The 60,948-nt window shown below is 34.6% G+C and overlaps 1 protein-coding gene and 1 non-coding gene across 5 annotated transcripts; both read left to right on the forward strand.

Moving 5' to 3' along the window:
• Positions 1 to 9,569: 9,569 nt before the first annotated feature.
• LOC121223859 (small nucleolar RNA R71) lies at positions 9,570 to 9,676 on the forward strand. Its single transcript, XR_005921325.1, has one exon. It is a non-coding gene; the product is annotated as a small nucleolar RNA R71 (small nucleolar RNA).
• A 41,683-nt stretch (positions 9,677 to 51,359) lies between these two features.
• On the forward strand, positions 51,360 to 55,290 carry LOC107913711 (probable serine/threonine-protein kinase WNK6). Of its 4 annotated transcripts, none has more exons than XM_016842383.2 (8): positions 51,360 to 51,619; positions 52,246 to 52,365; positions 52,728 to 52,765; positions 52,943 to 53,170; positions 53,267 to 53,487; positions 53,622 to 53,779; positions 53,856 to 54,270; positions 54,365 to 55,290. In XM_016842383.2, exons 2-8 carry the CDS (start codon positions 52,270 to 52,272, stop codon positions 55,138 to 55,140), a joined length of 1,932 nt encoding a protein of 643 aa, XP_016697872.2. In that variant the 5' UTR covers positions 51,360 to 51,619; positions 52,246 to 52,269; the 3' UTR covers positions 55,141 to 55,290. The 4 variants fall into 4 exon arrangements, with proteins under 4 accessions (XP_016697872.2, XP_040960014.1, XP_040960012.1 ...); XM_041104080.1 differs by having other exon boundaries at positions 53,856 to 54,173; XM_041104078.1 differs by having other exon boundaries at positions 51,374 to 51,619; positions 52,133 to 52,365.
• The last annotated feature ends 5,658 nt before the right edge of the window (positions 55,291 to 60,948 follow it).

Below are 60,948 nucleotides of genomic sequence, written 5' to 3' on the forward strand. Positions count from 1 at the left end.
CTAGCAGCCCATTTATTTCACATTTAAGCCCTTAAATTTTATTCTTTTCATAATTTAACCCAAAATACTCAAATTCATCAAAATTCCCAATACAAAATATATTTATCTAACATCAAGCTTTCATATTTCACCTTTTAACATCACAAAGCTTACAAAATCAGCAATGGAATAACTCAAATTCATCATCAAATTCTAAAATTTAGGTAGGGGCTAGCTAGTACTCAAAGCAACGATCTCAAAAACGTAAAAATTAGCAAAAACCAAACAAAATACATACCAATTTTTAGCTTCTAATGTGTCGAATACCTAAAACACCAAGATATCTCTTTTGTTCTTCAAGTTTTGGCAAAACCAAACCAAATGCATGTCATTTTGTGTTTTATTTTATTTAATATTGTGTTATTTACTTATTACAATTTTAACCTTAATTATAAAACATGATAATTAATTAATATATGTCCATAATGGTCCACACAAGCTATTAATGGTATAATAACATCATAAAGACCTCCCATTTAACAAACCATAATAATTAAGCACCTTTAACATATAGAATACCACTTTTACTTTTTATGCGATTTAATCCTTTTCCCAAATTAAGCACTCAAACGGATAAATGAAATCATGAAAATTTCACACATGTCAATTCATATACTATAAGCAAAAAAAATAATGTTAAAATATTTTTCTAACTCAGATTTGTGGTCTTGAAACCACTGTCCGACTAGGGTCTAAACCGGGTTGTTACAACTCTCCCCGCTTAGGAATTTTCGTCCCCGAAAATCTTACCTTTGAACATATTTGAATATTGCTGTCTCATAGCATTTTCGGGCTCCCACGTAGCCTCTTCAACACCGTGTCAATGCCACATTACTTTTACTAACGGATATGTCTTTCTTTATAAGTCATATCGGATTGAATTTCTATCTCTAACAGAGAAATTACATGTGAGGGATCTGATTTGTATCGTCGAAGCATCAATATGTGGAATACATTATGAATCTTTTCTAAGTCAAGTGGCAACAATAATCTGTAAGCAACCGGCTCGATACGCTCAATAATCTCATACGGCCTAATAAATTTCGGACTTAACTTGCCTTTACGACCAAATCGGAGTATTTTCTTCCAAAGAGATACTTTCAAAAACACTTTATCCTCGATTTGAAACTTAATATCTTTCCGTTTCAAGTTTGGTTACGATTTTTGATGATCTGATGCTGCTTTCAAATTTTCACGAATCACTTTTACTTTATGTTCCGTCTCTTTGATCAAATCAACCTCGTGTATCTTATTTTCACTGAGCTCAGTCCAATACAAAGGTGTTTGACATTTGCGACCATACAAAGCCTCGTAAGGTGCCATTGCAATACTCGACTGAAAGCTATTACTATACGCAAACTCAATTAGTGGCAAGTATCGTTCCAACATACATTCAAACTCAAGAATACAACATCTCAACATATCTTCAAGTATTTGAATAATTCGCTTGGATCAGATTGCACAGCCCCTTGAGTGGGAGCGGGTGCATTACTTTCTACATATCTACTACGACTCGATCGGGATCCATAACTATACGAAAACACATTCTCAAATGTCAAAAATCACCACACTATCACAGTATAAGATTATGGCATGTATAGCTAGACTCACACGCGCTCGTTAGTCCTAGAATCGACTAAACCATAGCTCTGATACCAATAAAATCTAACACTCTAACCTAAATCCCTCGTCAGATTAGGGTTACGAGGCATTATCGAACAGAACACGGCTTAAAACAAGCATTCAATTTTTTCATAAATCACTCTCAATAATACCCTTATCTATTCAAAATTTAAAAATTGATACTGCTACAATCATATCGTTTGCATATTAAAATTTACTTTCAAGCTTATAACTTTACGACATACCTCAAGCATATTTTAAACATACATTTCATAAACTAAATATTCAACATTTCACTTCAATATAATTGTATATTAAACTTAATAAATAGTATCACAAGACATGTTAGATATCCAAAAATATATATAACACACCTAGACAAACCTCATTTCACAACTAATTATACATATATTCTCTTGTCGCAAGTTTGTGTGCATATAACCATATCAAATTAAACCATTTAAATAAGATCATATGCACTCATTATCAATTCAATTCAAATAGGTCGAAAACGAACCATTTCAAACATATGTATATTCACTTACTGCATAGGCATCATTCATTGTCATGTAATTCAATATAGTCATTTAAATCATACTCACTTTTTATTTCTGAATTATATTAACAAACCGAACATACCTGAATTGGATAAAATTATTGCATAATCATTCATTTCTCAATATTGCCCGTTGAACAATTCAGAGACAAGAAGGATATTCGGATAACTTGGAAAGCTCGTACAATGCCAACGTCCCAAACGTGGTCTTACATGTAATCAAATGTCGATGCCACTATCCCAGACAAGGTCTTACATGTAAACCTCAAATCGATGCTAACATCCCAGACGTGGTCTTACACAAATACTCATATCGAAATTCTATGTCATGACATATATATCCCAATTATTCCTATGGTTCTACGAGACTTTCAGACATCGTAAATCCATTGATTCAAGCTCGTAGTTACTTATCCCATACTTAAATAAATTCGACATACACATATATAATATTACTATAATTCAATTTGGCACAATTAAATACATTTCTATATGAATATAACAGTAATTATTAACCATCAACTTACCTCGAACGAGTACAAACGGATGGAATCGACTACTCGACCACTTTCGACTTCCCTTGTTCTAATTCTGTTTTCTTTTGTTCTTGATCTAAATAAATTCCAATTTAGCTGTTTAATAACACATTTCATTTAATTTAAACCACAAATGCATAATTTGAGCAATTTGTACTTTAGCCCCTAAAATTCACATTTTTTACAATTTAGTCCCTATTTCATAAAATCACAAAATACACAAATTTATCAAAGCCATGCCGTAGCCGAATTTTCCTAAGGTCCCTAACAGCCCATTTATTTGATTTATTTCACATTTAAGCCCTTAAATTTTCTAATTTTTATAATTTAACCCAAAATACTCAAATTCATCAAAATTCCCAATACAAAATATATTTATCTAACATCAAGCTTTCATATTACACCTTTTGACATCATAAAGCTTACAAAATCAACAATGGCATAACCCAAATTCATCATCAAATTCTAAAATTTAGGCATGGGCTATGTAATGCCCTAGAATTTGGGCCTATAAGTATTAGGCCTTGAGCAAGGGAACGGTTAGGAAAATGTGCATAAAAGTATGTCTGCTTTAGTGATTAAGGGTCCTGAGAGGAGTTGGAAAAGCCGTGGGTTCAAACCTGGGCTTCAGCATAAATTTCGGTTTTAAGTGGATAAAAACCCTGGATGCTTGGATGTAGGCCTTTTAAATTATTGTGTAAAAAAATGTTATAAGGAAGCATGTGATCTAGTGGTTGTGGCGTCATTAAGGTTACAAGGGAGCTTGGGTTCAAGTCTTGGCCTTGGTAAAATTGTTAGTTTTTCCCTAAAATGAATTTGAACACTGGTTTATAGGCTTTATCAATAATAGTGTTTGCTTTTGGCGTTCGGTACCGATTTTGGCAAATTTCGAGTCGTTTCTGTTCATCTTCTCTATCCCTTTTCTTCCTTTTTGATTTTGGCTGAATCTCTCAATTGTCTTTCTTCTTGTTGGCCGAACCTCTTTCTCTTTCTCTATTCTTCTCTATCGAAATTTTCTTTCCTTTTTCCCTCTCCACTTTGCTGCTTATTTTCTCGTTCTTATTTTCCCAAACCCCAACGTCTACTCTTTCTTCTTTAGGCTGAATTCCACATCTAGTTTTCCTTATCTTTCTTTTCTTTTTCTCCTCACCCACTCAGTTTTCTTAATCAACTTCCCCCCTCTTGTTTCCTCTGATCACCATTTTCACCTTTCTTTTTGAGGCCAATCATTAGGCTACTTCTCGCCGTTGTACTCTCGCACGTTGGGTAAGTATAGTGAAATAAATGCTTTTCCCTTATAGAATCAATTTAAGTGCTTATGAATTTGGTGCCTAGGAATCTTGAGAAGGGACGAGGGTTGGCGAATACCTGAGTAAGCGAACCGTTCTTTTTCCCTCGACCATAGTTGGGTAAATGAGCAATCTTGACGACTTAAGTGTTAACGAAGTTGATTGCCAAATATAGGTTCAGCGTTCATGGATTTAACGTGTCTTCACAATCAGGTGAGTAATCACAGCCTCTCTTCTACGAATCAGTAAAAGTCAAAAAGCCGAAAACACGGAGTCGAGACTATATGAGCGTGCGATCGCTCGTGCGGGAAAACTGAACTCATGAGACTAGTCGCTGGACTGTAGAGGCCCCCATGTGTGTTTTCATGGGCTTAGGCCATAATGGGCCTAAATTACCGAAATACCCCCGATGGGTAAAATTACCTAAATACCCTCGATGAGTAAAATTAATGAGATACCCTCGATGGGTAAAACTACCGAAATACCCTCGATGGGTAAAATTATCAAAATACCGTCAATGGGTATAATTACCAAAATACCCTCGATGGGTAAAATTACCAAAATACCCTCGATAGGTAAAATTACTGAAATACCCTTAATGGGTAAAATTATTGAAATACCCTCGATGGATAAAATTATCGAAATACCCTTGATGGGTATAATTATTGAAATACCCTCGAATGGTAAAATGACCGAATTACCCTCGAAGGGTAAAATGACTGAAATACCCCTAAAAGGTAAAATGACCAAAATACCCCTATAGGGTAAAATGACCAAATTACCCCCGAAGGGTAAAATGACCAAATTACCATCGAAAGTTAAAATGACTAAAATACCCTCAAAGGGTAAAATTAACGAAATACCCCCGAAGGGTAAAATAACCAAAATACCCCTATAGGATAAAATGATTATTTTACCCCTAGGAGTGGAAATATGTTTATGATCGCTTTACTCTATGATATATTATGTATGACTATTACTAAGTATGACATAATGTATTAGGTTAATATTGACAGAGGAAGTATATGGCTTGTAGTCGTTCCGTTCAAGGCTTACTGCCTTTCTGCTTATGGCTTTTAGCCATTCTGTTAACTGGCAGCTCTGCTACAATTTTGGTTAGTGCCGCAACTGGTGCTATATGAGGAGTGTAGGGATGGGTGGGTCGATTTAATCCCCACAAGAGTGTAGGGTTGGACAGGAGATAGAGTGCAAGGTTGGTATGGGTATTTATGCATTGTATATACTGATTCTGATATTGAGATGGGCTTAGGCCCCAATGTATGTTATACGTGCCATTTGATATGGGCTCAAGCCCAACCAAGGCTGATGGGACTAAGGCCCATTTGCCACCGTTATTGTATTGGGATAAGGCCATACTGTACTGCTACTGTTAAGGGTTCAAGCCTAAACTGATTTTGTTTCTTTAATAAGGGGATTACACACTGAGTTTTTGTAAACTCACCCCGTTTTTAACATTTCAGGTAATCCCCAACGTTAGACGGTTCGGAGCTGCAAAGGACTCGGAGAGGGCCACACAACTGCACAAGTTTTATTCTGTTTTACTCATTTACTTAAGCATTTGATTTTGATTCGAGTTGTAATAAGGCCTCTATAATTTTTGGATTCTAAATTTGGGATTTGATGTGATTGTGATTTATATATGCTAGAAGTAGAACACGATTTTCCAAAATAATAACTGTTTTTTAACACTACATTTTCGCAATTCAATTTTTAAATATCACGATTTAGTAAATCATTTGCTTTAAATTAAGCTACCGCAACAATAAGGTTTTGAAGGTACCAAATTTTCTTTAATAAACCTCGATTGAAAATAAAGAAACGCGAACTAAGGTTTTGTACAAGTTTTAAATGGCAAAAAGTTTGAAATTTCTTTAAGAAGGGTTTTCAATGAAAACATGGTTTTTGAAAAACACTTCAATGTGACATGCCAGATTCGGGCCTAACTTCTAGGCCAAGTTTGGGGTGTTACAGGCTAGCTAGTACTCAAAGCAACGATCTCAAAAATGTAAAAATTATCAAAAACCAAACAAAATACATACCAATTTTTAGCTTCTAATGTGTCGAATACCTAAAACACCAAGATATCTTTTTTGTTCTTCAAGTTTCAGCAAAACCAAACCAAATGCATGTCATTTTGTGTTTTATTTTATTTAATATTGTGTTATTTACTTATTACTATTTTAACCTTAATTATAAAATATGATAATTAATTAATATATGTCCATAATGGTCCACACAAGCTATTAATGGTATGATAACATCATAAAGACCTCCCATTTAACAAACCAAAACAATTAAGCACCTTGAACATATAGAATACCACTATTACTTTTTATGCGATTTAATCATTTTCCCAAATTAAGCACTCAAATGGATAAATTAAATCACGAAAATTTCACACATGTCAATTCACATACTATAAGCACAGAAAATAATGTTAAAATATTTTTCTAACTCAGATTTGTGGTCTTGAAACCACTGTCCGACTAGGGTCTAAACCAGGCTGTTACAACTCTCCCCCTTTAGGAATTTTCGTCCCCGAAAATTTTACCGTGGGACAGATTCAGATATTGTTGTCTCATAGCATTTTTTGGCTCCCATGTAGCCTCTTCAACACTATGTCGATGCCACTTCACTTTTACTAACAGAATTTTCTTATTTTGTAGTTCTTTAATCTTGTGAGCTAAAATACAAATCGGTCTTTCTTCATAAGTCATATCAGACTGAACTTCTATCTTTGACAGAGAAATTACATGTGAGGGATCAAATCTGTGTTGTCGAAGCATCGATACATGGAATACATTATGAATTTTTTCTAAGTCAAGTGGCAACAATAATCTATAAGTAACTGGCCTGATACGCTCAATATTGTCTTACGGCATAATGGATCTCGGACTTAACTTGCCTTCATGACCAAATCGGAGTATTTTCTTCCATAGAGATACTTTCAAAAACACTTTATCCCTGATTTGAAACTCAATATCTTTCTGTTTCAAGTCTGTGTACGATTTCTGATGATCTGATGCTGCTTTCAAATTTTTACGAATCACTTTTACTTTTTGTTTCGTCTCTTTGATCAAATCGACCCCTTGTATCTTATTTTCGCTGAGCTTAGTCCAATACAAAGGTGTTCGACATTTACGACCATACAAAGCCTCATAAGGTGCCATTTTAATACTCGACTGAAAGCTGTTATTATATGCAAATTCAATCAATGGCAAGTATCGTTCCCACATACCTTCAAACTCAAGAATACAACATCTCAATATATCTTCGAGTATTTGAATAATTTGCTCAGATTGGCCATCCTTCTGTGGGTGAAAAGCAGTCAGCAGTTTCATACCTAATGCATCTTGCAGTTTCTTCCAAAAACGCGATGTGAACCTCGGATCTCTATCTGAAACAATAGATATAAGTACTCCGTGTAATTTCACAACCTGAGAAATGTACAATTCAACAAGATTATCAAGCGAATAATCTGTGCATACTGGAATGAAATGAGCCGACTTCGTTAATCTGTCAACCACTACCCAGACCACATCTTTCTTACTTAGTGACAAAGGCAAACCCGATACAAAATCCATTGTGATTTTATCACATTTCCACTCGGGAATCATAATCGATTGTAATAACCCAGATTGTACCTGATGCTTAGCTTTGACTTACTGACAGACTAAACATTTTAAAACAAAATTTGAGATATCCCGTTTCATACCAAGCCACTAATAAAGTTGTTTCAAAACTTTATACATTTTTGTACTTTTCGAGTGAATAGATAACCGACTACTGTGAGCTTTATTTAAAATCATCTGAATTAACTCTAGATTTCTCGAAACACAAATTCAGTCTCTAAACCTCCTCAGCATCAATTTGAAACTCTGAATCAGTATTCAAATCATATTTAGACTATTTTGCTAACAATTCATTATCAACATTCTAAGATTCGCAAATTTGTTGTATAAATAACGGTTTCACTTTCATCTAAGCTATAATCGCACCATCATCGGATAAGGACAACTGAGTGTTCATAGCACATAATGCAAATAGTGATTTCTGACTCAAAGCATCAGCAACAACATTTGCTTTCCCCGGATGGTAGTCAATTACTAGCTAGTAATCTTTTAATAACTCTAACCACCTTCACTATCGTGAATTCAGATCTTTCAATTTGATACGCGCTCCTAAGTCACACAAAGCTTTACCACAGTAAGATTCACTAATGTTACAGGGTATAATAAAGCTTTTTGGGTCTTTTGATTTTGGTGGCAGTTTGTTTTGCAGGAACACACTGCCCTCCTTTGTCAAGGCAACAATCTCATACTCACTCAGTCGTTTCTTCTTGGACAGTATATCCTTCATAAACTTCACATAATTCAGCATTTATTCTAAAGCCTCCACCAACATAATATTGATGTGTAACTGCTTCAAAACATCCAAAAGCTTCTTGAATTGCACCTCCTGTTTCTGCTTGTGTTGCTGCAATCTTTACAGATATGGAGGTGATGGAACTTTAGGTTGAACCGGACAACTTTTTTGAATAGGTAAATCTGCATCCAAAGAAGATGTTAAAATATCTGAATTCATTAAATTAGGGTTTACCTTGTCAGACTTTGCAGATTCTAATTCCTTTGGTGTAAGAACTTCAACAGCTAGTTGATTCTTCTCAACGAGCTTATTTTTGACATCAATCAATCGGGGTTCTAGAGTTTTACCACTTCGCAATGTCACTTCCTTGATATGTTATTTACCCAAATTTCTTGGATTCTCAGTATCTCTCGGCAAGGTTCCTTACAGTCTATTATGTAGCTCCGTAGCTAACTGACCCATTTGTTTTCCAAATTTTTTAGTGTTGCTGCTTGGCTTTGGTTCAAAGCGTCATTCTTTGCCATGTACGCTTTCAACAAGTTCTCCAAACTGTTTGATGCCTCAACTTGAGGTGGTTTTAGAGCTTGCTGATTAAACCCTTGAGATTGGTTGGGTCTTTGCTACAATAAGCTGTTGTTCGGTCCATTTCCTTAGTTGGTCCAAGAAAAGTTAGGATGATTACGCCATGAAGGATTGTAGAAGTTGGATTGGGGTCCTTGTCCACTCCTATTTTTATATTGGTTCCCCACATAGTACACTAACTCGGGATTTGATGGACAATTCTCAAAAGAATTACCTTCCCCACAATACACACAGGAAACTACTTCAAATGGACTTGGTGGCTGAGCTATAGAATTATTAGTACTATTCGTGGTTAACTTTTTAAACATAGAGGAAATAGACGATACCTGAGTTAATAACGAAGTGAGGGCATCAACTTCATGAACTCCAGCTACACATCTTCCTGAAGCTGTTCGATTTGTTGGCCATTGATAGTTATTACTCGCGATCCTCTTGATGATCTCATAAGCCTCATTGTAAGACTTAGAAAAAATTGCATCATTCGCGAAAGCATCTACCATAAATCTTGTATGTGCGTTGAGACCATTATAGAATGTCTTCAACTGGATACAGAGTGGAATACCATGATGAGGACACTTACGAGGTAACTCCTTGAATCTCTCTCAAGCCTCATACAATGACTCGTCATCCAATTGTTGGAAAGTTGTGATCTCGTTCCTCAACTTAGCGTTTTTGCTAGGTAGGAAATAGTTAACCAAAAATCTCTCTGCTAACTCTTGCCATGTAGACATGGAACTTGGTGGCAATGAATTGAGTCATGCTCGTGCTCAATCTCGCAACGAGTACGGAAACAACTTCAACCTCAGTGCGTCTTCAGTCACATCACCTATCTTGAATGAATCACTCACCTCTATAAACAATTGAAGGTGGAGATGTGGATCTTCCGTGGGCATACCACTAAATTGGCCCACCGTTTGTAGCATTTGAAACATCACTAATTTCAATTCAAACTGGGTTGCCTCAATATCTGGCCTTCTAATTCCTGGGTTTAACTCATTGAAAAGTGGCAAACATATTATCGGATGCATCGATCCCTATCATCGGCAATAAGGATAGGATTTTGTACATGATCGGCTTCATTACCTTGGTATTGATTCTAATTCCCAAGGTCCATCTCGACTTGTCTTTGAGCTATTCATTCACGTATTCTTTGTCTGAAAGTTTGCTCAATTTCAGGGTCTACAGGGAGTAAATCGATGATTCGATCTATGCTCATACACACCTGAAAAGAAAATCACAAAAATTAAAAAGAATAAGTTAGTAATGTTAGAAATAAATCAAATTGAAAATCAAAAATTTCACGAAAAAAATGACTTTGGCAACAGTTGACAATCCTCGGCAACGGCGCCAAAAACTTATAACGCGTAGGTTTGTGCAAGTGTACATAGTCGTTATCAAGTAATTAGTAAGTATCGAGTTATCGTCTCCACAGGGATTATATTTGTGCTAAGTCACTTAATTTGTAAAATTATATTAACAATTTGGTAAATAAAAACACAATATAGTTGAGAAGTGGTGATTAAAATATATTAAACTAAATACAATGATCCCTAATGCAAATTATCTTAAGTATGCAAAATATATGAATGAAATAGATTTTATTAAAATTAAACACAATTTGCAACAATTATAACATAAATAAAATAGGATAATTACTTTAATCAAACTCAATTTATTATCAACATGCTTAATAACATTCGAGAAAACATTCCATGGCAATTCGATATTTCATGAGTTTGGAAACCACATTAGGTCCTTTCAGAATCCTTTACTTAGTAAATTGATCTTTATTTATTAAGGGTTTCTTAGCATTCGTGTGAGGTAAGAGGGACGTGTCATGTTTGAAACAATTTAATCACACAAATCTAAAAACTATGCAGATAACATAGCTTGGTCAGAGTTGTTATGCAACCTACAATTTAATCGGGTCAGGATCTAAATTGAGCATGCACATTTAAATTATGTGTCCATTAGCCATCGTCTGGTCAGGATCGCTCAGCTAATTTAGGTGCATTTCAATCACGTATGAACGAAATACAGACTTGATTTTAATTGAAAACATGATCAATTGAGGCACAAATATTATAAGCATGAATCAAATAAATATTATTTAATCAAAGCAATCATCCTAGCTTAAATAAAATTAAGCTAACATTGTTGTAAATAAGAACAAAGAACACATAGCAAAAATATTTATATTAAATTAAAGAAAAGAAAGATTAAACCCAATTCAGAGTGGCTGTCACCCAAGACTCTGACTGGCGAGGCTCCTTCGTTCCTTTGCTTTGCTCCTTTGCTGATGGCTCTCCAAGGAGGCCGAACAAGGGTTCTTTAAGAGGCTTAATTGCTAAAATATCTATGAAGAGATGATGTTAGGCGTGGGAATGAATAAAACTAAGAGAATTTGGAGAAAAGAGAGAATGATGAATGATGAGAATGGATGAGAAATGATTGAAGGATACTTGAGGGATGATGAATGAAGGAATGGGAGGGTCTTGTTTATAGGTGAGGAAAGGGGGATAGTTTGCAAAAAATAGTGGATGTTAACCTCTTCAAATCTCCTCAATTTGTGGCCGGCCATGCTTAGTGGCTTTTAACTTGATCTTTGCTTGATTTTTAAGCAGTTTTGGATGCCATACAACTCAAGACTAAGACTCGGTCAATTGTAAATCTTCGGGTAAATCTCTAATTTCTTCAACATTGCAAGGACATAGTGTAATTAAACCAAAGAATGGTTTAAATGGACAGCCATGTCTAGCCGAATATTGGGTTGACTTTGTCTCTAATTTGGACGGTTTTGTAATCCAGCAAAGCTATCAGACCCATCTAGAATAAATCAACAAGTTAGAGGACCAAAGAATAAAATTTATCCAATTTAATTAATTAATTAAAATCCATATTATTAATGAAATATTTTAAAATGAATTATTAAATATAATTTTATATTTTATTATTTAATTTAATCATGCATGGCCCACTTTATGTCTTAAAAAATATAATATATTCAAATTAATATAAAATAAGCCATTTATTGTATGAAAACTATATAATAAAGCATAAAATCACATTTTAATATTTTTTATGTCCTAATCATTTTTTCACATATTTCATTAATTTATTAAACAATTACTTAGTTTTAACAACGGATTTAAGTAAAAAGGTGATAAATTACATAGGAAAAAGCCTATATATTTTTCGTTTACGGCAAACTGGAATATTGGTTTTCCCATAACTGGTGATGTTATTGCGCCAGTAAAGAGGAATCGTACCCTGTGCTGGTAAGGAAGTCCTGGAGAATTAGGGCCCAATCAATGAAGCCTCTGTAGAAAGAATGACTCATGGTAAGGACACGTTGATACTGAAGGAGGTAGAAACCAGCAAGACAAGAAAACACAAAACCAAAGCCGACAGCAAAGGAACAAACTTGAATGCAGAGACATCATTATGGCACAAACTAAAGGATGTAAAAAAAATGGTCAACTCTATCAAAAATAGGAAAATCAGGCTTGTCGCTACAGTAGAGGATATGAAGAAATCCCATAATTTGTTTTATGCTTTTACCATAGCCTAAAACAGTTTTATTGTAGCCACATTAGGCCAACTGAGCCCGTCCTCACTACCGGAATTCCCAAAGTTTCTATCAATCATTCAAAATTATAACCTCTCTTTTGCATATGACGACTTAGAAGATCGAGACAGATCGGTGGCATCCCCACCCATTGTGTAGGTCTCTAATAATGAGAAGAAAAGGAGTCCAAGAACATTGAAGAATGCCTGTGAAATATTGATAGCTTGTTCGAGGATGGTATTTTTTTATCAAGAGGATAATATTGCTGAGAAGGAAGTTGTTACTAAAGGAGAAGAAGTTGCTAAAAATGAGAAAGAAAGAGAAGAATAAGATAATTTGAGGGAGTTGGAGCGAGACCGGCGGAAGCTGCTGAGGTAACCAGTGAGGAGCAATGTAATTCATTGGTAGTAGTGGTCTACAATGGACCACTCCAAGTGGCCTTTCCTACATAGGAAGCAATCGATGATGCTAGGCAAAGCTGAAAACTGAGGAGCAATCGAAGGATTGTGCAAAGCCCAAAGAAAAGAGGACGAAGCACTCCAAGGATAAAAAATGAAAGATGGAGGAGAAGAAAAGGAGGAGAAAGAAACTTCTTACAGCCACATCTATGGCTGAGGATAACTAAGTTAGTTTATTTTAAGCTTTAGTTGTAGTATTCATGCATTGCATGTAGATGTAAGTTTTATTTTGATAAATATACATTGTCATTGCATTTTCATTGTCAATACATTTTCATGTTAGTGCATTGGGGACAATGAAAACTTTAGGTTTTGGAAGAATGCACATGAGGCTTGGAAATGCACCCGTATTTTAATTTTTTTTGGTAATGAAGCATGCAAGGGTTAATTATAGTTAAGGAAATTTGTTTGAAAATTTTTGTTGCATTCGATGCTTAATTCTTGAATCATGTGAATTATCAACGAAGGAGTTGGATAAATTTGACAGAAGGTTGTAGCTTCAATTTTTTGATGAATGGATTAGGTTTTATTAGTAATGGATGACTGTTATCATTCCTAAAATTGTAACACCCCAAACCCAGCCTAGACATTATGATCGGATTTGGCGTGTCACATTGAAATGTTTTTCGAAAGATTGGACTCGTTGGTAAAAGTTTGTTTCTAGGCTTAAAAACCCCGTAATTATTATTTAACAAATCATCTAGCCAAAACATTTGCCTTGTTGTCTGCTTTTGATATAAAAAGTTGATCTAAAATCGCGGAAGCTTTTGAAAACTCTAATGTCTAAACTTTGTGTATTTGAAAACAGTAATTATTTTGAAAATTCATCATCTCCTAAACTAGCAGTTTAAAATAAGTAAGCAAGAGCCCAATTAAAAATTTAAACAAACTTAAAGGCCTTATACATAAACAAAACCTAACATAAACATTAAATTTAAAATAAAAGCAAGTGTAAACAATAGCAGTTGTGTGGCCACCTCTAAGTCCCTCGCAGCACCAAATCGCCTATGGTTGAGGATTGCCTACCAAACAGTCAGCCTACAACATGCAGTAACAGTTTAGGCCTGAGCCTTATTCAGTAATAGTACAGTGTGGGCCTTAGCCTGATATAGTAATAGTGTCGGACTTAGCCTAATACAGTAATAGTATGGGCCTTAGCCCAATACAGTAACAGTGTGGGCCTTAGCCTAATATAGTAACCAGTATAGTGCAATAATGCAACCCCATGCAGTATGTCATGTCATATATCATACGTATAAGTAGAATGTCATACTCAGTAACAGTCAAATATATATCATAGAGCAAGTCGATCATACATACATTTCAACTCCTAGGGGTATAACAGTCATTTTACCCTATGGGGGTATCCGGTCATTTTACCCTTCGAGGGTATTTCGATCATTTTACCTTTCGAGGGTATTTTAGTCATTTTACCCTTTAGGGGTATTTCAATCATTTTACCCTTCAAGGGTATTTCGATCATTTTACCTTTTGAGGGTATTTCGGTCATTTTATCCTTTGAGGGTATTTCAGTCATTTTATCCTTCGAGGGAATTTTAGTTATTTTACCCTTTGAGGGTATTTCAGTCATTTGCTCATAAATCGCAAGTTGGGCTTAGCACTCGAGCGATCGCATGCTCGTGTGGACTCAAATGTCGTATTTACGGCTTTTCGGCTTTTTGCCAACAACACTTTTGTATCATATCTTAACCACAATAATTTAAGAACCTACTATCTAGATCCAAGGATTTTATTCACTTAAAATAAAAATTTTGCATAAGCCAAGGCTTGAACCCGGACTTCTCAGACACTTCCAAACACTCCTAAATCAATTAACCACCTTGAAGCAGACATTCATTTATGTCACTTCCTTGCACAACTAAATATTTATGTGCAATCTCCTATATGTCCCTTGTTTAAAACCTATTTCTTCTAGGCCCAAAATTCGGGGTGTTACAAAAATCTTGATTGAATCTACTTTTTACAGCTACTTATATATATAGTTATAAAGTAGAGACACTCCAAAGTGGGTGTAGTATGGAATGTTAAAGAGGGAACACTACAATAATAGAGTTAGAAAAATCAATCTGGCCAAAGGCTGTCGTTTCATGAATGTGTGTCGGCGCAATTATGTACTCCCTAGGGGTTTGTTGCACTCCATCATTACTTCTCAAGAACAAGGGTATAGTAATGCAATGATATCCCTTATTCTGAAAAAAAATTATATATAATATATAAATACTTAGTATTGTACAATAAATGTTGTATTGTATATAGAACTTAAGGTTTGAGGCATGATGCTAGTATTGATGAAGTTGCAACCTTATTCGTTCATGCTTATGAATTGTCAATGCAATATTCTTTCATCTAAATGTGATTCCTTCATTGGGAATTTAGAGGGTTCAAGTTGCTAGAATTATCATTTGCCTTAGTATAATTTTTGTAGCCTTGCTAGTTTCTGTTTTACTTAAGGACAAGTAAAAACTCAAGTTTGGGGGTGTGATAGCACTAGAAAGAACATAGGTTTTCCTCCTTACTTATTTGTTAAATTGTTTCCATTTAGTTATCATTAGCATATATTTTAGCATCTTCAATTTAGTAAATTGTATTTTATAACTCAGTGAATCCTAGCCTATTTTATCCTTAATTTTACTACCTTTTTGCATTAATGTCGCTGCATAAGTTAATTCCAGATTGCGTCCAAAATTGTCGCCGTAGCTAACAGCTGTCCCGATAAGAACTAAAGTTGTGTGAGCTGTCCAGTCTAGTATAACTAACCTGTATGTACAAGGATAGAATAATTCTGAGAAAAGGACACCTGTATTGTTGGAGGAGGAAATAAGAGGTTTACGTGAGAAGAAAAGGGAGGCTTTTTTTCCCTTGATCATCATCTTCATCATTCGACCTTGAAGCTTGCGGCCATGGTAGCTTAAGCCTCTCATGGGTGAGCCAACATGAAAACTAGATGCAGACTAGCTTCTAACGAGGAGACCTAAGTGCGAGACAAGAGGGAATAGAGAGATTCAGTCGAGTTGTCTAGGAATAGTATTCTCCACTCGATTCTTTCTTATTTCTTTCTAAATGCTGGTGATTACTCTCTATTTTCTCTATTATCTTATTCAATCTTTCTTTTATTGTTTAATCTTGGGGTTTGAATGTTTCTTAACAAGTAAATGTTAATGCAGTCACTGACACTGGAAAGTACAGTGACAGTTTGAGCCAACAAGCATTACAATGAAAGTTGAGTGAGGATTAGAGGAATTTAGTCCACTTGTTCTTAATAGTGCCATGTTGCCATCATCGGAAGGTGGTGTTAATGTGCATGTTTAAGTCTCAGATTAAATAGAGGAGTGACGCTTGGTAAGATATACATTCAATTTTATTGCCTCGACAATCACCTATCCTTTTATACCTTGTGAGCACTTAGTATTCTGCTGAAGATTCATGTTAGGGATCCCAGTTTATCATTATCATATTTTATATTATTGTTTTCAAGTTATTGCATCGACAACTATCCTCACAATGTTACTCGTATATATCTAATTATTGCACCAACATTAATAGACAATGGACACCCACCCCTGTGGGATCGATATTCGACAATTTAACATTTGTCTACTATACTTGTATCGACAGTGTATGCTTGCACATTATTACTGTGATGTTAAACAGTCGATTAGTCGTGTGGACATGAAATTGACCAAAATCAAACCATTTCCACCACCAACTCAAATATGTACCTAAAAGCATTTTGTTCACAACCTCAAAGTTTCAAAACCTTACCAAAACATGCATGAAATGACCAATTCAATAAACCAAAATCCATCCAACCAATATGCCAAACAAGGCACCCCAAATGCATTCATCAAATCCTTGCTAAACATATAAATATTACCACATTTCAACCATACACATCATGTCCAATACCATTTCAAAATATACCCTATCTTGACCACATTGAATTAATCCATCACATACCACATTGGTCATTGAAACATGCATCAAACTATTGCTACATTAACACATACTAAACAGGCATCATAATTACCAAGATTTCATAAACCAATCAACAAAACATGATGCCAAAGCAACATATACATACCAAATTCAACATCTAAGCATTCAACTAAACAATAAACACAACTCAATCTATACATGCAATTATAAATTTGGCCAAAACATCAAAAACTACCGATATAATCGCTGGATAGTGTGATTGATCTCCGACAAGCTTCCAATCTGATCAAGCTTTCGGTTATCTATAAAACATAGGAAATAAAATTATGTAAGCACATAATGCTTAGTAAGTTCGTAAAACATGAACATAACTTACCTTTTCAATGCATACAATTAAGATTAAGCATAATATAATCCAACCATGAGCTTGGCACAAGCCTAAGCACCATCAATAACACATGTTAGTGCATTAACACATATTCACTTAAATTATCATAAGGTAAGCTAGGTTTACATGAATATACTACTTTTGAATTCATCTTTTTCATGAACATAGATATACTTTCACTGAACATTTTCATTTCGAACCTTTTCATAGATTCATGAACATTTTCATTAAAGTTGTGTTTGAGATTGAATTAATAGTTTGAATTGACATAGAGATATGTACAAGAGATTATTTTAATTTTATAAGTATGTATGTGCATTAACACATTTGCTTATTAAAATTTGTTTAATCGATTGAATTGACATGGAGATATAGTCAAGAGATAAATGGATTTTCGTAAGTAAGTATGTTCATAAATTAGCAAATTACCGAGTTGCCATGAATTTATTCCTAAAATAAACATGAGTGTAATAATTCTAAGTTAAGAAATGTAATTAATCTAACACAATTATGTCATCTTGATTAAAATCATCTTTTGAAATCGTACATTGGAAATTTTATTTTATTTTTATTTATTTTAATTTGTTAAATCCTAGTTTTTAATCACTTATTCAAATCAAAATATTTTTCTTCACTAGAGTGATTTTAAAATTGCATTCATAAATAATTCTTTTCACAGTCTCTATGGGTACGATAACTCGACATTTACTTGTCACTTTATTACTTGTTGCGATTGTGTACACTTGCACATTTTCGTCGTTCTAAGTTTTTGGCGCCGTTGATGAGGAAAATTTTAAAAATTCATTATTTGTGATTTTTTTAATTTTGCATTTTGGTTTATTTTCCTGTTCAATTTTAACTTAATTAATTTTTCTGTGTTCCTTTCAGGTGTTTATGAGTATTGACCGAATTATCGATTTACTCCTTATAGACCCTGAGATTGAAAGAACTTTTTGACATTGAAGATCCTAAGCTTGCTAAAGAGAAATGGATGCTCCAACTCAATGAGTTAGAAGAGTTTCGAATGTTCTTATACAAGAATGCCAAATTACTCAAGGAAAGACTTAAGAGATGGCATGACAAACACATTCAGGTTCGAGAATTTGAAGCAGGTCAGCAAGTCTTGTTATTCAATTCCAGATTAAGGTTCATTCTAGGTAAGTTAAAATTGCGTTGGTCTGGTCCATTTACGATTCACCAAGTTTATCCTTATGGAGTTGTCGAACTTCAAAGCAAGGGAGGTAATTTTCGAGTTAATTCTCATCGCTTAAAACATTACTGGTGAGATAAAATTGAACAGGATCAAATCTCGTTTATTTTATCAGATGATTAAATTTTCTTGTTTTCCTTTTTAAATAAATTATTTAGAGTATATTTTTGGGATTAGTATGTTTAAATAAATTCTATCTAGGAGATTGGAACTTAAGCGGGACCACTTGTGACCCCTCCAATCTTTCCTGGGAATTGATTTTAACAAAATTTTTCAGGAGATTATTCCCTAAATGGTAAAATAATTTTTTTTAAGTTTTCAAATAAAAGGTCATTTTGATCCAAGTTTTAAATTGCAACTCAATTTCAAATTTTCTTTAAGTCTAGGTACTTAAACTATTTTCAAAATTTTGTTGCTCTTTTTGTAGATATTTTCAAAAGGCATCTAGAATAAATTTTATTAATTTAATAAATAAGATGATAATCATTAATATATAATTATATCTATTATAATATATATTAATTATTATCAACTTTGCATAGAATTAGGATTAGGTTAAATTTGATCATATTTAAATTAATAAGTATTTATTTTTAATAAATTAATAGCAAATAATAATTTAATATGCATTATATTATTTAGTAATTGTTGTTAACTCTCTATAGAATTAGAACTTGGAATATCCTAATTATTAATTTGTTCTAAGAATTCTAATTAAATTCCTTTTCCTCTCACTATAAATTTCACCCACATTTTCCATTTTTTTCACTCATCCCTCAATCAAATCTAGCATCAAAAAACCCACCAAATCACCTAGTGTCGTAGCTCCCAACTCCCTAGCCACAACACCGCCTAGCAGCCCCATTCAGCCAGCAGCTCACGTGTGCACCAGCAGCTCATGCTGCTACTCCTACTCACACTAGACTGATCCTCACACACCTACTTGTGCGTGCCTCTAGCACCAGCAGCTCATCAGGCATGGTAGACGCACCTGCTTGCTGCCTACTTTCCCGCATTCGCGTAGCACACGCATGCCTTACTACTCATGCAAGGATCTCCTGACAGTGTCACCTACTGCCCGAGCATCTGCTCACATTGCGCCTAGATACTCGCACCAACACCCTTGCCTATCACACCACACCATCAAGATACCCTACAAACATTCCTAAACCGACCTCTTTTTCTTTAGATTTATTTCTTTGAGTTCTTAAATTTTATAAAAAGATGGTAAGACAGATTTTTCTCCTAAATTTTATTTTTATTGAATTATTTAATTTTTCAATTTATTGAATTATTAATATTTTATACTAATTAAATTTTTTAGAAAATATTTATTTTCATCTTATGTTCAGGTTAATCATGCCTCGCAAGAGAACTCGTGCTTCGGCTCAAATTGACGAATCACAAAATAAATTCCACTGTGAGAAAGCCAAAGCGAGATACGAAAGTATTTTCAAGAATCAACAAATGCATCCAGAGAAGGGCTTTACACTGAAATAAATCAACTATATTGATTTTATGGCGCGCATTCGACAAGTTGCTGAAGCTTTTAATTGGAAGTTATTTTGTGAGAAAAGACCTAGTATAGATGAGAAGTTAGTTCGTGAATTTTATGTGAATTGACGGAAGTTTCTATTCACGGAATCAAGGTACCAATAACCTCAAACACTATTAATGAATTCTTTGAATTACCTGATTTTGAAAACGACGAATATTCTTCCTTGATGAGAGTTATTGAGTCTGAAAATTTGCAAGAAATTCTTGAGAAACTTACTGTTCCAAGTTCTAAGTGGACGGTGTTAAAGCAAGGAATTCACACTTTTCGCAGAGAATATTTGACACTAGCGAAGGTATGGTTCTATTTCATTCGATTTAGCCTTATGCCTATTTCACATGGGACTACAATTTCATTAGAGCGAATGTTATTATTATACTCGATTTTAACTGGAAAGACCATTGATGTGGGAAAAATCATCCTAAGAGAAATGTGGAATTGTGCCACTAGACGTTCTGGCCCAACTTACTTTCCCTTTACAATAATAATTTTGTGCTTGAAAGCTAATGTTCTTACAAATGTAAAGAAGACAAGGTATAGCCAGGGTACAATCACAAATTAAGACCTTTACCAGATACTAGAGATTGTTCTATAGCAACGAGTTGAAGAGAGCAAGGATCCTGAAGAAGAAGAATATCCCACAGAGATGGAACCAATGCAGTAAGCTAAAATATCTGATAAGGTAGAACCAATGGAACTAGTACCCGAACCTGACATCGCAAATTCATTATTCAGGACTCAATCACCTCACCCAAATCTTCAAGATGAGCTGTCAAAATTGATGGATATCATGCAATATATGCAGTGGCAGCAACAAGCTTACTGGAGATATTCAAAAATACGGGATGACTCAATAAGAAGCACTCTTGCAAAAACATAAGAATTCATATTTGAACCATGGAGTCCACAATCGAAGAGGGAGCAAAGTGATTCATGCAAAAACAAAGATGATGGAGCAAAGGATGAGTTGAATTTGGAGGAATCTGTAAAAAAAAAGGGATCTTGACTTTATTTTATTTTTGTTATCAGGTTATTTCATATTTTAGGATTAGGTTTTACTAGAAATTTTTATTTTCGTAGAATAAAATAAGAGGTGGAATTCATATATAAAAAATGAACAAGTCGCAAAGTGCAAAGTGTGGCAATAGATATATACATGTCTAGGATTGGATCTAAAGAGAGCTTGGTACTTAAGCAGTCAAATTGACTCACCTCTTTTCTAGAATCCTACCTAGTGTATAGTATTTATTCACTTTTAAACAATGAGGACATTGTTCATCTTAAGTAGGGGGACTGAAAAATTGAAAAAAATGAAACTACTTCCACTCAGAATAAATTTTTCTTTCAGTTATGATTAGGTTATATTTTGTTCAAAAATTTGAAACTTTGTTAAGTATGCTAAACTTCAGTATGAATAAAGCTCAATTATTTTAATAATTGTTATGTTAACTGAAATATGACATAAATGTATTTTTAATAAAGCATGCAAATCGTACCATAAAATTTTTAGTTCCTTAGGAAAGTTAGGCATGTATGAAAGTTTAAGTTTCTAGAATTGACTTAGTAGTTACTTGAGGCGAAATCCTAGGAAGCATAGAAAGTTGGATTTAGGCAACTTTTGTTCGAACCGTTTGAGCCTTTTAAGCCAACCATGATTAATTTTTATCCCTTGAAACCTAAATTTGAGACTATAAGCCTAATTTTATTTTGACCCTTGCAATATTTAGCAATTACTTTTCTCTTAATTATCTTTAAATTGTCCCAAGCACTAGATTCAGTACTATTCAGAATGTTCTTTGAAAATAAGTTTGAGGGAGTTGAAAAGAAGTATCAAATGCTAAAAAAAACAAAGAGCATATGTACTTGAAAGAAAATAGATGTACAAAAGAGCATGTGGAAGCAAAGTAAGTTGGTGTATTGAAAGTAATTATTTCGAAGCTCAAATTGAAGCTGAGTCTTGGGTTTTTAGCCTAAGTTTATCTATCTTTTACTTTCCCCTAACCTATCCATGATGCACCCTTTTTAAAAACCTATTGATTCAAGTTTCTATACTACCTACATTAGTGGAGAGAAATTGTTATGTTCAACATATGAAGGCATAAGTTAAACTTAATGATTGCAGTTTAATGTTGAATAAGGGAATAAAATCAAATTGGTAGGAATTTAGCATGTCTTTATTGAGAAAACATTTAGTTTATTTTTGCTATTATAACAGTTGTCAAGATTAATTTGAATGATATGTATACTTAAGTAGTATAATTATCAAATTTCTTATTTTTGAGCATAAGTATACTAAAATCATAATTTTTACGAAGAATGTTATTCTGAAAAAAAATTCAAAGGTGTTTCTGAGAAATTTTTTTCAAATTTGTGCATTATTCAGGACGAGCAATGAATTATGTTTGGGGGGTGTGGAAACATGAAAATATACACACGTTTTCATGCCCTTTTTAACTCAAATTCATGCAGTTTCGATAAAATTCTTGTCGAAAAATATTTCATTATTATAAAATAATTAAATTATACTTAAATTATGAACATGTTGAATTTGACTTAATTTTATAATAAATTTTGATTAGTTTTGATCATTTTCGATAGATTTGCACAAAAGGCGAAAAATAGCTTGGCAGACACTACTAGAAGCACAAAATCGAGAAGCAATTTGAAGCATCAAGGCGAATTAATTTTTTAGCCTAAGACGGTCCAAAATATGTGTATTAATTCATAATATAATTAATTTTAATTTTGATTTAATTTAATTTGGGTTAAATAAATTATTATTAATTAATTATGAAAAATGGCCTAGTTGAGTTGAACTGAGAAAATCGATCCAACCGAGCACTGGGCAGCCCAAAACCGTCCCACATGCTGACCCAATTTGCTTGCTTGGCTGATTATTTTTCTTTCAAAATGGCCTTTGAAGACTCCTTCAAATTGCATTCAAACCACTCCACTATTTATGCCTTTCTGGATTTGCCCCTACTTTAAATAGCATATTTGAAATCATCAAACATGCCACATGTGTGGCCGGCCATGGGGGAGTCTTTGGCTGCTGATTTTGGATATTTTTAACAGCCTTATCAACCTATAAGTAACCCACTTGGCTGCTCACTTCAAAATCATCTCAAACCCATTCATCTATTCACTTCCCTCTTATTTTTCTCTCTTCATTCCCTTCCATTGTTTTCATTTTCTTTGCCTATTCCCTTGCTGATTTCACCTATTGAAAAAGAGTCAATCAACCATCAATTGGAGCAGGGTTCAAGTGTTCGTCGAAGCCTCAGTTTGACAAGAATAAGCGGAGAAGAAGGAGTGGAGCAAACTAGTCAAGCGACGGAGAAACACTGGATTTGATTCATGTTTCTTATCCTTTTAATTTTATTGTTGTTATGATGAACATGTCTATGAATATTTGTGATTTTGATATGTTTAATTTAATTAATATGGCTTAAACTTAATTTGTGTTAGGTTGATTGCATTTCATCTACTTAATTTATTAAAGTTGTGTTTGTGTTATTATAGGCCTCGGTAAGATGTTTGATTAAGTAAAACCATGACTAAGTTATTCTTGCATTACAATTATAAGGTAACTAATGAATTAATTATTTAAATGGATTGAAATTGTAATTAATTGACACGATACTTGATCAGTGCATGTTTAATCATCTAAGGTAGCTAAGGACTAAATTAGCAGCGGTATCTAGAGGTACATTAGCCTTGCATAACTTGCAAGATTATTGTTATTAAACTGTTTCAAGGTAGAAATACTTTGTTACCTCACGTAATCTTTTATGTGCTTATGAGATTGAATTAATTGTTTGAATTGGCATAGAGATATGTACAAGAGATTATTTTAATTTCGTAAGTATGTATGTGCATTAACACATTTGCTTATTAAAATTTGTTTAATCGGTTGAATTGACATAGAGATATAGTCAGGAGATAAATGGATTTTGGTAAGTAAGTATGTTCATAAGTTAGCAAATTATTGAGTTGCCGTGGATTTATTCGTAACAATATAAACATGAGTTTAATAATTCTAAGTTAAGAAATGTAATTAATTTAACACAATCATGTCATCTTAATTAAAATCATCTTTTGAAATCGTGCATTGGAAATTTTATTTTATTTTTATTTATTTTACTTTGTTAAATCCTAGTTTTTAATCACTTTGATAGAGGGTTGCGCGCGGATCAAGATCGAGTTATCAAGTCACGGGAAAACCCTACGAAAGCTTTAGACGCTTAGATCTGAAACGAAACAGAAAAAAATAAATCTTAGAATTCCAGATCTGAAACAAAAACCCCAAAACAATAAAGGATCAGCCAAGAATCAAAAACAATTATGAATAGCTATTCTTGAAAGCCAAGAACACGAAATTGAATTCAAGAGAGACTCCAAACAGTCGAATCTGAAAAGAATAACACCAAACAGAAAATTAAATTCAAAAGTCCAGCAAAACGAATTGAATCAGATTTAGAATGATAGGACGGCAAGATCAATTGAAAAGGATGACTAAGGAACGTTTCTTGCTGCCAAGAAGGGTGCCGATCAGATTCTTGAAGAGTATAATGGCTGGAAACACAACAAAAGATATTAAAATAAGTTAATCAATAGATCGGCACAATCAGAAAAATTTAAAGAGGAATAACAGCAAGAAAAATAAAGAAAAGTCCTAAGAAGCCTTGAAATCCCGAAAGATTTCACAACTCCCTTCAAACGGCTCTAATCTCCCCTCCAATGTAGAACAATGGAAAGAAGAAGGCTGAAGATGGCTCCCACAAACAAAAAGATTGTTAAAACTACTTCTAAAGAAAACCCAAGAGAGAATTCTAGCAGAAAACTCAAAGAGAATTTTTCACTCAATAAAAATCTGATTTCTCAATGTAATGTGTAATGTCTTACAAGGGTGGCCGGCCATGCTTATAAATATGCCTTATAACTATTCCCCAATCTCATTAGGAAAACTTAAAAAAACCTAATTAACAAGTTTAAGAGGGAAATTCGGCCAAGGCATTCTAATGGGTTGCTTGGCAAAATTTTTACATATAATACTTCTAAAGTCTAAAAATTAAATTAAACAATTAAAATTTTTACAAATTGGGCCACTTTAACAATTTGGCCTGGTTTTCAACTAAGTATGGTTTGACTTCTTGGTTGGGCTTGGAATCCTCTTATTGGGCCTTGCCTTCAAGAACTTGGGCTTGTAGTCCATCTCCTACTGAAAATTGGTTCGTTGATGCTCGTAACGGAGATCCAATGTGCATTGGCTACAAGATTCAATTTCTTGGACCAAGATTTCCAAGATTTGAAATCTTGTTTTTCTTCATTCTTGAAATCGCTCCAAACAGCAAGATTGGGCCAAGATTCGGTTTCTTGATTTTCTTGAAAACAAGAAAGTGAATCTTGATTTTCTCTTTCTTTCATGTACGCATCTAAGGCCTTGCTAACAAATTCTTGAATGGTCCGATTTAGTTTGGAACGCATTTGTCAGGCCTTTGACCTCATTATTGGGCCTTGTGGTAATTTGAGCCCATCAGGTTCTTGAGCTTGGGTTGGGCCTTTGTGACTCGTATCACACTTCTTCAAATCAAAATATTTTTCTTCACCAAAGTGTTTTTAAAATTGCATTCATAAATAATTCTTTTGACAGTCTCTTTGGGTACGATAACTCGATATTTACTTGTCACTTGATTAGTTGTTGCGATTGTGTACACTTGCACATTTTGTCATTCCAAACTCCAACGATGTTATGATAATTTTCAAGCCCTGTGTGAACCTTAGGAATATATAGGATACAAATGACATGTCATTAGGGTTACCATGTTTTGAGTGCTAGTCCTGAATATCCTACCAATGGCTGAGGTCCGGCATTTGTTGCGAATACTCAATAGCTTGTGTGAGAAACATCATGTAGCTTACTTTCCAACCATCAACTTGTGTGAGTAGACCCATTTCACGGCTCATATGAGCAATGATGTAAAGGAAAAGGAAAGGTTATATTTTAACACACTTTGTGTGAGCTTTCCCGTGTATCCGATGTTATTCTAAATGGTTCAACGGGCATGAAAAGGAAAGAAACGGTAAGCATTCAAATGACTTATGTCATAAATTTATGAAAAGGAATGAAAAGGAAGTGTTTAATGAAAGTATACTTATGTTCATGAAATTGATGATTTCAAATGAAATTGTTCATGTATAATGACGTATCTCATGATAGTTCAAGTGAATTATGAGTTGACGCACTAACATGTGAATTATGAGTTCATGATAGTTCATGATTGTCCAAGCTTACGGTTGGATTTTATCATGCTTAATTTTAATGCTACGCATTGAAATGATAAGTTATGATTATGTTTTACGAACTTACTAAGCATTATATACTTACGTGGTTTTCTTTCACTTATTTTATAGATAATCGGAAGCTCAATCAGTTTGGAAGCTCGTTGGAGATCTATCACACTATCCAAAAATTATATCGGTAGTTTTTTATGTTTTGGCCAAGGTTATAATGGCATGTATAGGTGGACTTATGTTTAATGAATGGTTGAATGCTAAATTTTGATTTTGGTATGTATATATGTTGGTTATTTGGTACCATTTTAGTAATGGTTGAATTGTGTCATTTATGTGCTTTTGATGCATGAAAGAAATGGTACAAATGGTAAGTTTAGATTGACATGGAATAGGTCAAGTTATGGTATATTTTGAGATGATTGAAATATGGTCAATTATGCATATGTTTAGGCATGTTCGATTGATTGCGATTGAGGTGCCTTACATGGCATATTGGTTGTATGATAATGGTCTATTGAATTGGTCATGTTAAGCATATTTTGGCATGTTTTTGATGCCTTGAAGTTTTGCACAAATTGTGTTAGGTTCAAGCTTGAAATAGGTGATGGAAATGGCTTGATTTTTGGCCAATTTCATGTCCAGATGGCCTAAGACACGGGCGTATGTCTCAGTCGTGTGTGACACATGATCATGCAACATGGTCATGTGTCCCATGTAGGTTTTAAGACATACAAGTCAAGCAGTTACATGGCCTAGCATATGGCCTGGGACACGGGCGTGTGAAACCATTTCGAGAGTTACACGGCCTAGCACACGAGCGTGTGGCTTGGTCATGTTAACCAACTCAGAGAGTTACATAGGAACAAGCACAGGGTGGGACACGACCGTGTGTCTTTATTTCAAATGTTACATGGCTTAAGACACAGACGTGTGTCTTAGCTGTGTGAGTCACACAGCCTGGCCACACAGTCGTGCCTGCAGTTCAGTTTTTCTAACTTTTTCATGAACTTTCTGATTGATTCCAATTTAGTCTAGAATCGTTTCTAAAGTGTTTCTAAGGCCTTGAAGGCTTGATTAAGGGACGATATGCATGTATATGAATGATTTATGATAGGTTTATGTTCAGGATTGAAATGTATGTTTTAAGGTTGCATTTTTATTGTGATGCTCTATAACCCTATTCCATCGGTGAATACGGGTTAGGGGTGTTACACTTAAAGCCTTTGATCGGTGCCATGTCCCAGCCATAGACCTTTGATTTCGAAGAATTAGTAAACCTCTTCTAAGATGTCACCCCAAAGGACCAGTCGATAACCGTCATCACAGTGTCACTCCATAAAGTCGGTAGACCATCGTCACTGTGTCGCTCTAGGGAGCCAATAGGCAACCATTCTATGATGCCACCAAACTCCCTAGAGTCACATAACAATCTGTCCATTCCTTCAGTACACCAATTTTTCCTATCCTCATCTCCCTTGTCATGGTAATTTCCTTCGTACTCCACATATAATATAATAATGCATTTCACGTAAAATAAATTACTTATTAAATAACATACAGTACACCATTTATTTAAATGTCATATCATAACAATTTGATATTCAACAATCATACTTGCACAGGGTTATGCATTTATAGGATACTTATTCACCATTATCATACACAATAGTGGATTCAGAAAACTCAGAACAGACACAACACAACTCAATCAAGCAACACATTTTCATCAACCACGACAAAGGTAGAGTACAGAAACTCACCTTACACCTTTTGTCCTTACCAACTTAGCTTATCCAAATGCCAGTGCCTCTTTCATCCAGGCAACTAAGCATGACTACCATATATGTTCCATTAGACCAAAGGTACTCCAACCTCAAAACCTCGAATCCAATATTTTACCGAAGCTTTTTAGAAATTCTTACTTCTCTTTCCTCTAGATCACAAGTACATAGAGACTTAAGAGCTTACCAGCTTACTGAATTCATTTCTTTCCAGATTCGAGTTTCACATTCATTGCCTCATGTAGAGCTTCCATAACCTCCTATTATTCGGAGTGACCGGAGAAGATGTTACAAATGAGAAGAAAAATATAAGCTGATTGAGAAGAATTCCTTTCTCACACACACATATATATATCCTAATTTTTCACAGTTTCCATCGTCCACCATAGTCATCCATCGCTAATCATTTTGTCCCCTACTAAGGAACCAATCGGTTCCATTGTACTCGAACCATAATTTAAAATCCAACTATTTACAATCTAGCCACTTAAATTTCTGAATATTCGATAGAGGCCTTAACGTAATATTTTACATAATTAACTCTCGACTCTCCTATAAATTCGGTTCTGTGATGAAACCCAATTGTGACAGGTTAAAAGTCCAAAAAGCACATATAATTGGGTCCAATACAATGAGAGGCCTAAACCTTCACCATAATACATGTGAGGGACAACACACCCTATCATTCCCTCTCCCTCTCCTAATTAGACTAGGAAGTTAATTTTCTATTTGAACTAAACCTCTACAATTCAACAAGGGTTCTACCTTTTCTCCCTATAAATATAGATGGCACCTGTAGAGCTATTTACATAACTAGGAGAGATTGTTACTCTATCGAAAAATAGAGAGAATTTATTCTCAACTATTACATATATTTTTCCAGAATAACAATTCTGTCAGTTTCTATTAAAAAAGAGAGAATTTTTGTTTTCACCATAAAAAGAAACGAAATTTTTTTCTAGTTCTGCGTTTTGATTCAATTGGTTTGAGTCCACACTAGAAATAGTTCATGGTAGAAGAGTAGTAGAGAAGACCGTTTGCTTGAAAGCCAGAAAACATCAAGGATTCGCTTATCCGAAAGCACATGTACGATTTCGGTCTAAGGTTTATTGCTATAAATATCATAAATAGAGTCAATTTTCTATATTTTACTTTTCTTCTGTGCAAGAAAATTATTTTCAAATTGGATTTTTTCCAAAAGGCCCATCATACTATTAAATCATGAAAAAAAATTCGTTTAAATCCTTTCCAAGCCAAAAATAAAAAATTTGCAATTTGGTCCCTATATTGTTCATTTTATTCAATTTAGTACAAAAGTCATTTTTCTTTATATATATATATCCTATGTCAACTTAACATTAGAAAATCATTATCAAGCCATAATTTCTCTAATTGATCTATTTACACTTTAGTTGCAACACCTTCGACTCGACCCGATCTATTGGATCCGAATCTCGGGTGTTACGCCTCATACAAATGTAACTTAAAACTTTTTTCTTTCTGATTCATCGATGTAAGTGTCTATCTTTATATAACAGAATTTTTTATGGCGTACATTGTATGGCTACATTTACATCTTGCCTATGTAGAAACTACTGTATATTGCTACTATAGAGTTTCTTGTAAAAATACAATGAGTGGTTATCGTTTCGACTCAATAACATTTCAGACTTTCATACTTGTCTCTTAGTCTACTAGGTATACTTTGGGATGCTACTTAATGAACTTCAACACAGACTTGGACACACCATTTGCCTTCCTTTATATGCATAACAGCCCAACGGGCCACTTCCTTGGTGTAGCCCTAGCATCGTCTCTAGGCCCTTATTTCTTTACAGACCTGAAAACAGAAACAACTTTTATAAGTTTGTAAGAACTTAGCGAGCTAAACCATAACATACCTTTTTTCATTCATTCTACATTGCATATATTGTTTTGCACATCCTTAGAGTGTTTCTTGACCTTTCCACCTTCTTGGGCGGGTACAATATTGAAGCTACAATCTTTCTCTCTTCAGAAACATTTTCCTTCTCTTGTGCATACTATACTTACCTTCTATATCTTTTTTTTAAATCTTATCTTTACATAATCCTTAACCTCTTGACTTACCTTATTACCAGACTTAATAGTTTATTCCATACTCACTAGTCTTATCATTATCTACGAGCGGGGTAGACTGCGCCCAATACTTATCTCAGAATCTTCCCATATCTTCCTTACTTTAGTGCACTCTCTATTCTTACTCTTAACTCGTATCTTTGGCTCACCACGTATTGTGGTGCACACTAGCCTTTTTATTCATCTCGTGTAACTATACAAGATTCACAATTCATTCGGTGTCTGCCTAAAGGAGTTGTCTTTAAATGGCCATCATGAGATCCATTCTTCAAATTTTGCCATGAAGGCATTCCTTTTAGAGTCTTGCCACAAAGGCGTTCTTTTAACAAAGTTAGCCACAAAGGCTTCCTTTTAACAGAGATAGCAACAAAAGATTTCTTATAACAAAGATTGCCACAAAGGCTTCTTTATAACAGATATCAGCCATAAAGGCTTCCTTTTAACAGAGATCACCACAAAGGCTTCCTTATAATAGAGATCACCAGAAAGGCTTCCTTCTAAGGAAATTGGTGTTTTTGACGATAAGGATTTCCCTAAACCAACCATCGTGAGGTTTGCCCCCTCATCACTAGTACTCACCCAACTATCTTTTACTTATTCCACATGATGCCATAACCCAGCCGTGGTCTTACACAATATGGTCTTTAGAGTGCCATGGACTTTTCCTTTTAAAGATTCATATTTTTAGTCCTGATGGACCCCTTTAAACGACTCTAGAAAAAGACACAAACACTTCATGCAAAATCATACTTGACAGGCTTGTTCCTTTCAGACTTCTTCATGACATATGCATTCATGCCTACAAATGCAACGCACTTTATATCAGACTCATTCAAACCATGACTAACTCATGATAGACATGTTCATGCTTTCAAACGTATATGCATGCATACCATTCCTTTCCTTCTTAGAGTCATAGAGTCATGCCTTACTAGTTTCAGATTCATGCTTTAGCCACTTAGCACAAATATATCTACAATACAAACTTACATGTAAGATTCAATCTAGAGACTCACCTCACTTACGTCTTTAATAGCTTTAAACACTAGATTCGGGCCTCTATCGAGTAGATCGACAACCCCTAATTTACATAATATCAAGATCTATATACTTAACTCATTTCCTTTTTGCAACACCCCAAACACGGCCTAGGAATTATGGCCTGATCTAGCGGTGTCACATTGAGGTGTTTAGCGTAAAACTTATTGTTGTTCAAATCTTTAAAATCAATTAATCATTTTGTTATTAAATAATGATTCCAAAATGGGTTGTTCATTTCCAAGCATGCATCATTAAAAACTAATCACTTTTAAAACGTTATAAATTTTCCAAAATCTCATTTATTACGAAAACGTGGTGTCTTTGAAAACGATTACCTTTTGAAAACCCGTCTTATTCTACAACTATCAGTTTATATCAAACTAAATAAATAAAAACCCCAATTTAAAGTTTATAACTTTAGAGAGGCCTTTTTACATGAAAATACCCAAATTCAATTACTTATAAATCAAAAGCTAAAAATGAAAGCTGATGCGGTTGTGTGGCCACCTCCGAGTCCCTCGCAGCACCGAATTAACTATGGCTAAGGATTACCTGCACAGTTAAGAGGAGAGGGTGAGTTTACAAATACTCGGTGTGTAATTCCTTATTAAATAGTCAGCATACAAAACAGAATCGGTCTAGGCCAGAGCCCTTTAACAGTAACAGTACAGTGTGGGCCTTAACCCAATACAGAAACAATATGGACCTAAATTCCGATAAAGTATCAGTATGGTGCAAGTATGTAAACCCATCCCAATCCAGCTAACACTCACCCGTACCAACCTAACACACCATGTGGGGACAGAGTCGTCCCACCCAACCCTCACATCAATATCGCAGCATAGTTGCCAGTAGTAATAATGTAGCAGAGCTGCTAGTAGTCAGAATGGGTAAGAGCCATAAACAGGATAGTTATAAGCTATAAAGAGAATGACTATAAGCCATAAGTACAGTAATGTGATTGGCACAAAGCCATCAGTAGTAGTGATATGATCGGTACATAGCCATTAGTAACAGTAACATGATCGACACAAAGCCATCAGTAGCAGTGATATGATCGGCACACAGCCATCAATAACAGTGAAATGATCGGCACACAACCATTGGTATCGGTAATATAATTGATACAAAGCCATCAGTAATGGTACTATGACCGACACAAAGCCATCAGTAACGGTACTATGACTGGCACAAAGCCATCAGTAGTATCGCAGCAAAGCTGCCAGCAACAATACCGCAGCAAAGCTGCCAGTAATAGTATATGTGGCCAAGCCACCAGTAACAGTGATTGTGACAGAGCCACCAGTACAGTCGTTCCTCCATAATAGTATCCCAACCCCATGCAGTATGTCATGTATGCAGAATGCCATGCTCAGAATCAATCATTCAAATCACATACAAATCAGTCATACCAAACAAAGAAAAATCAGTCATTTAACCACATACAAAACAATAATTTGACCTCGAGGGGAAAAAATAGTCATTTACCCACCAGGGCATTATAGTCATTTTACCCTACAGGGGTGTTACGGTTATTTTACCCCATAGGGGCATTACGGTGATTTTACCTTATAGGGGTATTACAGTCATTTTACCCTATTGAGATATTTTGGTATTCTACCCTATAGGGGTATTTCGATCATTTTACCCCATCGAGGGTATTTCGATCATTTTACCCATCGTGGGTATTTCGATCATTTTACCCATCGAGGGTATTTTAGTTATTTTATCTATCGAAGGTATTTCGGTCATTTTACCCTTCAAGGGTATTTCGATCATTTTACCCTTCAGGGGTGTTTCTATCTAGATATCGACCTCTCAAAAGGTCCATAGTCGCCTAGAGCAATTCAAATACCTAACTGGTCACAACAATGTAAATGGGCCAAGGCCCAATACTCGGTCCAAGTGGGCTCACACGCTCATGTGGTCTGTTTAGCCCAGATTTCACCACGACTATGAGATCTACATAGCCAAGTCTAGTATTTGCCACAAATAGTGGGTTTCATTCGTGTGGGGCCCACAAGCCCATTGAGCCCACACAACCCAACGTGGCCCATTACGGCCTAAGCCCATGAAAATACTCATGGAGGCCTCTACAGTTTATTACCCATGATTCACAGGTTCAGCTTTCCACACAAGCAATCGCATACTATTGTGGTCTCAAACGTCGTCTTTCAGCTTTTCGGCTTTTGCCATTCTACAGTTACAGTAGGGAGTTTACACACCAGATGCGATTTACAAATTCCCTTCTATCCGAACGCTCTTATTTCGCAAATCAATGATCATCTCACCCTTGGTTCCCAGGCAATGTGTCAATCAACCTCGACCACCACTAGTTAGGAATGGAAGCAATGCAGGTTGGAGAGAGCAACGAATACCTTGAAAGCCTCGCCGATCTCCCCCATTCAGAACAAGGAACAAATGAGATGTGATATATAGCTCTCCACAACAACAACCTCCCCAAATCCCAATATTCTCTCCTCAAATCTCTCCAAATATCTCACCTTGATATCCTCCATAACAACCTCCAAGACCCATTCAAACTCTCACCCAACAGAGTTCAAAACCACGTCAAACTACTGTTGTCTCATGCTAGCAAAATAAATATCCTTTTTGCTTGCAATGGGATCCGAACCCAAGCTCTCACATCAACTAATTCACGCCACTTGCCTCCTTGCCACAAGCTCTTTTTGTGTCACATTTTATCTTTAATTAATTAAAAGGTCAAAAGGCCAAAGTCCAGGTTCCTTTAAAAGAAAACCCAAAATAAATTGCAAGAGCCAAGACTTGAACTCAGCTCTCTTGCAACCTTAATGATGCCACAACCACTAGACCACATGCTTCCTTATGACATTTTTTTAACACAATAATTTAAAAGGCCTACATCAAAGCATCCACTTAAAACCATAATTTTGCTAAAGCCCAAGTTTGAACCCAGGACTTTTCCAACTCCTCTCAGAACCCTTAACCACTAAAGTAGACATTCTTTTGTACACAGTTTCCAAACCGTTCCCTTGCTCAAGGCCAATACTTCTAGGCCCAAATTTCGGGGCGTTACACTTTCACTTTGAAAATTAGAATGATACAGTATGCCCAAAGACCAATCATGAGATGAATGTAATTACATACTCGTTTTACCTTGTTTATTAATATAAGGCATTGCCATTATTATTTCAATTTTTTTCTGTGTAAATAATTAAACTGAATTGTAACCAATTCCTAAGAAAATATGATTATTCTTAAAAAGGTCCTTAGTCAAGTATTATTGTGGGCTTGGACAACAATAATGCATTGAGACTAATGTGTAGTTGATTGATGAAAAAGAATTTTCATTGACATAGGGATGTCAAAATCAATACATGTATGTGTTAGAGAACAACATATTGGACTGACCCGCTATGAGTATGTTTCTTAGAGTATTATGTAATAGTCACAATATTACTCATAGTGATAACTATGTATATGATCCTCAGACTTGAGATCATCATTGTCCCAACATCGTGAGTCATACATTTTGATAAGTCAAAACATCTTCCATAACAAGTTGTACTATAAAGGCTAATGTTGGATATACCACAATCCATGTAGTGGGGTATGGTTTATCAAGATAGGATTTATCCCTCTGACATAATGGAAGCAATATTTTAGGCCTCTTGATGGAGTAAGACTAGAAATACATGGTCATGCTTGAATAAGTTGATATGAGATACCACACTTATTTGTTTATTAGAGTCTGCTAAGATAATCAACAAATATGATATTAGACTATACTAGTGTGACAATTCCATAACTTGTTTCCAATATAGATATTAAGGATAAAATGATATAATACATGAAAATATTATCACAAAAAGATTATGTTGGATCACGACTTCTTCTAACCTAGATGGCAATGATGCATTGCTAGACGCCACTTATTTCTTGTAATGTTAGAAACATCCTAGTATTAATACCAACATTACAATAGCCTACAGGGTCACACCCTATAGTTGAAAAGAATAGAATCCAAATACATTTTGTATTGTATTTAGTTGTCACATGAATTAAATTAATTGTTAAATTAATTTAATTTGATAGTTAAATATTAAACATATATGTACAAATTTGTTGTACGCAATAGAGAACATAGATAAAATTAATATATGAAATTGATTCATAAAAAATACTAATTATATATATTTTACCAAATTTATTAATATAAATAGTTATATTAATTAATTTTGGTCAAAAGATAAAAGTGATACAAAATGAGTGTGGATGAATGCGGAAGAGAATCATAAAGTTTGTTGAAGTCGTAGATTTGACTTAGGGCTCTAAAAGTTGGGAAAGAAACTTGGATTTTGACACAACCTAAAATTTAATCAAATGCAAGTCAGATAAAACAATTAAAATAAATAACTAAGATAATTAAAATTAAGAAAGAAAATAAAGAAGATAGATGGAAAGATAGGGCGTGATATGTAAAAGTCCTAAAAAGCCTTGGAAACATAAAGAATCTGCAACCCACTTCAAGCGGCTCTAACTTCCCCTCCAGGATGGAAAGCTTGGCAAGAAAAAGTGTGAAGATGATCCCCCACAATCTGAAAAGATTATTAAAACTCTTCTAAAAGAAACTCAAGAGAAATTCTTGAAAAGAAAAACCCAAAGAGAATTTATTAACTCAAAAAGAGAAGTTGAATAATAAAGAATTGTTTGATTTGTGTATAATGCAAAGAACTATATATAGGCTAGCTAAATAAAACTCTTAAGTATACTAGAACTCTAATTTAATCTAAACAAGAAGTAGTTTTAAACTAAACTTTCTTGTTAACATAAAACTCCTAAATAACTTAAAATACTTAATAATTATCAAAATTTTGGAATAAAATAATAAGAGTTGATAAATACAATATTCGACTCATATATAATAAAAATTAAGCCTAAAACCCAAACCCAATATGAAATGTCTAGGCTTGTGGGATCGATTGGGTCCTTAAAGTGAAGTGCCTAAGCTTGCTAACATTTTCCACATAGGCTTGTCATCATTGATTGAAATTTTAGGCCCACGCACAAAATTAGTCCTTTCTAATTCATCATTGCTCCAAAATCTATCATCTTAAAGCTTTAACTTGTCTTCTTGAATATTTTTCGTGATAAAGTCTTGAACGAATAAGTTGATTTTTGTCTTTAGCTACTTGGATTTGGATCTCGTAATTGGGCCTTGAGGGAAACTATGCCCATCTCTATTACGGCCTTTGAATTAGGCTAAGTTGCTCGTATCATTCCCCTTTTCCACAAAAGGATTCATCTTCAAATCTACAATATTAAAAGAAGAAACGTCAGCGACATTAAAAGTGGCACTAACATTATACTCACCGAGAAGATTGATTTGATATGCATTATCGTTAATGAAATTATATGCATTATCGTTAATGAAATTGAGTACTTGAAAAGATCTATCACCACGTGGGTCCAATTTTGTTTTGCATTTAGTTGGAAATCGTTCTCTTTGCATATGAACCCAAACCTAGTCACTGGGCTCAAAAATAATTTGCTTGCGGCCCTTGTTAGCTTTGTTGGCATTTGCGTCATTTGTTTTGGTGATTCATTTTTTGGCTTTTTCATGCATGGATTTCACCAATTCTGCTTTCTTCTCACGATCTATACTAGAAATGTTTTCTACAGGAAATGGCACAAGATCAACTATAGTTAGTGGTTTATCAACTATTTATTTGAATTATGTATAAATAAATAAAGTTAATTTCACATTTCACTATTATGTCTTTTTTGTATTTAAGTCTTATATATTTTGCATGCATAGTGAAATTGTGACAAGCAAATATTAGCTCATTGATTATCTAAAGTTCAAACTGAAGACAAGTGGCATTGTAAAGAATGTTTACATTACGAGAAAGGCGACTTACTTCAGTAGATAATCTAAATGAGTCTGTAATCTCATAAAAGAATCAAAGTGAGCATTGGATTTAAATACTGAGAAGGATTATTATGTCGTCTACAAATCCAATTAGGGAGATGGCTAGTATTAGCTATTGGAGTAGTTGACTCCACGAGTAGAGACATGGATGTATTAATTGGTAAAATGATACATTGGACTAGACTAAAGATGAATTAATTCTGAATCCGTTTGTGAATTAATTCACTTGTTACATTCATAGTATAATTTTTCAAAATCCTTAGTTAGTTACTAACCATGTGTATACAACTAATGTGCTTTGATATAAGTGGAGGTTTATGCTCTAAAGATGATCGAGCCTATAGCCGGTATGTTGGATACATGACTTGTATATGACATGACTTTACTAGCAACAGTGGAATCCATAGCTCAACTAAAAAGTTAATGATATCCTCTCATTAGCATTATGTGGATAGATAAATATGGAACGTGGCCACAAGTTTCTTGTTCTCGAATGAGCAATTTATCACAGTAATTTATTGAAAGTGATCATATTAATCATTAAGAAGACACAATGGTGACAATGAGATGAAATAAGATTGTACTGAGTGAACGGATTTAACTCAAAGGAATCAATGATATCATATAAGGGTAACACACGCATGACGAGGTCATTGGATAAATCTGTTGAATGAATTGATTTCGTAAAAATTATACAATAAGGAGTTTTCAATCATGGTACTTCTTGTGGACTAACTCTATGATTAAGTAATTGTAAATTATCGGAACGATCCTTCTAGACATAATTGCAATCACTAGAGCCTAATTGTATATGTCTTATTGGTCCCTCCACTAGCTCAACAAAAGCTCAACTGAATTGCATTTGAATCAGAAGAAAATTTACGACTTTAGGATTACATTGTTACCTCACGTAATCTTTTATGTGCTTATGAGATTGAATTAATTGTTTTGAATTGGCATAGAGATATGTACAAGAGGTTATTTTTAATTTCATAAGTATGGATGTGCATTAACGCATTTGCTTATTAAAATTTGTTTAATCAGTTAAATTAACATAGAGATATAGTCAGGAGATAAATGGATTTTGGTACATGACTATGTTCATAAGTTAGCAACTTACCAAGTTGCTGTGAATTTATTCGTAATAACATGAACATGAGTTTAGTAATTCTAAGTTAAGAAATGTAATTAATCTAACACAATTATGTCATCTTGATTAAAATCATCTTTTGAAATCATGCATTGGAACTTTTATTTTCTCTTTCTTTATTTTACTTAGTTAAAGATCTTAGTTTTTAATCACCTCTTCAAATCAAAATATTTTTCTTCACCAAAGTGTTTTTAATTGCATTCATAAATAATTCTTTTCACAGTCCCTGTGGGTACGATAACTCGGCATTTATATGTCACTTTATTACTTGTTGCGATTGTGTACACTTGCACATTTCTATTGTTCCAAGGAGAAATTGACTCCATGAGTAGAGACATAGATGTATTCATTGGTAGAGTGATGCATTGGACTGGACTCAAGATGAATTAATTCTGAATCCATTTGTGAATTAATTCACTTATTACGTTCATGGTGTGAATTAACTAAATCCTGAGTTAGTCACTGACCATGCGTATGCAACTCATGTGCTTTGAAATAAGTGGAGGCTTATGCTTTAAAGATGATCAATACCATAGCCGGTATGTTGGGTACATGACTTGTGTATGGCATCAATTCACTACCAACAGTGGAATTCATAGCTTAATTAAAGAGTTAATGATATCCTCTCATTGGCATTGTGTGGATTGAGAAACCTGGAACGTGGCCACAGGTTTCCTATTCTCGAACGAGTAATTTATCACAGTCATTTTTGTTAACAGTGATCATATTAATCATTAAGAAGACACAACGGTAACAATGAGATAAAGTAGGATTGTATTGAGTGAACAGATTTAACTCAAAGGAACGCGGGTAACACATACATGACGAGGTCATTGGACAAAGTAGTTAGATGAATTGTTTTCGTAAAGATTATACAATAAAGAGTTTTCAATCATGGTACTTCTTGTGGACTGACTCCATGATTAAGTAATTGTGAATTATCAGAATGATGCTTCTGGACATAATTGCAATCACTAGAGCCTAATTGTATATGTCTTATTAGTCCCTCCGCTTGCTCAACAAAAGCTCGACCGGATTGCATTTGAATTAGAAGAAAATTCTACGACTTTAGGAATAATTTAATTGAGTCAATTTATTCAATTTGAATTAAATTAGGTGGTCGTGAGAATTATTCAACTAGAGAATTTTATTAAAGGAATCAAGGATATCATATGCGGGTAACACACACATGACGAGGTCATTGGACAGAGCAGTTAGATGAATTGCTTTTGTAAAGATTATGCAATAAGGATTTTTTAGTCATGGTACTTCTCGTGGATTGACTCAATAATTAAGTAATTGCAAATTATCGGAACGATGCTTCTAAACATAATTGCAATCACTAGAGCCTAATTATATATGTCTTCTTGGTCCCTCTGCTAGCTCAACAAAAGCTTGATCGGACTGCATTTGATTCGGAAGAAAATTCTATGACTTTGGGAATAATTTAATTGAGTCAATTTATTCGATGTGGAATTAAATTAGGTGGTTGTGAAAATTGTTCTACTAGAGAATTTGATTAAAGAATTTTCTTGAAAAATTAATTTGGAAAATCTAAGTGATTTTTGGAAAAATTAATTTTGATTAAGTCAAATTAATATGATATTTTTAGAAGTTAATTTTCGAGTCAGACAATTGGCCCAATAGGTAATTGAACTTGAAAATTGAAGCTAAGATCGTAAATTAGGCCTGGGAGCTCAAAACCGAGACCAAGACCCAAAAATTGGTCAAACCGAGCCCCGTGTGTGAAATTGGGCTGACAGTCTAACCAGTGGCTAGACTGGATTGGTAGGGTCATCATTGACCCAGATTGAACCGACTCGGGTGCCATAAGGGTGACACACCTCCATCACCAGACATGACAATGCCAGTGGCTGCGACGGCGTGTCCCGATGGCCGACGGTTGTTGGTCATCGGTGGTTGAGCGTGGAAGAGTTACACTCCTACTGGTTATTAGTATTTTATATTTTAATATTATTTTCATATTTTAATATTAAAATTAATTAAATACTTATGTTATTAGTATTTTATTAATTTAATATTAAAGTGGTTATCTTAATATTAAATTAAATTAAATGTTTATTTTGTAGATAAGCATTCTATTATTTTAATATGATTTAATATTAAATTAATATAATATAAATATTAGATTAAATTAATATTAAAGTGATTAAGTTTAATCATAACTGAACTCGCTAAACTCTTCCTATATAAAGAGAGTCTTGGGTTATTATTTACACACACTTGAATTTAAGAGAAAGTTGTAAAGAGAAAATTCTCTAAAGAGATTAGTTCAAAAAATTCTAGAGATATTTTTCTGATTTACAACTTGACCCAAAAGTTTAAATAAATTAAAAAAATTACCCCACTAGTAATTTTTCTGATTAGTTCAAAAAAAATTCTGATTAGAAGCAAGCCCACTCTCAGCAGACGTGAGCTTGAGGATAGCGAAGAAGACTACTCGGTCAAAGCACTCATCCTAAACAAATTAAAAAGGTACAATTTTGATTAAGTGTTTATTACTTTAGATATCACAATCAATATCTTATTTTGAATCATTTTTAAAACTCTTGTTTTTCCCTAATTTTATTTTCCACTACGTTTTCCAAACCCATATTTCCAACAGGTGCACCACCTCTCTAAAGAATAAGTCAGCCACATGTGTAGCATCATCCATTTTGTGATAAGAAATGAAGTGAGTCATCTTTGAAATCCTATCAACAACAACAAAGATAATATCTTGACCCTTTTTTGTTCATGGCAAACCAAGAATGAAATCCATGGATAAGCCTACCCATGATGAAGAAGGAATCGGCAAAGAAGTATAAAGTCTATGAGGCATTACCTTAGATTTTTCTTGTTTACAAGTAATACATTTAGATCATACATTTTCAACATCCTTTTTCATGTATGACAAATAAAAATGTTCATGTAGAATATCTAGTGTCTTGGTGAGACGAAAGTGTCCCATTAAGCCTCCACTACGTGCCTCACGAATTAATAACTCTCTCATGGAACATTGTGGAACACATAACCTCTTTAGGCAAAAAAGAAACCCATCTACAAGATAAAACTTCTTAAAGGCACCATTCCTACAATTGGAAAAAAACAATTTGTAAAATTAATATCATTTAAGTATAAATCTTATATATGTTCAAACCCTAAGACTTTAGCATTTAATGTAGTTATCAAGGACTATCTACGAGATAAGGCATAAACATCTACATTTTCTCTACCTATTTTATACTTAATTGCATATGGAAATATCTCTATGAATTCTACCCATCGAGCGTGCCTTTTGCTTAACTTACATTGTCCCTTTAACCATTTTAAGGATTCATTATCCGTATGGGTAACGAACTCATTTGGCAGCAAGTAATGTTGCCAAACTTGTAGAGCTCTAACTAATGCCATCAACTCATTGTTGTAAGTTGAGTAGTTTAATTGTGCTCGAGTCAATTTTTCTTGCATCAACACGACACCAATTCCAATATCTAAAGCATCACATTCAAGTTCAAAAGTATTAGAAAAATTAGGTAATCTAAGAACTGGAGCAAAACATAACTTATCCTTTAAGGTTTGAAAAGCCTTTTCCTGAGCTTCTCCCCACTTAAAACCCACAATTTTTTTAATAACATCGGTTAATGGAGTGGCAATAGTGGAGAAATCCTTTACAAAACATCTATAAAAGCTTGCTAAACCATGGAAAGATCTCATATCGGTAATTGGTTTAGAAGTGGGCCACTCCCTAATTGCCTTTACTTTATCCTCATCGACATGAATATCTTGAGCATTGACATCTTTCTTTGGCACTAAAATTACTAGCACCACACAAGGACTTAAACTTTCACGAATATGACCCTTTGGCAATAGTTCATCCACTTGCTTTTGTAACTCCTTCGTCTCCACAAGATTGCTTCGATAAGTTGGTTGGTTTGGAATTTTTGACCCAGGTACCAAGTCAATTTGATGCTTAGTACCCCTCAAAAATGGCAATCCTTTAGGTGCCTCTTAAAAAATATTTCATATTCTTATAAAAGAGACACAAAAACACTAGGCAAAGAGTCGTGAAGGTTAGTCAAAGATAAAAAAAATTTCCAAAATCGAACAAGGATGCAAGACTGTTTAGTGAGCAAGGCTCATCGCACATCTTTTCTACTCGCATAAAAATTAAAAACCACTCTTTTTTCTCACAAGAGGAAACACTCACCATTGGGCCATCATTAGTTTGGTTATTTTCACTAGAGGCCTATTTTCTCTTAGCCTTTTTTAAAATTTGTCTTACTTCCCATAACCTCCTTACGGAAGAACTTCATCATCTTTATTTGATTATTGTGGACATCTTTCGAATTCAAAGGTGCAAATATGTACTTCTTCCCATGGAAAACAAAGGAATATCGATTTAATTTACCATGATGATTAACATCATGATAGTATTGTCATGGTCTACCAAGTAACAAGTGGACGACATGCATGGGAACGACATCACACCAAACATCATCAATGTAAGTTCCAAGTTTAAACTTTCAAGCACTATTTTACCACAAGGACCTCCAAACCTTCGTTAAGCCATTGAAAATGGTATAGTGTAGGGTGTTTGCTTCATAGCAATGCAAGAGAATCCACAAAGTAGCTGCTTACAACAATAGCACAACTTCCACTATCAATGATAAATGGATTGTAACACCCCGTACCCGAGTCCGTCGCCGGAGTCGGACACGAGGGGTTTGCAGACTTAAATCACTTCTTTGCACAATCCATTTTAAATTTTCCAGGCAAGCTGGCTAACTGCGTCACTGTCACCTTAAAAATCATATCTTGAGTTTCACAACTCGAAAATCAGCTTCGTGATTTTTCCCTGAAACTAGACTGATATATGCATCTACAAATTTTTTTCTAGAATTTTTGGTCGGGCCAATTAGTACAGTTTATTAGTCAAAGTCTCCCATGTTACAGGGATCGACTACACTGCCTTTGCGTATTACGACTTGGATATCTCCCTGTACAGGGCTTCAATACTGATGTCGTTTGTTTCTATAGAAACTAGACTCAAAAAGGAATCTATTCATATATGGCATGACTTCTAATTATCTCTGGTTAATTTATAATGAATTTCCAAAGTCGGAACAGGGAATCCAGAAACCGTTCTGGCCCTGTCTCACGAGAACCTGAATATCTCTTAACATACTATCCATATGATCGTTTCGTTACTTTCCTATGAAAATAGATTCATCAAGGTTCGTTTACATAATTTATTCACTATTTAATTCCATTCTTACTATTTTTAGTGATTTTTCACATCCACATCACTGCTGCTGCCAGCATCTGTTTTTTTTAAGGTAAACTTTACCTATTTCATGATCCTCCATGGATCAACTAGAGTTTGTCATACATATTCCAAAGGTGATCAAGAATAACCCTTCCCATGGCTAACCGTTACCAACATTTCCATACCTCTCGACGGACAACATACAAAACGATTATAATGCTATGATCAAAGTATATTTAAGCCATTTTCGCATGGCTATCCAAATTTACACAAAACCGAAGGGTACATGACCAACAACAAAAGGGTAGTCCTATACATGCCATTTCAAAGTTCAACCAAAATTGTACCAAAAGGGGGCTTTGATAGTGTGGGCGACTTCGACTTCAAAATCCCGAGTCCGATAGCTGAAGAACCAAAATCTATAAAACATAGAATTAAAGAAACGGAGTAAGCATTAAATGCTTAGTAAGTTTTGAGCAAAGAATTTAGACACAACCAAAGTATAGCATTCATGAAGCTAAACAGATAATTTCATATGCACAAATTTTCAATATCATACTTACTTCACATTACCAACCCTTATATTCATACACAAAGATTAACTTAGCCAAAGGCCGGTAGCTCATTTATCAACTGAGCGAATACTTATTTGTAAGGGCTCAACTAATTCAAAGCACATACGAAACATACCTCAATGTTGGGATGTTACAAGCGTATTAACTGAAATTTTTACAGCAAGATCGTTCATTCCCGAATCACGTACCTTCAGAATTTAACCGGATATAGCTACTCGTTCAAATGCCTTCGGGACATAGCCCGGTTATAGTAACTCGCACAAATGCCTTCGAGACTTAACCCGGATTTAGTAACTCGGACCAATGCCTTCGGGCTTAGCCCGGAATTAGTAACTCGCACAAATGCCTTCGGATCTTAGTCCGGATATGGTCACTTAGCACAAAGCCTTCGGGACTTAGCCCGGACATCATTCGAATAACCATGCACATTTAACAATAAATCATGACACATTCATATTTCATTTTCATTAGCAAAACTCAAACACAAGACACTTATCACTCTTGCAATTTCGGCTCAATAGCCACACACAAAGAGCATGATTTTGATTTACTTAAAACATGATCTAATCAATTCATAATTTAAGCTCTATTACTCAAGAACTTACCTCGGATGTTGTCGAACGATTTCGATGGCTATTCGACCACTTTTTCCTTCCCTTTATCGGATTTAGATCCCCTTTGCTCTTGAGCTTAATTAAACAAATAAATTGATTTAATCATTTGAGCATCGAAAAGAGGAACACAAGGCACTTAGTCCATATTTATACATTAGACATTAAAGTCACATACATGTGAAATCATGCATCAACTCAACATATTAACCCACACTCCCTTTTAGCCGATTGTCCTAACCAAGATAAAGGCATCAATATGCTTGCCTCTAACTGAATGCATGCAACACAAATCTTCTCATGTGGCAGAGTATGCATGTATATGTTGAGGCCAATTATATGCTTAATACTTCCCACAAGTATGGTTACTTGTATTGGTTATATACCGTTTCGTTTCAAATTCAAAACTCGGCTAATACGCATTTATACACTAGTAATCAAATACTAACATTTTGCATTTTATCTTACTACCATTTCACATCTACTTTCTACCATGGCCAAATGCATCAAGACACCATTTACCCTTATATTTACCATAGCCGAAAACCTTACTCATTCCAAAAATTCAAATCTCAACTTGGTCACAAAAATAACTTGATATCTCACCAACACAACATCAACACCAAGCAAGAATGATGCATCCATGGCCGAGTGACATTTCCATCACATAGCAAGATTTAGACCATGGGCTAGGTAGAACTCAAGCTAACAACTAAAACATGCATGCATCTCATGGAACATCATCAAACATACCTTAGCCTAGTTACATGCATGGCCGAACCTCTTCAACCTTTCTTCTTCCTTCCTCCTTAAAATTTTTGGCCAAGGATGAACCAAAGGATGAACACTTTTTTTTGTTTTTCTTTCCTTCAACTCACAGCAATGGGGGGGACAATCACACACATCCTTTCTTTTCTTTTTTTGTTTCTCATCCTACTAACACTAATATTTTATTGCCCATGCTCTTTATTTTATTAATCCTTACATAATGCACTACCCCAACATGTTTATGACATGTTTTTAGCCATAACATCTTGTCCACCCATGCTCTTTATTTTATTAATCCTTACATAATGCACTACCCCAACATGTTTATGACATGTTTTTAGCCATAACATCTTGTCCACCCATGCTCATGGCCGGCCACTACATATTAGGGGGGAAATTGACATGCAAGTCCTCCCTTTTGATTACATGCACTATTAGGTCCTTGTAGATTAGCCTATCACATTTCAAAAATGTCACCCATAGGTCCTTTTGACTAAATTCACATGCAATTTACTAAATCGAAGCCTAAAACTTTCACACCTTCATAATCACATATTTTAGACAATAAATATCACATTCAAATAATTTGGTGACTCGGTTTAGCGGTCCCGAAACCGCTTTCCGACTAGGGTCACTTTAGGGCTGTCACATGGATGAAGTTTACCTTTAATTAAACACCTTAAATAGAATATATTACTCCTTTGAAGATCATGATCATCCCTTAATTGGATGTTATGGTGCACTTCACAACTAGACAATAGGAATGAGTTAGTGGTTCCACCAACTCTTCTTCACCATAAAACTCACATTCATCATCGACATCATCAATTAATTCGGCCATACCTGGATCTATTTTATCTGAATTAGAGGTATACTCACCATCTTATTTGATCAGGAAAAGTCTTGTGTTGGCATAATCACGACTATAGTTCCCATGCCCTTTGCACTTAAAACATTCAATTTCATGAGCTCTTTGTTGTTTTAGTGAAGCAGTAGAAGTGGGCTACTTAGAAGATGTAGAATAAGAGCCCCACTGTTCCACTCAAAAGGTTTATTCTCATCATGTTTTGGTAGTAATTTATTAGTAGCATAAGGAGGTTTCAAATTCTTGAAAGTAGAATTCACTCATACCTCTACAATATTGTGATACGCCAAATGGACAAGATTGACATTGTTGAAACTGCTGCTTAATCTCCACATCCTCAAGATCAATGTAGATTTGAAGATTAAGAGCATTGGCTTTCAAAACGTTCCAGCCATCTACAAACCACACCATGGTTGTCTCATCATCTTCTCGTGCATTTGCTCTTTACATAAGCATCTACATCTCCTTAAAGTATTCATCGACAAATCGATTACCTTGAACAAGGCGTTGAAGTCGTCTCTTAATATCCCTATAATAGTGAGGTGGGATAAAATGTTTTCTCATGATTTTTGTCAACTGGTCCCATGAATCAACATCTTGTTCACGATTCCTTTGGCAGTTCAACACAAGTTGAGTCCACCAACTCAATGCACTTTCTCCTCCTCTGGACATCTATATCAACGAAACATGATCTCAATTTTAGCCTCCCAATCACAATATGCATATGGATCATTCTTCCCTCAGAATGGTGGAATGTTGAACTTATGTTTAGCTACAAAAGGCTAGCCTCGATCAGGAATACCTAAATTTTCATCAATGTGACAATATCCTCGTCTACCAGTATTAAAAAGAATACAAAGTTGTTCATTGTCCCTATCATCATCACTATCTCGAGCACGAGACCGTCGATTCGAAAAAGTCTCCAAAAGAGCAACATCTTGAGATAGCAGTTGAAATTGATTGGTAAGTTGATTACAAAGCTTATTAATGTTCTCTTTTAGTTCTTCAACACATAGTCAAATTGACTTGTAGTTCCGTTCATCACTTAGTCAATTTGGCCCCAAATGTGTCACGTACCTCGTTAAATTATTGATGTTGAAATTTTACCATCCCCACAATATTCTCAAATATAATATCTTGTTCTTTGTCATCGGATGGTATCTCGTCATGGTTTTTACGGTTACGAGTGTCACGAGTCATCATGAAAGCCTCGAAAAAAACACAACACTCAAAAGAAAAATTAAGCAAACTCACATTTATGCACTCAAAAATAAAATTAAATTCTCAACGAGGTAAGAATTAATCTTGTGAGTCTTTTAAGAAGTGTCTATATCAATCAATTAGAATGTATTAGAATCAACTAACAAAGCAAACCTAATAGCACCATGAGTCCAAAATCAGCTAGACACCAAAGAATTGTGTTGCACAGAGGAAGGAATGTGCAATGTACTTTAACCTACTAACACAAGAAACAATAAAGTATTAGAAAAGAAAAAATAAAAAGCAAAAGCAAATGAAAACCTAAGGCTAAGAGTCGATGAAAATTGTTGAAACCCAAAAGCCCAAAAAATTGTGAAGCAACTTGAAAAACTTCGCTCGAGGTGTTTTCAGTTTCCAAAAATCACGAAATTTAAATTGGAGCCTCCTAAAATAATGCATATTTGATCTGGAAATTCTTGGTACAAAATTCAACTAATATTTTGTATGAATCAAATTTATATATTAATTATATTCTTTCCAATATGTTAATTAATTTCGGTCAAAATATAAAAAAACATGGAAATCAATATTCTTTTGGAAAAAATATAATTAATATATATATGAATTTGATTCATACAACATATTAATTGTATATAGTTTACCGAATTTACTAATATAAATAGTTATATTAATTAATTTTGGTTAAAATATAAAAGATATGGAAATTAATATTCTTTTGGAAAGAATATAATTCCTTTTTCTAACTTTTCACTTGTCTTCTCTATTAATAAGGGAATAATACTGGTTTTCCTTTCTAATATGTGATATCAAATAGGATAAAAGAATGATAATCTCTTATTGTGTTAAGGTTACCAATTAAATAAAATAAAGGTCTAGCAATCGTTTTTAATTCTCTCTGAAAAGTTTAAGAGAAAGTGGTTGTTCTTTTTTGACGGGCTGGACTACATAGAGGCCAGGACGTTTTTATTGTGGGTTGGAATCAATATTGAATCAGCAACATCCTTTCAACGTTTTTAGTAAAGAAGGTACATTTTCAACTCGATTTGTTCTTCGTACATAGATCTATAGTTGATGATCACCGGAATAATTTTTCACTGTGCCACGGGGCGTGCCGACGATCCCAACACTAAATAAGACTTTACCACGCTTACTTTACCCAACTAAACCAAGGTGCTCCTTAACAACCTAGTACGGTAAGTTGTAGATCTTACCTTAACAAGGGGCATCTTAAAGCCTAGATCCATATCTTCAACTTAGCTTAGCGTGTCATGCCTTCTTGGCGACAACCCTATTATCCAAGTTTCCTTAATACCTTACTAGACTTTTTTTTCCTAATGATTTATTCCTTTCTAAGGCAGTTTCTTACCATAGTCCAAAATTGATTACGCGCCCACTTAACTTGCCAAGAGCATTAGTGGGGCGGACTACACTTCACCATTTGAAGTAACACTTAGTTTACTTATCAGAGCTTATCCAAATATCGGGCGTTATCCTACTTTTAAAGAAATCTTGTTCAAACATCGTGGTTTCAGTCTTAGCTTAGAGGAGTATCTCACCCTTCTTCTAGTCCTATTATCTTCAAAAAAGGAAGAGAGAGAAGATATTTTCTTCTTATCCTATCTTAAACACTTAACTCAACCCAAGTCTTTATTGAAACTTGTTAAACGTCACATCAATCATTGGGTGGTCTTATCCAAATCTACAATTTCCAAGAAAACTAATTGAGTACCTACCTTTGGTCCTTAACTATCTTAGTTCTCGTTTGGTTGGTTCTTAACTATTTTCCCTTCCATCTTGATTGGCTCAAAGCCAACCTTATAGGACACTCTACACTGCCGATGTAAACTCGCGTCATAAAGATCATTTCCCTTATCCATAATGGATTTCGCCCACTCTATGTGCCATCAAAGCTTTTGGATGGATCCTTGCTTACCAGACACACTTTTTATCACTATGTGCCAACCTAGTGCTCGCCAACCTCAAGGCGCCATAGGCGTATTCAAAGGGTTCTTATACTTAGTCTAGTTTTAACACTATACATATTCGAAACTTATCTTTCCATAAATAGTATCCAGACACTAAGGCTTCATCAGGTGGAGTGTTACATTAGTCCTCATACTTTTCCAACTTTACAATTTAGTTTGTTATCCACATTTTCATTTCTAAATTTTACTTTATTTGTTCCCAACCATAAATCATTATAATTCCGTTAAAATTTTCTTTATTGAACTCAATTTCAATTTTTTTAAAAAAAATTACCATAGCGATTCCCGAAACAATGCCACTTACTATACTAAAAAATTTAGGGCATTACACCCACTATTACCTAATCGACATCTCACTTGATCATCTCACCCCAAAAATACTATCCTCTAAAGTTAAGTCAATTGATTCGTTACACCAAGAAGCCTTAAGCCACACCCAAGTCCTAGTGAAAGACTAAGTCTAAAGCTTGATAACACTAGTAGAACCTAAGTTTCGCCTAAACTACACCAATGACCATCTCAATCTAGCATCTCCCGTGGACAACTTTATCAATTTTCTTCTTACTGTCTGAGTGAATTATCTCTCATTGTTACACCCAAAGTTCATTTAGAACAATCCTTGAAGACTACTCACTTCACTCATTAGCATCTCTTCACCCTTGAAAAGCACCGCTTTCGATGTTATGGTTTAGGAACTTATTTTTCCCTCAACAATAACCTATGTCGTATAGATATTCCTACTGGTATAACAACTCAGGTAATTTCAAGCTCGAGTAACATAAATTGGTGTATATATTATAGGCTCTTAGCAATGCCTAAGTTGGCATATATATGATAGATGATCACTAAGATTTATACCCTCACTATTAAACTCCTCTTAATCTAAGTTGGCATAATTCTTATAGATTAAGCCTTGATAATTGAAGTATTTCTTAACCAAAGTTTGGTAATTTGAATAAATAGATCTCTAGGATTAGAGCTATCGTATCACTAGCATACAACTAATCTGTTGTAATTCAAACTAGAGCATAGTCACAAGCTACCAACCTTATTTGGTTATTAACCTTAAGTAATATTCATCTATAGGAAGCCACATTGTATTTTTAATGAGAGAAATTTTAGTTCAAAATTTAAAGTTGGCAATGTTTGAAGGAACTATAAATCTCGAAAAAAAAATAATTTTCGTAATTATAAAATGAAGATGAAAGATACATTAATTTCAACATATATATATACATTTACATTTGAATCAATTTCAACAGATATATATTAAATTCATCACTTAAATCTACCTAACAAATCAATAACTTAGAAAAAATCATAATATTTACATATATTTTATTACATATTACCGTTATTTTTAAAAAATCAAAATTCAATTTAAATTTCCAAATAAACGACCTAATTAATATTTTTTTTAAAAAAATCGAGATTCGTGTACGTTCCCTATTTAGTAACGCGAGCTGATATTCAATTGGAAATTTGGAATTTTAGGAGTTTAAGTTATTTCATGTTGGCTGTTATGGTTAAGAAAACTGAAAGGAGTTTGGTGTAATTTAACCAAAAAAGAATGTAAAAGCTGTAATAATGTAAAAGCTATAATAGATTAAGTATAAATAGAGATAGTTTCTCTTTTTAAGCTGGCATGTCTTCGCTGGTTTTATGAGAGGAAATAAAGGAGAGAGATTTGCTTCCATTTCAACTATCAAAACGACACTTGTTTTCATTTCTCTGTCTCCTTTTTTTCTCCCAATTTCTTTCATTTAGGTTTAGGGTTTTTTTTTCTCTTTTTTTTTTACCCTAATTTTTTCTGTCTTTTGATTTGCATTGCGGAGAAAAGCCATAAATCTTGCTATTCTTTTCTTCCCCCTTCCCAGGTAATCAGAAATTGATTTTTTTTTTTGCATTTTACGTAATTTGGTTGATTTGTTTAGCGGATGAAGATGTAATTTGTTTTATGATTGAGGTAATTCTGATTAAGTTTTATGTTGCTTGGTTATTTTGGTTCGGGTATCGAAAAGTAAAAAAAAAAAAATTGCTCTCTTTTTTCTTTAATGAATGAAAAAGAAATGCATATTTTTACTTCAATGAAAAACAATTACGTGGGAATGGGCATTGTGTTATAAATGTATTTATTTGATTTTATCGTCTGCTTTTACCTTTTATGTTTTCGGAAACCGTTCATGTCGAGAAAAAAGAAAAGAAAAGAAAAAGCAAAATAACAAGCCAAAAAAGGTGCCTTATATTGTTATTTTGTTTGATTCAAAGTATATGTTGAACGATGGCAATTTGGCGACATTGTGTTTAAGCTAGTCTGCTAACGGGTTGAATTCAATGTTTTAGTTCTATTGAATTTGGAGATAACTGTATTTTGTTGTGTAATTTTGCAGAATTTAAGCTAAAACAAGGCTAGGGTTTAACGTGATGGATCAATTTTGTAAAGTTGAAGTGATCATAGTTAATGGATTTTAATTTGATTCTTTTGGGTGATACTTCTATTCAGGACTTGCAATTTTATGCGTAAAAAATGGTAGTTGCAGAAACTGGAGAAGATGTTGCTGTACATGCAGAGCCCCCTGATCCTGATGTTCTTGAGATCGATCCAACCTCTCGATACATAATGGTAACATTATTTTTTATAAGATTATTTTGAATATGTACTAACTTCTAATTGGTTATTGTGGGAGCATGTGAAAAGGACAGATATAGAAGCTCATAACAATGCATTGTAGCTATGTATATTAAAAAAATGCTTTGGAGCTTTTTGGGTTTTTTATGTTATTTAGAAGATGAGTGGAGTATTAATTTTCACTTAGGGATATCAAGTTATTTTAGTTTATTCATTTGATTTGCTTGTGTTCAGGATATTTGAAATTTTCAATCCATTTCCGATTATTTTGTTATGATGCATTTTTTCTATTACCAAACTAACTTTTCTGTGGTTGGCCACCATTGTTTCACCTCGTTGATTGATGATTCTAACAGTATAATGAAGTACTTGGGAAAGGTGCCTTCAAGACAGTGTATCCTTTACCTATATTATATGGTTGTATTGAGTTACTGTTTCTTTGTCTTTACATGCATGCTTATGTTAACAAATTTGGTTGATAATCAATGTAATAAACAGAAACAAACAAATCATTTTATAGTTGGGGTTTATCTTTTCTCGGTAGGCTTTCCTTAACTTTATAACCAACCAGTTACAAGGCATTTGATGAGCTTAATGGCATTGAAGTGGCATGGAACCAAGTTCGGATTGAGGAGGTCCTACAGAAGCCTGAAGACTTGGAGAGACTGTATTCTGAAGTGCGACTCTTGAAATCATTGAAACATAGTAATATTGTGAGATTTTACAATTCATGGATTGATGATAAAAAGAAGACTGTAAATATTATAACCGAGCTGTTCACCTCAGGAAGCCTCAGGCAGTATGTTTACTTCTCTTACCAAATCTCTGCTGAAATCCTTCCTTTGCTTTATGGTGAAATGAGCCTCGTGGTTAGTATGTGTGATCTGTGATTTAGGTATCGTAAGAAACACAAGAAGGTTGACATGAAGGCTGTGAAGAGTTGGGCAAGACAGATTTTAACAGGTTTAGTTTACCTGCATAGCCATGACCCACCAATTATACACAGGGATCTGAAGTGTGATAACATATTCATCAATGGCAACCAAGGTGAAGTTAAGATTGGTGATCTTGGGTTAGCAACTGTGTTGGAGCAATCTAACGCCAAAAGTGTGATTGGTATATTCTCCATTTCCTGTATTTGCTTACATCTGTATGTTCGTAGAATGGTGGTATACCCATTTTCTTGATTTGGTATTTATGTTGAGCTATCCTGGTTTTTTGCTACCAATTTTATTCTTTTGACGGGATAGGAACCCCTGAATTTATGGCACCTGAGCTGTATGATGAGAATTACAATGAGTTGGTTGATATTTATTCCTTTGGAATGTGCATGCTGGAGATGGTGACTTTTGAATATCCTTACAGTGAGTGTAGAAACTCAGCTCAGATATATAAGAAAGTTTCATCTGTAAGTTCTTTGTTTACTTTAGCTTGTAATTGGTTAATCCCTACAATGGAAATACCTTACTCTTTCGACTTTATAGGGAATTAAACCTGCTGCACTTTCTAAGGTTAATGATCAAGAGATGAAACTATTTATTGAGAAGTGTTTAGTTCCGGCACCTCAAAGATTATCAGCGAAGGAACTTTTAATGGACCCTTTTCTTCAAGCTAATGGATCAGCAAAAAGTTGTCCTTTCGCACTCCCCGATATTGTTATGCCCAAAATTGGAGCCTTTGGAGATCGCTGCCTCATGTCAGAAGCGCCTGCTTCCACACGGAATAGACCATCCTCTTTGGATCTTGGTAGCGATAGTGAGCTGCCTGTTATCAAATTCCTTGATAATTCCTTGGGCATTGAGGTGAGGAGGACTAACAAAGGCCATGTTTTCTTGTTAAAAGGCGAGGGGAATGATGAAAATTCTGTATCATTAATCCTTCGAATAGCTGATCAGAATGGTAAAAAGATAGTCCATTCAGAAGCAACTCCATTTTTGTTTACTCTCTTTACACTTTTAGTTTCATTACCTTTTTCATTTTTCCATACGTGCAGATCGTGTGAGAAATATTCATTTCCTCTTCTTCCTTGATAGTGATACTGCGCTCTCAGTTTCAAGTGAAATGGTTGAGCAACTGGAATTAGCAGATCAAAATGATGTGTTCATAGCAGAATTGATTGATTTGTTGTTATTAAATCTCATTCCCGGTTGGAAACCATGTGTTTCCATTGATCATCTAGTTCCTCCAAACAGAAGACAAACTTCAAGAGATTATCAATACTCACAAGGACATGGGGAGACTTCCTTGGGATCTTCCCAACATACTGCTCATACAGACAATGGTTCACAATCCAAACTTTGTTCCAATGCTAGCACATTAGGAGCATCTGATGAATCAACAAAGCAAGGTCCTTGTTCTGTGAAATTTAATGGAAAACCGTCTCATGCCAAATTCATGGTAGAAGATTCAGGATCTGAGATGTCATTTGCTTCTGCAAATTCGAATGAGTGGAACGATAAACTTAGCTCCGTTCATTCTTTCATGTCTGCTGAATTAGGGCCTATGTGCTGCAATGGACATGGGTTCAAAAGAAGTTCAAGCAAGTTGTTATCTGAAGCGGAATTATACTTCCATGCAGAGAGTATGTCGACAAACCCGGAATCTTCTTCTACTTCAGGTCTGGCGGGAGACGAGGAGTTAAGACTAGAGCTGGAAATGATTGAGTTGCAGTATCAGGAGGCAATGAAAGAAATATCCAAGAGAAGACATGAAGCTATCATGGACACAAGAAGAAGATTGTCCCAGAAGAAGATGCATTCGGTTTACTAGTCCAAATATATATATTTAAAAAATGAATCTGTAAATGGCCCTGCAAATGTACATACTTTATTATGGGCAGACAATCTCCTTTTCCTCCCCGTTTTTCCTTGCCGGAGTGGAAGAGGAAGTGAAATGTTAATAAAACTTCTCTCTTCTAAATTGGGCTTCAAGTTCTATTCATTTTCCTTCTTCTTTTTCCCTAAAAGAAATTTAATTAGATAGGAAGCCACAATTCACTGCTTACAAAGTTTCATGCATATTTATTATGTGTCAAACTTAGCATTTGATAGATATATATGGGTAATTTACATTTAAACCATTAAACTTACATTAATTTTCATTTACATCATCAATTTTTAATTTAATCTTATTAGATCATTTAACTTTTATTATTAATAAATTAGATCACTTGTATTAACACCTTTAGATTTATTTCACGGAAAATTGACTTAACATCTTTAAAATTAACTCAACATTTTTTTACATAATAATTTTGTGAGATTGTTAATAATGAAGCCAATATTACGAGAATTGATTGAATCCATGCCTAAATTTTGTATGTATCCAATATTTTCATATTTTTTATTTCAAGTTTCTTACTCTTGTCACTAAAGAAACTTGTTAAGAGATGATTTGAAGATTTAATTTTAATAATTTTCCTTCAAAATACAAAGAGAATGATCAATAAAATTGCTTAGCATTCACCTATTGGAGAAAGTCGAATCCACTATTTGATCCTGCAAGTTGTAAGACATTTTTATTGTCTTACTTTCTCAGTCCTATTACGGAATAAGTTCCTTGTTCTAGTGATGTTTCTTTTTTTTCCCTATCTCAATTGCCAGAAAACTTTTAAAGTTAGGTTTATATATATAGTCGTTTTTAACAGAACCACAAATTTATGAACTTCTAATTTTAAGTTTTATTTTCTTTTACAGTCAATTGAAGTTGTGGGTGCATATTTTGTTTTTTTTGTTTTTAAATATTTTTAACATCAAAATGATATCATTAAAAGTTGAATTTTGTTTATGCTTGTATCTTTTCTTTTCAAATATTTGAGTTTTTTCATATAATTTTCTCTTGACAGTGTGTATATATAAATATATTTGGAGTTGTAATATATCATATTGAATTATTTATCATTTATCACTTATCATTTGGCATTGTATTTGTTACTGGATTTGCAATGCGTCATCATAATTATTTTACAATAAAACTTCATCACAAAGGGATTTTGCATTGCGTTGGTAGGGAAAATAAATATGATCACTACACCAAAACAGGCTTTTAGCAGCGCTTTTTAGGCCTTTAGCGGCGCTTTTTAGCGTCGCAGATAATTTTAGCGGCGCTTTGAAAAGCGCCGCAACAGACGCCGCTAATGAATGCGCCGCTAAAGACCCTGATCTATAGCGGCGCTTCTAGCACAAACGCCGCTGAAGACTAAGACCTTTAGCGGCGCTTTAGTGGAAGCGCCGCTAAAGACCTTGATCTTTAGCGGCGTTTGTGCTAGAAGCGCCACTATAGATCAGGGTCTTTAGCGGCGTTTTTTTCTCAAACGCCGCAATAGACCCTGATCTATAGCGACGCTTTCCCCTAAAACGCCGCAATAGACCCTGATCTATAGCGGCGTTTCGACCACAAAACGTCACTAAAGAACCTAATCTTTAGCAGCGCTTTCCCCAAAAACGCCGCTAAAGACCATGATCTTTAGTGGCGCTTTTTCCACAAACGCCACTAAAGACCCTTATCTTTAGCGGCGCTTTGACCAAAAACGCCACTAAAGGCCAACACCTTTAGTGGCGTTTTTTTTAAAAACGCCACTAAATTTTGCAGATTTGTAAAATAAAATTTTTTATATTTTTAGCCCTCCTGTAAAAACAAATCAGAAGAAATCATATCTAAACCAGCCAAAAGTAATAAATCTATATATTAAACAAATAATAAATATCAATAAATAAAATAAAATTCGTATTATTCTTACAAAAATGTTAAAAGTTAAAATGATAATTAAAAGTCAAAATCGAAGTATATTTACACGATAGTCTAAGACGGCGGCTGTTGAGACTGCTGAAACATCTTCATCATGCTCTGAAGCTGTTGCTGGAGTTCATCGAACTTTTGACGCTGCTCTGCTTCCCTCGCTGCAGCCTCTGCTTCCCTCGCTGCAGCCTGTACTTCTCTAGCTGCCGCCTCTGCTTCTCTTGCTGCCGCATCTGCTTTAAGCTGCTGCTGGAGTTCTTCATACTTTCGTTGAATCTAAGCTTCTCTCACTGCTACATCTGCTTTCAGTTGTAGCTGGAGTTCTTCATATCTTTTTTGAACCTCAGCTTCTCTCGATGTTGCCTCCGCTTTAAGTTGTGTAATTTGCTCAATTGTTGTCGCTTGCATCTGAGCCATCTGGTCTCTTAACCTCTGAACTTCAGCTTCGGCTCGACTCCCCGAAGGCATATATTGTTGCGAGCTAGATCCAAAATATTGGGATGGGTTAACAAAAGATCCTTGAAATCGAACCCGACCATACCTTTCAGGACCCAAAACTTCAGTGATAATCCGGTTATCAATGTCGTGAATATGAACAGAACTATCACTGGAAGCAATCGCTTCGTACTCCGCCTTTTTATCCTTTAATTTTTCCTAAAAAATAAATCCTATAGTTAGGAACGCAATATATATTAAAAAAACCCAATGCAACATAACTTAACAATATTTGCATTACAATAAATGAAATAAATCATTAGAAAATAAACGCTATAAATTATTAAAACAATTTAAATTGTATTAATTAAGCAAACGTACCATAATTTCTGCAGCTTCAGGAGTCATAGGGTTTCCATCTTTCTTCCTATGTGTAATGTCAAAAAGTTGAAGGCGTCCAACTTTTTGACCGGACGACAGTTCCTACAATACAATAGTAAAATATTAATGTAAGTAAGTAATAAATATCTGCCAATATTAAAAAATTGAAAATACCTCTGCATGAGCTACACACGCAAAACTTTTCGACCCAGCTGTGTGAGTGAATTTTTGTTGCTACCTACTTTTTTTTCCAACTTCTTCACGATCCTACATTATGAAATTATTAGTACGTTAATTAGGAAATACTATACACCAAAGTAATTACAAAATATTATAAGTTACACATACCTCTCCTTTCTTCGAAGTCCAAAATCTAATGACCTCTTCCCACTGGTACCTCAGCATTCCCGGCGGGACATTTTGTAATCTCTCCTCGAGTGTTGTTTTTGTCTTAAAATAGTCTTTCTTTAAAGTGCTCTTATGGTCTCTCCATCTTTTTCCCAATGCCTTCTTTACATAAGCATCGGAGACTTCTAGAACAAATCTCGCCTACAAAAAAACACAACTTAAGAAAGTAAATGTAAACGAAACTTAAACCCAAGTATTATAAATGACATACACGTTTTGTTACCTTAATGTTATCGAGAGCTTGGTTCTTGTTACTCTCGGGCACTTTATGCCATGACTCGAAGTTAATTGGCAACATATTTGCATTCCGTGCTAGAATGCCCATGTATCCTGCTAAAAGGCGAGCTTCTGATCCAACAGGCTGACCGAAGCTATTACAGAATACTTGGACACGCTCGACTGGATCTAGGTCGTATAAATCGCTCAGTACCATACGTCCGCGACCTCTCCGCGTCCGACCAGTTTCATCTGAAAAATAAAAGTATTGTAATATACGAAATTTAAAAAAAAACAAACAAGAAGTCAACACACATGTAAATTAAATGTTAAATTACTTTGAACTTCTATAGGTTCCTCAGGTGTAACCGGAACATTCGAAGATCCAATAGCAGTCTGTTGTTTAGTGCTGTTTGTTTCTGCCGAGTTTGGAGTACCTTGAACAATGCGGTGCGATCGCACTTTTCTTCTAGGCATTTTATCTGCAATACAAATAAATTAGTTGAAAACTTAGTATACAATTACAACAATAATATCACATATAAAATAGTTGAAATGTCATCATTCGTAGATGTAATTAGATAATCGTAAAAGCTTACTACATTATAATTCGTAAATCTCTTCATCTGTATCCTGGCGGACCCATTGAAATTGTGTACTAGTACTAGGGATGTTTTTGTTTAAGTTCTGTTCTGGAAATAGCAAAGTTTGTGTTCTGTCGTCAATGTCATCTCTACTTCCACTGCCCATGTCAAACAAGTCTCTAGGGATGTTACGGAGTACAACGTACCAACCCTCATCAGTTGAGTCTTTTGAGTAAAAAACTTGTTTGACTTGAGAATAAAATACATACGGCTCATCAATCAATTGTTGTCCTGTGTGAATCAATCGAGCAAAGTTTACCATTGTGAAACCAAATTGATCTTGCTTGATTCCACGTGCAGTATTAACATCGGCCCAATCACCTCGAAATAAGACAACTTTCCATTTGCCGTAGTAATCCAACTCAATTATGTCAGTAAGAAGTCCAAAATATTCCACATTTCCCTCCACAGGATTATTGTCCCTAACACTAGCATAACTTGTAATTGAGGAATTAACCACTATTCCACAATTTTGCGTTCTCCTCAATCTCTCGCGATATTTTGTATGAAATCTGAATCCGTTTATGAGGAACGCACTATATCTTTTAACCACCCGATTTGGACCTTGGGAAAGCCATTTAACTTCGTCGGTGACGTTCTTCCCACTCCAAACCTATTGAATGGAAAGTAAACTGAGTAATTAAAAAATTTTTGAGTAAATATTATTATTTGTCGGTGAAAGCTCCAATTACATACCGTTTGGCTTAACCATTCATGAAAAGATTCTGTAAACAACTTATTGATATCTCGATGTTGTGTTCTTCGGGAGCGCGAACGAGATCTCAATATTTGTTTGTACTCACTATGTTAAAAATATGTTCACTTTGTTAGACTATAAACAATTTTTAAATGATGAATATTTATCAAATTTCTAGAACTTACTTGCGTAAAGGTTCGATTGATTCGTGGTGAAACAGAACATATCGATGTGCTTGAACCCACGATAAATCATCTAATTCTGCAATTTCAACTTTACCTATTGGTTCTCCAAAACTTTGGAACAAATAAGTCTCGGCAAAGTTATGATCCGTGAGTCCAGCATTTCTATTTGGTCTGTTCAACCTTGTTTCAACATCTTCCAAATATCTTGAACAGAAGGTCATACATTCCTCTGCCAAGTAGCCTTCAGCAATCGATCCGTCTGGATAACGCTTGTTGCGGCAATAAGACTTTAATTTGGATAGGAACCTAAACACGGTATACAACATTATGGAAAGTTGTAACTAAAGGCATATAGGTGAATGGAGGAAAATTTTAAAAATTGTAATTAACACCTTTCTATGGGATACATCCATCGATAGAAAACGGGTCCGCCAAGAATTGCTTCATGCGGGAGATGGATTATCAAGTGAACCATAATAGTGAAGAAAGAAGGTGGGAAGATTTTCTCTATGTTGCATAAAGTTAAAGCGGCTCGATCTTGTACCTTCTGAAGTTCTTGAACATCCAAAACTTTGCCACAAATGACTTTCATTATATTGGATAGTTCAATTATACAAGACGTCACCTTCTTCGAAATACAACATCGTAGAGCAACTGGCAGTAAATCTTGCATTAAGATGTGATAGTCATGTGATTTTAGCGAATATAGTCTTCGATCTTTAACACTAACACATCGAGATATATTAGATGCATACGCATCTGGAACCTTTATATCCTTCAACACCATGCAGAACACTTCTTTCTCTGTCTTCGACATTGAGAAAATAGAAGGCGGCAACCGATATTTACCATTCGGAAGTGGATTCGGATGAAG

The sequence above is a fragment of the Gossypium hirsutum genome, chromosome D11 (genome assembly GCF_007990345.1).
Source record: "Gossypium hirsutum isolate 1008001.06 chromosome D11, Gossypium_hirsutum_v2.1, whole genome shotgun sequence".
NCBI lineage: Eukaryota > Viridiplantae > Streptophyta > Magnoliopsida > Malvales > Malvaceae > Gossypium > Gossypium hirsutum.

Coding starts and splice junctions, on each gene's coding strand:
- LOC107913711 (XM_016842383.2), top strand. CDS start 52,270: ATGGTAGTTGCAGAAACTGGAGAAGATGTTGCTGTACATGCAGAGCCC. Junction 52,766..52,942: donor AAAGGTGCCTTCAAGACAGT/GTATCCTTTACC, acceptor ATAACCAACCAG/TTACAAGGCATTTGATGAGC. Junction 53,488..53,621: donor TAACGCCAAAAGTGTGATTG/GTATATTCTCCA, acceptor TTGACGGGATAG/GAACCCCTGAATTTATGGCA.